At 50.4% G+C, this 60948-nt stretch overlaps 2 protein-coding genes across 9 annotated transcripts; one reads left to right on the forward strand and one right to left on the reverse strand.

Moving 5' to 3' along the window:
- Positions 1 to 16667: 16667 nt before the first annotated feature.
- On the reverse strand, positions 16668 to 46069 carry GATA3 (GATA binding protein 3). Of its 8 annotated transcripts, none has more exons than XM_044762036.2 (6): positions 45643 to 46069; positions 35377 to 36007; positions 32463 to 33002; positions 27044 to 27189; positions 22704 to 22829; positions 16668 to 18757 (listed from the first exon to the last, which is right to left on the reverse strand). In XM_044762036.2, the coding sequence occupies exons 2-6, from the start codon at positions 35615 to 35617 to the stop codon at positions 18473 to 18475; spliced, it is 1338 nt and encodes a 445-aa protein (XP_044617971.1). In that variant the 5' UTR covers positions 35618 to 36007; positions 45643 to 46069; the 3' UTR covers positions 16668 to 18472. The 8 variants fall into 8 exon arrangements, with proteins under 8 accessions (XP_044617971.1, XP_070357047.1, XP_070357045.1 ...); XM_070500946.1 differs by having other exon boundaries at positions 27044 to 27186; positions 32463 to 32999; positions 45643 to 45870; XM_070500944.1 differs by having other exon boundaries at positions 32463 to 32999; positions 45643 to 45870.
- On the forward strand, positions 39619 to 40876 carry LOC106831229 (serine/arginine repetitive matrix protein 2-like). The gene is made up of 2 exons (XM_044762037.2): positions 39619 to 39774; positions 40079 to 40876. The coding sequence occupies exon 2, from the start codon at positions 40123 to 40125 to the stop codon at positions 40741 to 40743; it is 621 nt and encodes a 206-aa protein (XP_044617972.1). The 5' UTR covers positions 39619 to 39774; positions 40079 to 40122; the 3' UTR covers positions 40744 to 40876.
- Positions 46070 to 60948: the final 14879 nt, after the last annotated feature.

The following is a 60948-nucleotide window of genomic DNA, read 5'->3' on the forward strand; positions in this document are numbered from 1 at the left end:
ACAGTTGTATATCTTAGTTGCAGGTCCTTCTAGTTGTGGCATGTGAGACGCCGCCTCAACGTGACCTGATGAGCTGAGCCATGTCCGCGCCCAGGATCCGAACCCTGGGCCGCCGCAGCAGAGCGCACGAACTTAACCACTCCGCCACGGAGCCGGCCCTGGTCTCCTCAATCTTTAACCCTTGATTTTTACAATATTTGACTTTTCTTCTTGAAATGTCTCCTCTCTTAGCTTCCAAGAGGCGGTTCTGCCCTGATTCTAGTCTTGCCTCTCAGACAGCCTTCTCTGTCTGCCCACTCAGGCCCTGTTCTTTCTGCCTTCCACCTCTTAAAGGGGATGGTCTTCAAAGTGATGTCCCCATTCATGGATCCATATTCTCTACCCTCAAGCTGTCTCTGTGATCTCATAGCCTTACCACGGATCGCCCCCAAAGGTTCATCTCTTCCTAATTCCAGTTTCACGTATCTAACTCCCTGTTGGACAATTTGATCAAGATACCCCACCAACAACGTGACATGTTGAGGTTAGGTGTATCATCTTTTCTGGATTCACTGCCTCCTCCAGACTTGTCATGCACTTCTAAGAGGCATGGGGAGTATTTGAGAAAGCAGAGCAAAAGAGAATGGTAGAGTCATTTTCACTGTCACCCAGTGTAGACTCTCATTCTACCTCAGCCGATCTCATCTAATCCTTTTCCTGGTTCTACTATTCTTCCTTCAGAAGATCTCCCTCGTCCATCCCCACCTCTCCAAAGTGTTATCTTGAATTAGATGCCATCTATTACCTTCTACATGGGCTCCCACCATGGCCTCCCAGCTGGTTTCTCTTCTTCCTATCTTTCCGCCCCAACTCATCCTACTCATTGTCAAGCATACAGCTACAATTGGATCACTCTTCTGCTAAAATACCTTCAATACCTCCATATTGAGTACTGAAGAAAGCCCCAGCTCTTTAGCCTGCCACTCATAATCTGGCCTCAACTTCTCTCTCCAGCTTTTACATGTCCTCTGTACTCTAAAGACCTGGGCAACTCCAGGTCAAGTAAGGGTCTTCTCCTTCCCTGCCTCCATGCTTAGTCCATGCCCTTTCCTCGGGATGCAATGTCTCTGCTCTTCACACCACTCTGCCTAGGAAATTCCTACTATCCTTCAAACCCAGTTCAAATGATACTCACTCTCCCAAATCTTCCTCGGTCTCACTCCTTCTCCTCTGCCTTTTAGTCTGCACCTCCCTTATCGTGCATATAGTACTGCTATTACAGGATGCATCAGCCTTCATAGATTCTAAGCTCCTCAAGGGTAAGGGCCATGCCCTCCACCTCTTGACACCCCTCCTGGAGCCCAGCATTGTGTCTTGACTGTGCCAACTCTCAGTCTCAAGCATTTGTTGATTCTACAGCTGGAAAGCGTTTTGATCATTAACTGAATCTACAGAGTCCTTCACTCAAACATCTTGGTCACAGGCATCTTTGATCTTTGCTCTGAAAGACGTCTACAAAGCAGCATCAGTAGCATCTTCTTTTCTTTTTTTTTTTTAAACTATCTTCTCTGTTGTCACTGATTTTTAAAGGTTTATTTTATTATGATAAGAACACTTAACCTGAGATCTTCCCTCTTACCAGAATTTTAAGTGTATGATACAGTACTGTTGGTTGTAGGCGCCATGCTGTACAGCAGTTCTCTAGAGCTCATTCATGGCACTTAACTGAAACTTTATGCCCATTGATCAGTAATTCTCCGTTTTTCCCTATCCCAGCCCCTTGCAAGCACTGTTCTACCCTTTGATTCTGTGACTCTGACTACTCTAGATACCTCGTAGAAGTGGAATCATGCAGTATTTGTTCTTCTGTGACTGGCTTGTTTCACCTCCCGTGATGTCCTCCACGTTCTTCCATGTTGCCATGTATTGCATAATTTCCTTCTTTTTTAAGGCTGAATAATATTCCACTGTGTGTATAGGCCACATTTCGTTTATCCATTCAACTGTCGATGGACATTTAGGTTATTTGCACATCTTGGCTATTGTGAGTAATGCTGCTATGAACATAGGAGAGCTAGCATTGCTTCAAGATCCTGATTTCGGTTCTTTTGGGTAAATACCCAGAAGTGGGACTGCTGGATTGGATGATAGTTCCATTATTAATTTTTTGATGTTCAAAGTTCCAATTTCTCCACATCCTCACCAGCAACTATCTTTAGCATCATTTTCAAAAGTATTAAACATATTGATGGCTGGACCCTTCTGACAATACTAATAATAGTGACCACCTGTTGAATAGCTACTCTATCCCATGCAGTAGGGCTATATCTCCTACCTATATTCTCATCTAACTTCAGAGGATCCCCCATTTTACAGATGAGGAAATATATTTTCTGCAATCTAAAACAACGTGATTCTGTGATTCTGCCCCCGTGAGCTCTACTTAAGCTCTGGGAATCTTGGGAATTAACTGGGACACAGCCTTGTTGCCTCATTTAAGGATATCTGAGTTGACACAGCCACTAATTCTCTTTATGAAGAGCCACTCGTATGGAATTCGCCACTGCTATTAATCAGCTCTAGCCACCAGTCAATACGACACCAGAGGCAGGAGAAGCAGTAAAACCTGTTTGTCTTAATGTGTCTGAATCATTTCTTTTTCAGTTTTGAAGTTTTATGCATCATTCATTCCACTGGATTGCCACTGAAGGCACAGCCCTACATCTGGGACACAGCGGGCACTTAATACCTGCATTGACATATTTTTTTCCTCTTTAGGATGGAATTGAATTATTGTGCATGCACAGCTGTAATACATAACCAGACAAGTTTGCCTTGCTCACAGGGAAACACGTCTTCCAAAGGGGCAGAAGAGAAAGAACGTGCCTCCTCGTGCCCTGTAGGGGTCTAAGAGTCTTCCACATTTGGGAGAGTCCGAGACCTGAGTCCTATATGATGGTTGACTGCAGTCCTTGCCTGAATGCTCTAGGAAACTGGTTTAGATGGAGTTCAGACCCTTGATTAACCCTCAAACAAAGTCCCGAGGACATTTCCCAGCTTCTCTGCGCTCCAGGGAAGCACGAGGCCAGCAACAACACACAGCAGAAGCCTGTCTACAGAGGGGACAGTGAACCCCTCGTGCCTGCCTCTCTGAGGAAGAGCATCCTTTGACTGCTTCTCGAAGTTGGTCCCCAATCCAAACATCAGAGAATCAGAGTGGACTTCACTGACCTTTTTCCTCCAGTAAATTTAGCCCTCCATAAAAGAAGGTAACTCTGAAAAGCATTCTCTTCCTTACCCAAATATTCAGCTTCTGATATCTGCTCTGCTGGAAGAGGAAAAAAAGCACGGGCATTTCAAGGTAATGAATAAACCTAAACTAATTTATATTTGGCTTGGGAATATCAAAACAAACACACAAGCATGTAAACACTTGCACATCCGTGGAGAAACATGTAGATACATATACTCTCAGACATAAACACCCATTTTTGTGACCATCCTCAATAGGACTTGAATCTGAGCCTATTATTGGAGGCCAACAATGTCTTGGTGGCATTGTTTTGTTAACATTTTTGTTGTTGTTGTTGTTGTTGTTATCATCATTGAGGAAGATTTGCTCTGAGCTAACATCTGTTGCGAATCTTGCTCTTTTTGCTTGAGGAAGGTTCACCCTGAGCTAACATCCATGCTTATCTTCCTCTTTTTTTTTTCTTTCTTTCTTTTTTTTTTTTTTGCTGAGGGAGATTTGCCCTGAGCCAACATCTGTGCCAATCTTCCTCAATTTTGTCTGTGGGTCACCACCACAGCAGGGCCACTGATGAGTAGTGTAGGTCCATGCTGGGGAACTGAATCTGGGCCGCTGAACCAGAGCACACCAAAATTAACCACTAGGCCACAGGACCAGCCCCTTAACTTTTTCTTTTTTCTGAGGATCCTCCTGAATATATGTGGGGCTGATGTCCAGCTGATATCCACATTGCCAGTATTTTACTCTGGATGCCAACAGTATTTTACACATTGAGTTAAAGAGCACATTGCATTATAACATTTTTCACAACTACTTGACCTAAGCCTTGACTTACTGACCACTCTTGGGGGATAACAAAATAGGCCCTGGGGGAGGTGACAACCCTTTCTTATTGACACACCCTTCACCAGAGCACCTGTAAGCTGTAATTACCATGATATTCCAGGCTCTGGATGAGAAAACAGTGGCACAGGGAAAGAAGGCCTATTGTCCAGTATCGCGTAACAAGTGAGTTAGGACAAAGTCAGAGAGAATTAGCACTCTGGATATTTTTCATCTCTTTCTGTCCTAAGCCTAGTGATTCCAAGAAGTACAAAAGACAGGCCAAAGGATCAAATCCAGCCCTTGGCAGATATCCATTTCTCCTCATACTGATGATTTTGGATCTTGCATTTTTATAACACTGACAGAAAAATGCAAATGAAAACCTGAATTGTACTTACCATTGTATACCAATCCTTAGAATTCTAGGGATCAAAAAGAGAAAGGAAAGGCTGGCCCAGTGGGGTAGTGGTTAAGTTCGTGCACTCCACTTCAGTGGCCTGGGGTTTGCAGGTTCGGATCCTGGCACGGACCTGCACACCACTCATCAGGCTGTGCTGTGGCGGCATCCCACATAAAAAATAGAGGACGATTGGCATGGATGTTAGCTCAGGGACAATCTTCTTCACCAAAAAAAAAAGAAAGAAAAGGATTTTCAAAGGCCAGCCCTGTGGCACAGCAGTTAAGTTCAGTGTGCTCTGCTTCAGCGGCCTGGGGTTCACAGGTTCAGATCCTGGGCATGGACCTACACCACTCATCAGCCATGCTGTGGCAGTGACCCACATACAACACAGAGGAAGACTGGCACAGATGTTAGCTCAGGGACAATCTTCCTCAGCAAAAGATGAAAAAGAGATTTTCAGACAGACGTTTAGAACTGTGACTTCGTTGGCCAATTTCTGGTGAGTAGCAGCCTCCATATTCCTGTTTATTGCCTCTGTAAAACAGATTCTTTCCTTGTCCAATAACTACTTTTTAAAGTCCAGGAGCCACCTCTTGAAAGGCAAGTTATTCTGATTTTCCTCTAGTTTTGGTCTGTTATGAATGCTTCAATTTGTTCTGCCATCCCTTGATGGATGTCGTTTATGGTATGCCAACATGGAGCCACCTATTCAACACAACATGGACTTGTTTGGTTTCAGGGGATGCTCTGGGTTCAAGAGTGATGCACGAGAATGAATTGTAAGACCCAGCTTTATCTTGGACGCCACAGATGGCAACTAGCTGCCTTCACAACCCCTAAAAAGTATTGTGGTTGGCCTCCCTGAGATACAAGACCAGTCTTCAGTTAAGACTTCCTTTATCTTGTGGTCTTCAACATGCCTAGAAACAGAAACGCACTAAACCACTCTTCTCCTGTAGCTCCATCCAATTCTGCTGCCTCCTCAAGTTTTCCTTCCAGCATCATACGCACCCATCCTCCATGATTCCATCTTCCGTGTTGACTCCAGAAGATTCTCCTAATCTAGGACATTTATCCTGAATAAATTACTTGGAATCATTTTCCAAAGCATCAGGTTTGGGGTCACTTGTCATCTCACTCACCCCACAGCCACCTTTGTCCACGAATGTGCTAGAGCAACTATTTCAAGTCTACTGCTCAAGGACCATTGGAGGGCCTCAAACAGGATTCCGAATGGCAGAGCTAGAACAAGGTAATTTATCTTTGTAGCCCCACCCCCTGCTCTCCCTACCCCATCCTTGACCATCTAGGATACCTCTCTTGTGACTTGCCATTAACTAATCCTTGCCAGGTAACCTGTTTATAACTAATTCTGGAAAGACTTTAGTAGTTAAAGAAATAATAGTAACTCTTCAACATTATGGGCTGAATTCGTGCCCAACATAGTTCTAAGGACATTATATATATCATTGCACTTAATCCCCACACTGACTAAATGCACAGACTATCCCCTTATTACGGATGAAGCAACTGACACCGTGGAGGTTAAGTAACACGTGCGACATAGCACCTTTGGAAAGTTTGGGGCGCATGCTGGGTCCTCCCCCTCACCTTCATGCCTTCTTCCAAAGCTATAGTATCAGTGACCTGGGTCCTCAGGAACCCATTTCAATCGCTAACCAAATCTGCTTCTTGGCCGAGCCCAGCGAGCCTGGGGATAGAAATCAAACACACCCAGAAGTGAAGTACACAGCACCGGAAGTTCAAAACAGACTTCCAAAATTCTGTGCTCATAGTAATTCTGTTCAAACCCCAAAGGGGGAAAGAATCACGTTAGGCCCACCACCTCCTTCCCTCATACCCCACAAGAGAACGCAAGACTAGACCCAAATGTCACAGGAAGTCAGTGACAGGGAGACCTGACAATCTGGGGGAGTCTGGAATACCAGTGCCAGATGGTTGCCACTTCCCTTCAGTACACAACTTGGGAATGGCCTTCAGGTCCCTGGACGAAGGCTCCAGCGTTGCATCTCCACCTGCATTTTGACCAGGCCAAGGGGCACCATTTACAAAAACAAACAAACAAAAACCCCTGATTCCTTTTCTAGATGCATACATAGTTCTAACAGCGCAAGTCACATTACTTAGCATTAGCCAGTCGCTCTCAGATCTGGCATGAAAGGCAGGAAGCCACGTACGGTGTACCACTATTAATATTATTATAATTATATTTTATGACAGTTTCCCTAACCTCTACTGCTCGACACTAGTTAATTTCTCCATCATAAAAAGTGGGTTCTTTTATTGGACTGAGTGTTTTGTGATTAGTTTGGTTGAGTTTTACCAGCCGAGGCATAATTAAGGAAGGCAAATCTCCAAGTGGTGCCTGAAAACCCGTTATCTGCTCCACTGCGTGGGCAAACAAGCAAGAAAATGACCACCATTTACAGATCGTCCAATGGGAAACCGCCTCCTCCTTCAGTCTTGGAAGAGGATTTTAAAACCAGAGCTCCCAGTGGTGAACATGATGCAGTCTTTACAGAAACTGAAATATGGTGACGCACACCTGAAATTTACACAATGTTGTAACCCAATATGACCCCAATAAAATAATTTACCAGTAAAACTTTTTTAAAAATTAAAAAGTTAGAGCTTCAACAGTGGCTATTATGCGGGGCTCTGGAAGACTGCCGATGACCCCCAAGTAATCGAATCTAAACATAACCTTGGGTGCCAAGGACACTCCCCAAGGGCACTGGCCCCGAGCACTCTGCCTGTGAGCTTTCACCCCAGTTTTGACCTTTGCCTGCTGGGAGATGTTGGGCAAGTAACAACCTCTTGGGAGAGTGGGTTCAGTGGTCAGGCCGCCTTACAACAAAGAAACTGCACGTCTAGTCGCTCAACCTGAAGAACCAATGGAAAGCGCTCTGAGAAAAAAAAATCCAAAAGCCTGAAGACATAGGAGCAGAGCATCCTTCTTCAGCCCCCGATTTTGGCTAAGGAAGGGTGGCGTCTCAGAGTAGAGAGCAGAAGGAAGCAACACTGAGTTCTGACAAGCTGTGAGGCCATTGCTCGGTTTAGCTTCTTCAAGCTTTTTTCTCCTCCTATGTAAAACAAGAATGATAAATAATAACACCTACATCCTCGGGCCCTTGGGATGATTAAGCGAGAAACCATATATAAAGCACACAGTAAGTGCTCAGTATTCAGAGTGGCCACCAAATCTAGAAACATAGGGGAATGTTTCTAGACATCTAGATGTAAACCACACATCAATGGTTCATTGATATTAACGTCCTTATACAATAAAATAATTGCTACGTTTCCAGTTTTGCTGGCCACCCTTTGCATTAGCTGATACTATTGCTCAACAAACAGCACTGTGCTAGGTGTTGAAAGACATCAAAAGGCCTCTTTGCCCAAAAATATTATTCTGTCGTTGGTGCCTAGAATTCCCGTGGACTCTTATGCTTGGTTTAAGTTTCAAGGTGTGAAAGTCTTCTTTTACACGCCAAGCTCAACAAAGAAGGATAACTTTAAGCCATTAAGAGTCATTGTCACCTTAGCTCAAAAGAGTGTATCAACTCTGACAAGCTACTGGCCTGGAACCGGGAGGGAAGATTTGATGAAGTGGCCCAGAGTGCAGGGCCCTACGTGCATCAGCGTTCTGCAGCTGAATGAGGGACAGTACCAGGGACTCGGCATCACAGTGACGATACCAAAAGCGAGTAGGTGGGGGTCAGCAAGGGGGTTTGGAATCCAAAGCAAACTTTGCCTTCTTGAGTTAGTCATCTATTTATAATCCATCTCAGCATAACTCGTGGTTCTTAAAGTCAACATCCCACAAAATAAACGCCTACTCTTCCCTATCGACCTCCAGGAAAATAAACCATCTTTTTTAAGTGGAAGACCACAGTTCATCCCTCTCTTAGCATGGCAGTCCACTCTGACAGTGATGTTCTCACGTCAGCCATGCTGGGATTTCTGCACAGTAGCAAAGAAGCTCGTTATCACTGGGAACTGATCTCAGATGTGGAGAAAGATAACTCTCCCCCTCCTTCACATGGCCTAAAATAAACCATGGGCTGTTGAGTATTCCACTTTGTTTTATTCCCTAAGCCCTCTTTAAACATCCTCTAGAGATGCCAGCCCATGAGTTCAATGAGATCGTGCCTGTGCTAGAGCGATTGGCAGGGTGGTATCCAGCAGGAAGCTGAAGCCATTATAGGGCCAAAAGGTTGGGTTGAAGGGGTGTACGGGCTTCTGTATTAGACATTCCATATTTCATGCGGACGAGTTTGATCCTTTAAGCTCTGAAAACACCCAGAGGGCAAACTGTCAGCACCATGCACAAGAATTTTGCCCTGAACAAAATGACCTTTGAGTTCTTAACTGGTTTCATATTCTTCAGGTCTCTGCGTACATATTCCTCTTCAGTCACTCTCTAACATCTTAAATGCATTTATTTGCTGGTAGGGTTGGCCCTCGCTGGCCAACAGCCACTGATTAACATCTAGTCTGCAAACCATGTAGAAATGTAATCCTTAACAAAATGGGGAAGTTCCGAGGGAGCCAACACCTTGTATTGATTTGCAAACTTCAGCCCAATGTGAGCGTCTTTTCTCACTAAATTACAGCTGTCTGTCTTCAGGGAAAATCCACTGAAACTCTAGGATCAAGGTGGGACTCTCTCTTGTCACATCATCACAGATATTGAGTTCAGTGATGGATGGGTGTAAATCACTGTTCTAAGACATCAAATGGGACATCCATTGACAGGAATGGGACTTTTATTTTAAGATGTGAAATGAAGGTGACATCTTCCATTAGGGATATCTTTATCTAGGTATCAAACATCTTTTTCTCAATGGTAAGCCAAACCAGCATTTCCCTTAAGTTTAAAACTCATATTATAGGCTTTTCTATTTCTTACTGTTAACGCTGAGAACAGACACACCAGCACTCCCACAGCCCAGGACAGGCCCTTGGGGACAGGTCTTTCTGTGTCTTTGGGTAACTCAGATATGCGCCTAGAGCTTCAGTTTCCCAGGTCATGATAGAGAGGAAACACAGTCCAGCAGTGTACCTTAGAGGACCGGGTAATGGAAAAAGTGGATTGATACATGCCTTCTTTCCTCCTCTCCTTTCACCTTTGCCCAGCCAGCTGGCTAGGAGGGTGGATGTTCCGCCAGCTCTTCTATCTGTGGTAATGGAAATCAGACACCGAATCCCCAAACTTCACCTTAGACACTGCTGTAGCTGAAAAACTCTCCCTCCATCAGAGCTGCTGGTGATTAGTAAAGCAGGCGGGCAGTGATGCTGTTGTCTGTCCTTCCGTCTTCGAATGGATGTGCTGAGGAGAAGAGGAGTGGGCTGCATCTGGACTCTCTTAGGAAAAGTTGCAGAAAGGGCCTTCTAATCCACAAACTGGATAGTCAGCCTCTGTGGAATGAGGGTGTGGTACAACAGCCAGCACAGCAGTGCAGTGAATGAGGCTCCCAGCTCCATCCCTTCACGCAGCACCAATCCCATTGAGGGAGCCCAAAGGGCAGCTCCAGGCCCCCTGATCCAATTAAAGAGGCCTGGCCCTCCTGTCTTCTCTAGTATAAGCACAGGATTGAGCATCAGAACCTGCTCAACCCGTGAGCCAGACCCGCATTCACAATGCAGTTGTTCTCAGGCACATCTTGTCACCCCCAAGAGATTGCAAACCTCTTAAGGGAAGGGCTGACTTCACAGAGTTGGACTAGATGCTCACTTACTTGGTGTGATTTATCAGGGGCTGAAAGAAGGCTGTTTCCCATCCAGATATATCCTGCTACTCACCCACTAAATGCCATTTTAAAAAAACCTCCACGTGGGTGAAGTGCTGTCATGGAAATGCCCTCACGTATACAATTAAGAAGGGCAGAGGAACAGGGGTCTCTAGTGTTTTATTACACTCTACCATTACAGAAGGGTCCCAAGTAGCAAGAAGACATCGAAACAGGGCTTGCTCCCTGCCCTACTTGCACACAGCCATCTCATCAACAGGTCCTGGTGCATTCCACATAAGATGAAAAAGATCACACTTCTACCTCACCATGGGGTCCAAAGAACCTGAGACCCGCTATGAGATTAGAAACCTTGGGAGAGGAATTTCTTCATTTCTTTATGTCTTTTTTTTTTTTTTTTTTGAGATTATGATAGTTGACAATCTTGTGAAATTTCAGTTGTACCTTACTGTTTGTCAGTCGTGTTGTAGGTGCACCACTTCACCCTTTGTGCCCACACCCAGCCCCCCTTTCCCCTGGTATCCACTAATCTGTTCTCTTTGTCTACGTGTTTAACTTCCACAAATGAGTGGAGTCATACGGAGATTGTCTTTCTCTGTCTGGCTTATTTCACTAACATAATACCCTCAAGGTCCATCCATGTTGTTGTGAATGGGATGATTTTATCCTTTTTTATGGCTGAGTAGTATTCCATTGTGTATATAGACCATATCTTCTTTATCCAATCATCACTTGATGGGCACTTAGGTTGCTTCCACGTCTTGGCTATTGTAAATAATGCTGCAATGAACATAGGGGTGCATGGGACTTTTGGAATTGCTGATTTCAAGTTCTTTGGATAGATACCCAGCAGTGAGATGGCTGGATCGTACGGTATTTCTATTTTTAATTTTTTGAGAAATCTCCAAACTGTTTCCCATAATGGCTGCACCAGTTTGCATTCCCACCAACAGTGTATGAGGGTTCCTTTTTCTCCACAACCTCTCCAATATTTTTTACTTTATGTTTTAGTTATTTTTGCCATTCTAATGGGAGTAAGGTGATATCTTAGTGTAGTTTTGATTTGCATTTCTCCTTATTTCTTTAACCAATTCCTCCATATCAGAGTAGACCGAAAGCAGTCAGTGAGGCCAACTTCAGTTGATTAATGCCTGATGCAGCTGAAGACAGGATGGTGGCCCCATCTCCACTTGTGGCTTGCTAACTTGGCAGAGTAGAAAAACTCCCCAGCTTCGGGGCCAGCCTGGTGGCGCAGCAGTTAAGTGCGCATGTTCCGCTTCGGCAGCCCAGGGTTCGCCGGTTCGGATCCTGGGTGCAGACATGGCGCCGCTTGGTAAGCGATGCTGTGGTAGGCACCCCACGTATAAAGTAGAGGAAGATGGGCATGATGTTAGCTCAGGGCCAGCCTTCCTCAGCAAAAAGAGGAGGATTGGTGGCAGGTGTTAGCTCAGGGCTAATCTTCCAAAAAAAAAAAAAAACTCCCCAGCGTCCTGTTGCACACTTAGCTCCAGAGAGGGAGGGAATAAGATTCTTTCTCCTATTGTAACCTCTAAACCATATTTTTCTCCAGGGTGAGGGATAGCTCCTAGTTTTTGACAAGAGGAGTAGGACATGTGATGATGGAAACCAAAGACTGGAGTGATACAGGAAATGACCATGAGCCAAGGAAAGCAGGAGGCCTCCCAAAGCTAGAAAAGTCAAGAAAACAGATCCCACTCGGGAGCCTCCAGTAGGAACCAACCCTGAGACACCTTGACTTTAGCCGGTGAAACTGGTCTCAGACCTCTGACCTGCAGAATTGTAGGAGAATAAATCTCTGCTGTTGGAAGCCGCTGAAGTGGTGCTAATCTGCTACAGCAGCAGTCGGAAACTAAGACAGATTTTGGCTTCACAGGGGCGTTGGACTTGACACTCATGAAGAGTTTGCCTGGAAGCCAAAGATTTCAGGGTTCCTGTGGATCTGTTAGCAGGTCTCGGAGGAAATGTGAACACATCCTGTCCTCCTCACACACCGCCAACTTCTACTACCCAACCAGAACTTGGTCAGATTGGAAGCCACTGTGTCTACGGAGGGATTTCAATTTCTCCTCTGAGAAAGGGACCCATATAGGTTCAAAGCAGCAGAGCATGGTCATTTGTGTATCCAACAAAATGTATTGAGTGTGTCTTCTGTGCCGGGCACCATGCTGCTCACAGGGCTGCCGTGATGAGTGCAACAGAGCAGGCTGCTCATGACGAGGCCAACCATCCATCAAGGGCCCGGCTCTGTATCCAGCTGGGGTGAAGTCTCAGCAGATCCACTCACGTATTTGTGACTTTGGGCAAGTTACTTGCCCTCTCTCCCCTACGATTTCTTACCCATAATTAAGGATCATAATCTTCCCACTTGACAGGGCTTCTCTGGGAATCTAGTGAGAAAATCCCTTTGAAAAGCCTAGCAGCTTCACTGCCACACAGGATGTGTTCAGTGGAAATGTTGGCTACCATTTCTTTATGGTGTGATGGGTCGTGGCTTTGTTTGGTAGCCTCTGTGTATCGTACAATAGCCTCCTGGCCCATTTCCTCAGACCGAGTCCTGTCACTGTCCTGTCCATGTGAGCCCAGAGGGTCAGACTGAACCAATGACTGTCCCCCACCCTTCTGGGAGGCCCCCAAGGGTTCCAGGCACTTGTCAGGAGTCCTGGGGTCTTCAGTGAACCCAACCAGTTGACCTCCGGGAAATTTGGAATTCTCTGAAGGAGGCCCAGCTTTTACAACAAGGGAGCCCTGAAAATGCTCAGAGTGAAGAACAGGATGCCTTCATGCACTGGGGTCTCAAGTTTACAATAGAGAGGTCTGCTTGCATGCCTAGCCCGGGTATGGTTTGCCTGCAGTGGAGGACTCCAAGGAGAATTTCTGATCAGTGTAATGGGTTGTCAATGGAGGGGAATCCAGGTTGCTTTGGCTCAGGGTTGGCAGTGACCGTGGGTGGGGCTGTGGCTGAAGGGGCTGATGTGTTCAGAGCTGCTTGTGTTGTCAGTGCTCAAGGAGGACACAGCTGTCCTTGCAAGGCTGTGAAAGGCAGTCCCAAAAAAAGGGAATGGAACCTTCCCTAATAATAAGAAGAGAGAGGGCAGCCACAAGGTGGGTTTTACTTAACGACCCCTTCCAGTTCATGAAATGCAGTTTTAATGACCCTCCAAAAGGAAACGCTGTACTCAACCACCCCCCGGCCCCACCCCAGGGCCATTGGGTTCATTAAGGGATCCCAGATAGACTATTCAAACGACAGGTCTGCACATGGCCAATTCAACACCAACCGAAAATTCCCAGTTCTTCTGCTTCTTTTAAAAAAATTTGGGGGGGGGGCGTACTTTACAAGTTTGGTCAGTAAGTATTAACTAATTTTATGATCAGAAAAAAACAAAGAAAGAAAACAAAACTTTCATTTTCTGGAAGTTTCTTACACCCACTGGCCAAAAAAGAAACCCGATTGGCTGATTTCTTAGTCGACCACCTGGTAGTTCAGGCATCCTGCAGGGACCACCCAAATCTTTCTGCAGCGGAGTCTGGTTCGGTGCTGGGAGCCAGTTACCTCGCGGGTCTCCACACTACATCCTTAAGTTGCACAATCCTGGGCCCAGAGCTGCTTTCTTAGGAACACAAATTCCCCGCCAGGTGTTTGCACATCTTTGGGGCTGTTGCTGGGGCCCACGCAGCACAGATGAGCCCTCTATAAGGCACCCCTTTTGTCTAGCCTGAGACCGGTGGGGGTAGGGTGGGGAGTGCAGGGGGAGGGGGCGGGGGAATGGGCCCGCTCTCCAAATCCCCACGCCAATGCACAGACTGCCAAGCTGCACACAGACATGACAGAGGATTGTAAAAACGCACCACAAACAATGTGGCTAATGTACCGGGATCCCCTGCAGAGGAGCTCAAGGGCGACGGAGGAAGGGACTGGAAATGTCAGAGTCCAAATAGAGCACCCTAAAAGGAACGGCTTTGGGGCAACACTGATCCACTTCGTCTGTTGATCCCCTTCTCCAAAGAGAAAGAGAGAGGGTGGGCACAAGGCAAAAGAAAGACCAGACTCTGGCTCTCTCCTTCGAACACAGCCTGTGAGCAATTCGGGCAGGATTTCTTCACACAATGGACGAGTGAAATGCGAACCATGCTGCCAACATCAGCAGGACAGGCAAGTCCTGCGTCTTCCACTCAAGAGGGGCCTGGACACATTTCCGAAAGAGCAAGGACTCTGCAGGCTGGGACACTAACTCTTATCCTGGGTTGACAGTCACAAATACAAGTTAATTTGTGTTTCGAAAGATAGTGCTAAAGACAGACGGGAGGGGAAGTGCCCGTGACCCGTCTGGGGTCTGATGAACTATCACCCCGGCCCTTTAAAACACCCTGGTCAAAATGCTGACGGGGGTGTGAGGGCGTCTTCCTGAAAAAGGATGTTCTCAAAAAAAAAAAAATCCGATGGGATCACAGCATTCATCTTCTCAAATGGGTCTTAGAGATCATCGCATCTAATTACACAGATCAAGAACCCACTGGCAGAGAAATTAAACGATGGCCTCAGATCGTCTGCCCATGAGTGGCAGGGCCAGGGATGAAACCCAGGTTCTCAGACTCTTACCAGGACAGTTGTCACCACACATTCAAATGATCAATGAATTTCTCTGAATTCTGGATTTTTCCCTTTACTGGGTTTTTGCAAAGGATGTGGACAAGTCCAATCTGGGGTGTAATCACACCGTTTGAGCAAGATGGAATAAACAAAATGAAAATGTTTTTCAGAAGTTCTTTTCATCTGAAAGCACAGTAAAGGGTTGGTGTTTTACTCAGCTGTTTGGGATGATGGTTAAAATTTTTGTTCTGCGGATAAAACTATAGGATGCTATGGTTGAAATGATTTCTTTTGATCTTTTAAACAATTTTTAATTTTTAAAAAAATCTCTCCTTAGCTTGGAAATTGAAGGGAATTTACCTACAGAGGAGTCAATAATCACTGATCCCAAAAATGATTCCAGATTCAGGGGCGGGTTTGGGGTTGAGGGCAGGAGGAGGGAACAAGAGAACATGGAGAAATAACGCTTCTAAATCTTTGAAATGTAAACAGGACAATTCACCATTGTGAGGAAAATATCAGATGTGGGAACGGATGGCGTTTGAGTTCGAGCTTCTGAATTCTGCCAACAGGTGTTTTCCTAAATTCAGGTCAGACAGGAGGCACCTGGGAAGAATTGCCTCCCTTCACACTCCTAGACTTAGGAATTACCCAAATGAAGGTCTGGGATGAGGAGTAAGCTTTAAAAATCATTTTAAGACCTTAAAAAGGTTTCGAAAATAGACAATCATCTCAGAAGGCAGGCTCTGTGGGTCCCCACTTCTGTCGCCTTCTGTCTGCCTGGCAAATAACCCAGAGACCCAACTGGGAACCACGCCACAGTTCACGCAGTTCTTTTTAAAGAATAACATGTAAATGTCACAAAGTAAAAATGAGACACTGGCGTTTTGGTTTCTCTATTTCCTGATCTGCTTTTTTTTCAAGTGGTTTTAAATGGACTTCAACCTAGACATTCAATAGGTATTTGTCGAATAAATGAAAGAAGCCCTCAGATTCAAAATTTTTGCTTCATGCGCTTCCACTGTTAGATAAGAGGAGTTCATGAATAGCAAAACTGTTCAATAACTACGTAGTTTATTTTTTTCTATTATGTTGGCTTTTAAAATGTTTCAAAGAAATAAGCCAAATTCGTGCATGTATTTCTCAAGTAATCTCTTATGGATGAGCTAATGCAACTATTTCAAAAGTGAGGCAGAAGAGACTGAAAATTAATTAGGGGTGCAGTTTACTCAAAAATATTTGAGCCATATTTTAGATCTACAATCTTGTTCTGTTTTTCTAGATGAAACCTTCTCTACATTGCTCTTCTAGTGTCTTACAGATTTTTAAATGAAGAAAAAAGAAAAGAACAAAACCATGAAAACATATGATAACGTTCTAGAGAAGAAAGTGAATCATTGTTATATATATTTTAAATCTTTTGCATCATCTTCTGGAAATATCTTTTTAGAACGTCAAATCAATGCACAGAAGGATAAAATGACATTTCTCTGAAGAAGAAATAGGACCACATACGCCATTATCATGATGGCACCTAAAACAAAACATAGCTAGATTACCGAGTTTGGGATTTTTCTACGTGTGCCCACCCCAACCCTCCCAACCCAAGAATGTCAAGAATTTGAACTCCCTGTTCTTAAGGTGAAAGGGCATTAACTCAAATGTTCATGAAGAAAAGAGGTGGCGAATCCTGAGACACTGGAACTACACAGCAAAACCTCCCAAGTTTAAGATGGCAAGAGATGATGATTTCCTTTGGTGCTTTAAAAGTGATCGAAAACAACACTCAAATTGTGGACCACGAATCAGGAGCCAGGAAGATCTCCATTTGCATCTCAATAATTCTCTACTCCTTTATTTCAACATTTAGCTTTAGGTTTAAAATATTTGCTAAGAAAGCAGAGAGGCGATTAACAGAGATTTTAAAATGTGTGCCATAGTTACACATTCTGTCAACAGAGTAAAAGGAAACTATACAGCATAAGTTACAAAACAGTTATTTCATGTCTCGCAAACATTCCAATAAATCCCTCCACTGTGGTGTTAGTCAGCAGCAGAAAAGAAAAGCAGAAATGAACTCGAGAGCCAGCCCAGTTCCTTTACGTCTTGCAGAGAACCACGAGGAACCCATCCGCGCGGTCCGCCTGTGAATCTCACCAGGGAATTCTTCCTGTTTCTCCTGCAGGAAGACGGTCTCCTCGAGGTACACAAGGAGGAGGGAACCGCAGCTCACTAGGGACCACAGAAGGGACTCCAGCCCCAGGCTGCCTTCCTCTGGGCTCCAAACAGAGCTCCAAGATGCTCCGTTTCCCACAGGAATAAATGATGACACTCTGGGGTCTGCATTATCTCCTAGTGAATTAACACGTTTGGGATTTGCTTTTTTTTTTAAGCTCCTTTTTCTTAGATTAGCTAGACCTACCAGATTCTATAAGAGCTTGGCCACCACTTTGATACGATGGTATTTGGTTGTTTTAAAATATTCTCACTTGGTGATGAATTTTATATTATTATTCCAACAGACTGTATTAAAGGCAGTGCTCACTAACACAGAACACGACAGGAGCTAACAGCCAGGCGGCTCCCAGGCCCCGATCTGTCCGGCCTAATCGCTGACATGCAAGTCGGTAGCTCATACGCTGCTACCCTCATAGCACAGGCTGCGGGAGGAGTGAGAGAAAGGATAGATGCGGCTGTACCCTTAGAAGCTACTTAATAAATATCATCAAAAAACGAAATGGAAAAGAAGCCCTCCGGAGCACAAGCACCTTAGGTCAACTGAACATCATCTAGTTTATTCAACCAAAAATTGAGAGAGAAGGAAAATATTAAAACCAAAAAGCAATTCTTAACACTAGCCGTAAATAAATTTGTACAACAATTCAGTCTGTATAATAGAATGAAATAAATCTACATCTTTTCTTATTTTGGTGCTTTGAATTATACATACAAACAACAATTACAGGGACTTGTTTATACAGGGTGGAGGCCCAGGAAGGCTCTCTGACACCCTCCGCGGCAACTTACGAGTGTTAACATGGATTGCCCGGAACTGACAGACTTTCCTACACAGAGGCCCACAGCTTTGAACAAATGATTTGCCTATGACATTTTTTTTCCTTTTTTTTGTTTTTTCTTTTAATGCATCAACCAACTGCAGCCAGGGAAAGGAAATAAAACTGGCAGTTTGTCCATTTGGAATATCAGACTAGTTTCTTCTGAATTTCCACACTTAATTTCCCCCATATTCCTTAAAATTCTTGGCGTCCTTCATGCCTTTCTTACAGCTACCCAGATGCAACAAAGTCTTCTTCGAATGTACAGTATTTCTTACAATATAAGTTATATGCAATGTTCAGCATTTTTTTTTCACAGCACTAGAGAGACCCTGTTGAATAGGGAATATGAGTCTGAATGGCTTATTCACAAATGGGATCCAGATTCAGTGATGGAGAACACAGACACCCACAGTGAGCTCCTCTGCGAAAGTGGCAAACATCATTTTGTTTTCTGCCTTCAAAAACATATATCCATCGGTTGTCGGCTTCATGATTCTGCTCCTGCAAAAAAATGCACGTAGAAGGGGCCGGAGGGACTCTCGCCTGGACACCGTGAAGCATCAAGCAGGGCCTCTAACCCATGGCGGTGACCATACTGGAAGGATGGTGAGGTCCGAAGGAGAGGCTGGACGGCGGGTGCATCGGTGTCGGGGTGGTCAGCATGTGGCTGGAGTGGCTGAAGGGCGAGATGTGGCTGAGAGAAGACATGTGTCTGGAGAGAGCGGCTGGGTTGAAAGAGCTGCCCTTGGGGAAGTCCTCCAGCGTGTCATGCACCTTTTTGCACTTTTTGGATTTGCTAGACATTTTTCGGTTTCTGGTCTGGATGCCTTCCTTCTTCATAGTCAGGGGTCTGTTAATCTAAACAGAGATCAAGTTTTTTTTTTTTTACTTTTTTGCTGGCTCTGAAATGGTGCAGGCTTTCATACCCCAATATGGGTTCCTCTGACTGCCCCAGATCAGGGATCTGCTTGCAGGGGGCCCCTTCCTCCCACCTCTTCCTGCCTCCTTCCCAAGGATCCAGAGTCCTCAGGCTAGGTCTGTGGCGGGGTTCCGACTGTCAGCCCCTATCAGTTTCAGAAACCAAGAGACCAGAGGTAAGGTGTTCCAAGCAGAGATTATTAATTACCTTCCTCCTCACCACTCATTTGGGAAGAACTTTGCATTCCCAAGGACCATATTCTAGAGAACCACTCCATAGGATTGTACTTCCATGATAACTAAATTATAAAAACTTGTCTTGTTTCATTAGAATTTCCTTAAACTATTTTAGGAGAATGGAGGCAATCGAGGAATCTTCAAGAGAGAAATAACACCATGTCTTCTCGTCTGAAACCTGTGTTGGGACTTTAAAAGCACTACCAAGGTAATCGATCTTAAGCGTGTAAGTCTACCTGCCTTCAGAAACGAGGCCTGCACCCCTCTTCAAATAACTTATGGTTGCCTCTCTCCTACTTGGCCTTTTCACAGCGAGAGGTGCTGTAAAATCTTCCCCTGGAATTTGTATGTTCTGGGGTCATTTTCTAACACACATGTCTTTCCAAAAGATCATCTCTTGCCCATGTCTCAGAAGGGCAATGACTCAAAGTTGCAAATTTCTACCTAGTTCTGTCTATCCCCTTCTAACTAGACAAATAGCTAAACCACCGCGCAGCAAGCATTTAATAACCATTTATGGGGTACAAAGGACTGTGCTAGTCTGAAAGCATTCTCCTCCTAAATCCAAAGACCGGGAATGAACTAAAGAGACACAGGCCAGCGCCGACTCTCAGCATCACCAGTCTTCAGTCTCCGAGACAGTGCAGCATCTCCCTCCTCTTGAGAAGCCTCATTTGTTTTGTTTTTAAAATACATTTGCTTTGGGAGGGGCAAAATCAAGAGAGGGGACTTGACAAAACAAACAGACATCCCTCCCCACAAGGAGTCAGAATCAGATTAACCTCAACAGCAGACATCCGCCGTGGATAGGAACCAACACATCCGGCCACGTTCCCAGGGGAATGTGGCAAAGGGACTAAGAAGGGCATGTCGGGGTCTGGGTCATTTCTGGCTCCTTGGGGAAGAAGCATCTTCTCTCTCTAGGGTCCTCTAGGATGAAGAAAGAGAAGAGCCTCTCACAGCTCCAGGATCTACCCGCCTGCTCCAAAAGCTAGAAGATGACCGTTAAGGAAGAGAGAATCCAAAAGGCCAAGAGAGAGAGGCTGTTGACAATGCTTCTAGGAGCAGCAAACACAGCTGCCTGGAGCTGAGCTGGGAGAGGTCACCCTGGAGAGGGGGACAGAGCCCCACAGTGGAGCTGAGACCTGGTTTCCCCTGGTGCAGGAAAGCAACGTGAGCGACAGCAGAGGATCTAAAAGGTCGCTGCCAAAAGAACATTTCAGGGTTCCTTCTTCAAAGTTATAATCAAGATAAAGACGCAGCCTACAGAGGTGATAGGAATCTACTGTCACATCAAATCTTCCCCAAGATAATGTCTAGACACACAGTTCTTTAGGCTGATACCTAGATATACACAGCCGGGTATCTAAATATAATATCTAGTTACACAGATAGCCACCCAAACCCAGATAACTAGTCCCAACACCACCTGGACACACTGATACTGAGATAGCTAGTTATCGAAACACCTAGATAAGAAGAAAGGAACTAACTATGGCATACACGCGTAGGTACCTAGATAGGCCGCACAAAACACAACACCACGACGATGTTAACAGACTATTATCTCTTATTGTTAAATACACGTAAATCGCCTCCTTTTGTGAATTCTTAATCAACCAGAGAAGATAGAAAAACCACTCTTGGTGGTGAGCAAGGTTCTCTCTCCCGGCCCCTGGAGCCCAGTTGTGAAGTTGGCAGCTAATTAAGAATAAGGTGGAAGCGAGGAATGGAAAAGGTTCCTTGGGTTTTCTTTGATTTGATGAGAAACTCCTAGTCTCCAGAAATATTATTTTTAGATTGGACACAATTGAGATCATATCTCACCACGACTTGATGAGCTTATCTCATCAAATAGAGAAATTTATAGCTGGTTAATGTCCCATAATTCCTATACTTCTGGGGAAATAGGAAAGAAATACACACACACACAATCCATTACTTGGAATTGAACTTTGGCATATCCTAAAATGAGAAAGTGTTTCCTCCCCACTGGTCCCTGTTAGTCCTAACGCTACAGACCTCCCAGGATGGCCTTCTGCTAGTCTGAAACCGCTCGTGACTCCTCTCCAGCAGCCTCCTGTTCCCCTGCGCTACTTACTTGCTTCTTCTGAGTCACAGTTTCATCAAGTAAAACGGAAATAAGAATAATTTCTGCCCTGGCTACATCATGGGACTATTTGAGCCTCAAATGTAATCAAGTAACATGCAAGTTCTTTGAAAACTACAAAGTACAACCTCAAAATAATTTTATAGGCTGCGCGGATGACTAGGGTAGCTCATACACTCGACTGCCCCAAATCTTCCAAACTTTAATCACAAATCTGTTCATCTCCCCGGCAGTGAGCAAGTAAATTCCCCAAAGTGAAAATAGGACTTGGGTTTTGTCACTGATAAATGGATTTGTCCCACAGTCTGAAGATCTGAGGGACAATGACTGAAGGCAGGGAGACCCTAGTTCCATTAGTGCTGGGCCCTGCATGGGGACCACGTGAAGAGGGCATGACACCGAAGGGAGGGAGACAAGTTTCACAGGGTCCCTGAGAATCGCTGCAACTTATTCCCAAAAGAAAAAAAAGAATTGGGGTGCTGAGGTCACCATGAGACGTTCTCCTGTGACTCAAAAAAATCTAACGAGAGATGCTTCCTCCCCAGTTCCCAGGTATTCCTGAGTAAGACGAGTTGACTGCCAGAATGGCAGGAGCCCAAAGCTGTGCCTCTTCCCCGTTCAGCCCCAGACTTTGCCAAAGTCGGATTGGCAAAGACTTTAGGAGAATCAGACAGAGCTAAAGAGGAGAGAGAGACAGAGAGAGCGAGAAATGACGATTCTTCCTTTGGGATTAACACAAACTTCAGGCCAGAGCTGTTGCAGGAAAAAAAAAATTCCTGAAATTTTTTTTTAAGGTATTACAAAATGGGAGGACCCCAAATTAAAAGATTAGAAATGACACAGCTAAACCCAGGGGTCTGACTGGCAGTTGTCATCCTGCTAATGTGATGCAGAAGGAGAAAACACTACGTTTCTTTTCCCTAGTCTGGATAACCTCCGCCGCTTTCCCCAGTTCTCTGCTGGTTAGGACGAGGCCATCGGATGAAATCTCTCAGACATTTCATTTCAGGTCTTTCACACAAAGAATCCATTTCAAATTCACAGCACAAGTTAAGCCAAGACTTTTTACCCCTCAGTAACTGAATCGGCCCCTCCGTTTCAGGAATTCGTGTGCCATGCATTACAATTCTATTTACCTTTCTCTCGATCACTCTCTTTCTCTATTTTGCAAAAAGTATAAGCCGCAAGGAAACATCAAAATAGAAATGGTGACTTTTTTTGTTTTCCAAGAGGAAGATTTTTCTCCCTTAAAAACTCAAACGAGGCCCACCATGCATATTGGATCTCTGCATTGCACATGGTGGTTCCCATACATACTAAGGGGGTTGAATCGTCCCGTCTTTAAACCTGACAGTCTCATCAAGGCCACCCTGTACAAACTAGTTTCCCACACTGGTCCTATGGCTTTGGTTATCTGAGGCCTGTTATTTGCCCCAAAAGAGGGCAACTGCAATCGAGAAGGGGACCTGGAAAGGGGGATGCTCTTTGTGGGCATCATCAGAAAGCAAGATGGTTCTAGCCGGTCCCCGAGACACTTACATTGTGCAGCTTGTAGTACAGCCCGCAGGCGTTGCAGACAGGATCCCCATTGGCATTTCTTCTCCAGAGAGTGGTAGTGGTGGTTTGACAGTTTGCACAGGACGTACCTGCCCTTCTCGCTGCCGACTGGGAGCAGGGAGAGAGAGAGCGCAAAACCAAAACAAACTTTAAACGTGTTTTCAGAACGACAGAGACAGACTTTTTTAAAAAAATGAAAAGAAATTATCATTGAAATCAAAACTAGCAAGTGGCCCACATGAAAGTAATAAAGATCCCCAAAAGCTGCCTCAAGAAGAAAAAGATAGCCGATTGCCTGGCACAGGAGGGCATCAGACTGTAGTCAAGTGGTCAGGATGCAGCCTGCTCTTCCCTCGGGGAGAAGCCAGGAGGATCAGAAAGCTGATGCCAGCTCTCTGAAATAATGTTCCTCCTGTTCCCTTTCGACAAAGTTCACTGGATGTTAAATTGTTATAGGTCGCAATTTTGAATTGCCAAGAATATCAAGTCTCAGCAAGGCTATTGGCCATCACAATATGCTAACAGCAAAGGAAGAGCAAAAGCCAGCATCGTCACTGATAGATCCAAATAAAGAAACACCGGATTGCAAAGAGAACAGAGAGCGTCTGTGCACATGTGCGGCTTCCACTCAGGGGATGTATGACTTAGGAGGCACAGAGCAGGACATCCTAAGGGAACAGGACCCCAGCCAATTGGTAGTGGTCCTAAATTTACACAGCTTGCACTTTGGTCACTTCCAAATTTTGTCACTCCTGGTGACAGCCACCTCATTCTCTTTAGGTAGCTTCCAGTTAATGAGACAAAGTGGAAACAACAAGGAATTTTGCTTTTCAACAGCAACACTGGCCCCTCCTCCTGCTCGATCTCATTTCACCTTCTTGAAATTAGGTATTTTCTTTTTGCTGTTTGCAGAGCAGAATAGTCGCAAGTCAGATAGATGTCAGCCTCCACTTGAATTTTAATTATTTGATTGTGTCACTGCCTTCATTTCCTTTAAAAGGGAGATTTTTCTTTCACTTTTTGATGCACTTACATTGATAAGGGAGGGGACTGTTCTCTCTGTTCATACTTTTAAAAAAATTAAACTCAAAAACTTTTGAAAGAAAATGGGGTTGAGTCACTTCTGACATACTCCTCTCTCACCTCCTCACCCCTCAAATCTAAAAAGAAAATTTTAACTGCAGAATCATTCCTGCTCCTGGACTCCAAAATATTGTCAAAGGCTAGAGAGGGAGAAAGAATTCAGCTGGTCTTTATCTGTGATCAGGAAAATTCTGGCACACTTATAAAAGCGTGGAACAGAAACTACAGCGATCACAGCGCACTTCTCCATCAATATTTTGTCAAGCAAGAAGTTGGGCCAAATATGCCAGATATGGAAAACCCAGTGGCAATTCTGAATTAACCAGACTGATTCCTTTCCTTTCAAGCCACGAAACAGTTCCACAGATATGCCCCTCCTTCCTACTGGCTTAAATAGCAGAGCTGTGGCCTTTTGTTTGTTTTTTTTTTTTTTAGTAATTCTTTATTTTCTGTGTTCTAAGGAAGATTCCACTTTTCGGCTGTCCATTTTGAAAATAATTCACCACAGTCCAAGAATGCAGCCTCTAACCCCACCAACCTATGCCCACCTGCTTTATGAAACGTGATGATGTAAGACTTATAACTGTTTCCCTTGTACGCTCTTGGGAAGAAAATGATACATAACATCACTGCTTAATGATTTTGACAATTCTGTTATCATGTGATTATTATTATCTTCCTGTACTTTTTTTTTCTTTAAAAGAAATGCTCGGATATAGTAGACTAATATCTATTCAGGGCCCGGATCTCCCAGCCCAACAGCTTGGAATGTGTACTACAAGCACAAAACGCCAGCCAGTAAAATGGGAGCTCCAGTGCCGAGACTCACAGGCAGCCCTTTGCAACATATTAACAGTAACAGAAATACAACCAGCTCAGACTTGATGCGAATTTACACAGAACCTCTAAAAGCCACACTGTTTGACTTCACTAGCAGGACACAAAGTAGGTTAATAAAGCAAGCTACTCAGCTAGTTGTCAGATGTGAAAATCCTGATGACACCAGGAAAAAAAATTCCATGGATCTTCCCTTTGGTCCTTTCTCCTATTTCCTGCATGAGTTTATTCAGTGTTAGATATGCATCTTACGGAAGAGCTAGCCACACGATGGCTGGGCGGTCCTCAGCGAATCTGCAAATGTGCAAAGCGAAAATAGCAAACCAGAGAGCCGGAGCCGGAGCGAAGGCACAGGAAATATAGGAAAGAAGAAAAAGAAAGTTCTAGGTATTCATAAGTCGAATACATCTGAGGCCTTTAAAAAAAAAAAAAAAAAGTCCTGAATGTGCCCTACGTGTCTCTCTGGAGCATATGAATTCTATGGAACTAAAAATATAAAACCACCCAGAACGGATGAGTAAGAAAGAAAAGATAGCTTAAAAAGTGACAGCCAATGAACTCCAGAATTAAAAGCAATTATTACTCAGAGTTCTAGAGATTTCTTAGGAAAGGTAAATGAAGACAGAATTATATAAAATGCAAGTGGAGCCCTCCTATGCAATGTGCCCAGACAGAAGAAACTCCAAGAAAATGTCAAACGTCTTCTTGCTCATGAACCAGGCTGCAGACGGTCACTGTGCTCCCTCTTTCTCCTTCTTTCCTCGTACAGTAAAAAGAAAGCCCAATTATAATGGTACCCTGCCTTATTTTAACAAGAAAGTTTTTGTTATTAGTTTTCTTTCTTTTTTTTCCTTTTCTTTTTCTTTTCTTTTTTTTTTTTTTCTAAGGCCAGGTTTTGAGTGATTCAGAACATTCTTTTGTGGTGTGATCATATTCATTCTGTGCTAACACCTCCAGCCATTTTTTTTTAAAACTCGTCTTGTTCTGATACGTTCAAACATCTTGATGTTTAGGTTGGGGAAGCTGAGTCGTTGTTTATGAGTTATCTCCAGTGCTCAGATATCCGGCAGCTTTTTCCTAGGAAGTTAGCTTTGCACATGAGAGAAAGGAAAAAAAAAAAAATACCACAGTGCATGGGGACGAGTGGGGGGCAGGTTGAGAAAGTTGGAGAAGGGGGTAAAGAATAAAGCCTAGAGACTGAAGATTGTCAAAAATTAGTCCGTGGACACATCCAACCCCAGAAAGTTTTTCCTTCTTCTAAAGAGGATGTGAAAGGTATTGAGTTGAATTAAAATATGATGGGGAAGACAATTCTTTAAAAAGAACACAGAGGATTTTCCCCCCTTTAAAATGTGATGGATGCTGCTTCATCCATTAATCTGCATGGGGAAATTCCCCTCCTCCCTTCTCTACTTGGTGAATGTCATCACCACAGAGAGCATTTTGATCTCTTGACTGTGGTTAGAGTCATCACTTGCCAAGGCCGCTTTTAGTTGTCTGTTACAGACACTTGCTATTCAGTCTGGTCTGAGGTCCAAAGACAAGCTTACGTATGAGCCTCTCTTGCTAGTTTTCCTTATAAATGCTTGACAGTGCCAGTTTTCTCAAGTATTCCTAAGGGTCAAGAAATTTAAGAAAGAAAAATGGTGGCGGGGCGGGGAACTATCACCCTACCAATAATGGTTCAAAGAGAAAACAAGACTAAAAGCTAGGTGGGACCAAGAGGCAAGGCAGGAATCACACAATTTTTTCCCAGAGGAATTATCTGTGGAAAGTTCTCAATTCTGGTTTTTTTTTTTCCTTTTTAAGATTGGCACCTGAACTAACATCTGTTGCCAATCTTCTTCTTTTTCTTCTGCTTCTTCCCAAAGCCCCCCAGGACTCTACTAGGCTCAGTGGTTGCCGCTTGTGAGAGCCAGTTAATTGGCCCCATCAATCTTAAAGCATTGGCACACAAGACTCATCCATGGCACTAGGACAGCACTGAGCCTGTCACCGAATGCTAGCATTCCCACCTATACATCAGGAACATGTTCTGGATCGTGCCTGGGACATTCCATCCTCATACTAAATTTCTCTGTCATCATCAATGCATCTTAAATCAGTTGTCCCATTAAAGCAATCATTCCACCAGCAAACACACTTCAGATTTGATAACCAAGAAGTCAACATCCTTAAAAAGGCAATAAGTGACTTAAGAAATATGAAGAGAAAAAAAGAGAGAGCGAGCTTTGCTGTATATATAGTTTGGAAAAAGAAAAGAAAAAAAAAACTATCCCAAGCAAGCTGACATGATTTTGAGCTGTCCTGCCAATTTCCTGCAGAAAATGCTCCTTCCTGAAGAGAGGAAATTGAAGACGAAATGGTCCGTGTTGGAGCTGGGCTTCCCAAGGACAACTCACCAGCCTTCTCTTGGGTTTGATGAGGGGTCGGTTCTGTCCGTTCATTTTGTGGTAGAGCCCACAGGCATTGCAGAGGTAGTGCCCGGTGCCATCTCGTCGCCAGAGTGGGGTCGAGGTCGCCCCGCAGTTCACACACTCCCTGCCTTCTAGAAACAAGATTGCACATAAGTCACTTATGGGAGGAAAACACCCAGGGAAGCTGCCAGTGCTGGGAACTAGGGAGTGAAAGTAACGTGGAGAACTTTTTTTTCTCTCTTCCTTCTTTTGGGGAGCTTTCCCACTCCCACCTCCCTCGAAGGTGGCTCCCAAGTTGAAACGAGTTACTGTAGGGCTGTCTCATGGCCTCAGTCTCATTCCCGTCCACAGCCAGCTCCATCCCAAGAAGCGGGGCGTGAATAAACAGCAGCAGAACTTCTGCTGGTTCCGGGCCTGCCCGACTTGATGGGGAAGACCAAACCAAGCCAAGGAGGAAGGCAGATTTCAGCTCGAAATAGTTCCCTGAGAAAACTCTGAGCCCTGGACCATGGCGAAAGCAAAACATTCCATTCATTTCCCTCAAAGGAAAAACAAAGGTGACCCATTATCGTGGCTAGGTCTGTCTATACAAATCGATTAAATAATGAAAAGGAGGATGGGGAAAAAGGAAAGCGTCATCAATGGCCAGATAGATAAACAGATAATAAAGAGACGAATAGATTGATCACTTGGCTGATTGATTTTAGTAGCCAGGGCATTCGATTTTACTTCCAATAATACTGTAAATGTCCCTGGCTGGCAAGTAATAGACGACGATCCCACAGGGTACGCTCACACCCCCATCATCTTTTTTCTGCCTAGAAAAGGCTCAGGTTTTCTACAGTTTCCCAGCCACTGGGACAGGGACTGAAGTGGACTCATGACCCCAGCCGGCCCAGGCCAGGGGTGTTACAGGGATGCACAGCACAGTCGTTAGCAAGGAACCTGGGGAGGGAGGAGGGGAGAGGAAGAGCAGCGTTGGGAGGGGCAGAGCCAGCGAGGAGCAGATCGGAGACCAGGGGCCTCTAGGTCGGCTCCTCAACCAGGCCTGCCTGCGTTGCTCTTTTTCCAACAAACAAACAAACAAAATAAACAGAAACCGGCCAGGCCAGGTTCGAGCAGCGTTCACTGCAGGGGCGGGCGGGTGACCTGACCCACCTCCGGAGGGGAGCTCCTGGCGACACCTCCAAATACCATCTGAGGACACGGGGGAGTTCGCTGGTGGTTTCTTTGCAACTTCGGTGCGGGGAGGAGGAGGGGGGCGGTTTGTGGCAGAATCTGCCCAGTTCGTGGGGGGCCTCCTTCTCCCGGAGGCGCCGCCGCACCAGCTCGATGCTGACCGAGCCTGGATCCCAGGAGGAGCCCCCGCCCCGCCCGACCCAACTCTGCAGGAGCCAGTGGCTCCGCTGGAGCTGGTCCTCCCAGGAGGAGGGGCCAGAAAGGGTCTGGCTCTCTTTGGGGGTGCAGGAGGGAGGTTTTGGAGGATGCTGGGGAGAAAGAGAACCCCTAAATGTTGTTTGGTCTTGAGAGATTAATCAGCTAACCCCAAACTACCAGGAAGGCTAGGGTGGGGGAAGAGAACCTGGCAGGCCCTTGGGAATCTTAACCCCCTACAAGGAGGGAGAGGCTAGCATGGGGACCCCAAAACTGCTCAGCCTTTGGAAACCCCCAGTATGAAGGAATTGGGGGGTTGACCCCTGGGACCTACGCTGTTCTCCTGGGCTGGGTTCTGGGGGAGGAAAAGAACCTTTGGAAATGGAAGAGAGTTTTGCCTCCTCCGACACTAGAGTCCACGACGGTGCTGAGTAATTTTTGTGCACTTTACTTTTGCCAAAAAATTTTAAGGAGTTAAGAGAGATTTTGGTTTTTTGCTCCAAATTCAAAACAGGTTCTTAAGCCCGGGGTTTAGAGAGCTTTCCAAGAACCCCTGTGATTATCTACAAAAGCTGGCCCTGTGTGCCAGGAGCACTTTCTAGGGACCCAACAGCGTTGCTCAGCCCTCAAAAAAGACTTTGGACTGAACTGCATCCAGACACCTTTGGCTGGGGTCAAAAGCCTGTGGGAGGTGGCTGGCTGGATGCGGGGGAGGCAAGAAGGAAGGAGGAAAGGGCGAGTGGGCGAGGAGGTGCCAGCAGCAGCCAAGCCTGGAGGCGGACAAGCCCGCAGATTCCAAGCTCCAAGTGGGCACTGGGTCACCCCCTTGTGGGGGCAGCGACACTGGCCTCTGCTGGCTGGGGCTCCAGGCCCACCCCATCCTGCCAAGACAGGGGCCTCGCAGGTTCCCAGTCATTTTGTCCCTTTCCCACTTGGGCGTTGGCAGACGGCTGGCTGCGAGGGTGCGCTGGCTTCTTGCTCCCCTCAGCAGCAGCAGCAGCAGCTTAGGTGGGAGTTGTGGCCGTGCCTATGACAGGCGCGGGGCTGGCTGGCCGCCCTGCTCCTGGGCACCCTGGGCTGGGGGATCTCCCAGCCTGACGCGATTAGTCTGATTTCCTTCCCTTTGTCAGGCGGTGGGGAGGATGACTGGCTTCCTTTTCAGAGGGCCCTTAAAAGCTGCAACGGCTGCCTCTGCAGCCAGGCCCTGCACACTGGAGCAATGTTTGGTCTAGATTCACTCCACAAGTCTGTGATTGCCTGGTGTGGCTTTTCTTATGTTTTCTCTTTCCTCCTTGTTGCCTCCAGTCTGTGACTTCAGCCAACAACCAATTTCCTACGGGAGGCCCTGACTGTCTCCCACTTTCTTTCCCTCTCCTCGCTTACTGCCTGGTGTGAGCTGCTCAGACAGACACCTCTCTCTTAGGTGACAAGAACCACAGAGCCGCTAGGCCTCTTGACGTTCAACAGCCGTTTTTCGAACACCCCTTCGTCTCCAACTGAAATCCTGAAATGGGCTGGAAGGCAGGGGTAGGGAGCAGGGCGGGAGGTCATGTCCAGAGGGAAGTGGAGGGGGATGCCCAGGGTGAGAGGAGGTGGCAGAGCTAAGAAATGGCCCTTTGCAAAAAAGCCTCTGTCTTTTGTTTGCAAAGTTCTATCCCAGCACCGACAGCCCCGGGGCGTTAAAAAAGCTGTAGGTGCCCTTAACCACAGCTTCAACCGTTTCTCCTAAATGCGACAACCCTGTCTTCTCTGTCTCCTCCTTCAAGTGCGTTTGCAAAGAAGAGGTTAAAAAAAAAAAAAATGCGACCGCTAAAACCAAGAGAATCCCCTCCTCAAGAATTCCCACCACTTCCACCCTCTTTACACAGAAGGTGGCTTGAAACTTCCCCTCCACCCTCCCACACTCCCAAAGTCCCGGCTCCCTGGTGCCCAGGTGTGCTATTCTTGGTTTTTTTGACTGTGAGAAAGGAATAAGGAGGAGGAAGTAAAAAGCCAAATTTAAATAGTCGCCTCTCCTCTCTCCCTCGCCCAAAAAATAAAATAGGTATGGAGGTGCTCCTGGTTCTGGCTTAGGGAAATGCAGCTCTTTCCCGAACCCGCCCCAAAAGTTCAGAGTCTTAAGAAAAGAGATGAGAGAAAAGACAAGACTAAACCAGAGGCAGAAGGTGTGCACAACAGAGGGGAAGAACTCAAACACGGAAATGAGGGCAGAGAAACCAGAGGCTTTTGGAAAAGTCACTGGGTCCCCTCCCCCCACACAAACCACCACACCGGCCTCAGATACCACGATCTGCCCCAAACTTTTAGCCCTACCAGAAAAGAGAACTTAAACAAAAATCCCATAACTACCTCAAAATGCACACCATCGCCCTCTCTGCAATCAGCCCTCAAGCCTGAATCTAATCCTGGTGTTTATGCAAAGCTGTACCCCCTTTCTCTGGAACCCTCCCCTCCAGGTCCAAACCCAGCCCCTGGCGAGGCAGCGTGGCCACTGTCCTCTGCCCGTTCTTTCTTCCTCTTGCTTTCTCTTTGCCTCCACCAGTTCGCCTGCCTCCCTTTCCCTCTGCCGACTTTCATGTACTGAACATGCAGGTCTGAGTTCTTCAGTCAGCCTAACCGCATCCGGACTCTATTAAAGTTCCTGGCGCGGGATAAACAATGCAACTGTCGCGGGCAGCAGCCTGAAAATAATTGGATTAGCTAAAACATATCAACTAAATAGAGACAGTCCTGCCCAGGCCGTCGGAGTGAATGTCACCCTGGAAAAAACCCTGAAAACTGATCTCATGGTCACTGGGCTCCCAGAGCCCTCCCTCGGAAGTTTTCTAAACCCGGGTTTTGCCAGCTCTGTTTCAAGGTTTGCACCACTTCTCTGTCTATAGAATCTCTGTAGAGGGAGAGAAGAGGGAAGGCAGTGAAATGGTCCCGGCAGAGACATCTACCCTGAACTGGACACCTCCAAGCAGACACCACAATCCTCACAAAAACATCTCTAAAAATATAGTTAAATCCCATCTCAGAGAATCCCAAAGTCTCTGATTTGGCTGTTTCAGTCACAGACAACATCGGGGATGGATTATTTTATTTTTAAAGCAAAAATACTCGCTGTGCGTTTTCTGCTTTTTTTAATGCAAGTGTCTACCCCGAGAGAATGAACAGGCAGCGTGCGTGGAGGCAGGGTGCACGTTTTTTGAGAGAGGATGAGCAGAGGAAGCAGAGGCACACACCTGGAGAAGCTTTCTCAGTTCTTCCTACCTCCTCTGGCTTCAGAACAATTGAAGCGAATGTCCTAAGACGGCTTCCTGTCCCGCCCTGGGCTGTCCCGCTGGAGTCCCCCAGAAGTCACTGCAGGGAACTGGGCCCTGCGACTTCTGATTTTCCTTCAACTGTTTCCTCAGGCAAGAGCCCATCTCTCTCTCCCAGAAGATGGGATGAGAGCCCCCTTTTTCACGCAAAGAGTATGTGTGCTGCCTTTGCCAGGGTCCCGCCCCCCCACAAAAAACATATACACACTCTATTTATACAGGTCTGTACAGGGGGCTGTCCTCTGTCGACTGCATGACCCCCTCTGAGCCCAGCCAGAGGAAGAGTCAGACGGTCCCAGAGGCCAGGGGGGTCATAGGAGGGACCTGTGTTTGTTTAGGCTTCAAGAGGTTTCGTTTTAGCTTTAAACACTCAAGATTTATTCCCTCGGCCTTCCATTTGGTCTTGGAAGCTTGACTAGAGTTCCTGGCAGAATCCAGAAGTTTTGGGGCAGGCCAGCAGGCAGAGTATTTTGTTCTTGTTTTATTTCCTTACCCAGCTCATTGGAGGGTTTTAAATGAGATCCCACTTCCCCTCTGCTCTGAAGACTAGAAGGAGATACGATACAACTCATTCTTCCCCCACTGGAAGAATGGAAAGAAAGCAAATCTCCGAAGGCGCTGAAACACCCCCGCCCAGCTCCCCTGGGGGGCCTGGCTGCACGCCCCCTTTTCCTTGCCCTGGGTTTAGGGGAGGGAGAGGCGGGTGGGGGAGAAGGGGCTCCTACCTGTGCTGGATCTCGCCTTGGGCCTCGACTTACATCCGAAGCCGGTGGGGGAGCCCCCCAGTAGGCTGCTGGGCGGGAAGAGTCCAGAGCTGTATTCGGGGACGTAGGGCGGGTACGTGGTGATGGGGTGGTGGGCCGTCGAGGCGGCCCCGCCCAGGGTCGGCATGCTGGCGCGGGAGTGCGAGGCCTCGAGCTTCATGCTGTCGGGCAGCGGCACCTGGTACTTGATGCACTCCTTCTCGTCCTGCCGGGCCGAGCCGGCCGAGCCTGGGGTGGATAGCGACGGGTCCGGCGAGACATCCTTCGGCGGGGTGGGCGGGAAGGTGAAGAGGTGCGGGCTGGAGTGGCCTGCCGACAGCGACGAGGACGAGGCGGGGGGATAGACGGAGAGGGGCCCCGGGGAGCCGTGGTGGATGGACGTCTTGGAGAAGGGGCTGAGGTTCCAGGGTGAGGCGGTGTGGTGGCTGCCCAGGGCCTTGCCGCCGTCCAGCCAGGGCAGGGATCCGTGCAGCAGAGGCGGGCGACACACCTGGCTCCCTGCTGGGGGAAGAGAAGGGACAGGAGAGAGAAATGCACGTGAGAGCAGCCCCAGGAGGCTCTCCCCTCCATCCCCCCTCCCCATCTGGAAGATCCCAAACACAGCCTCCACTTGCACCAGGCCTGCTGTTTCTAATCCAGGCAGACCCCCCAGTACCTTGGCCAGCACACACTCTTCACCCCTCTCTCCCACACTAATGTCCCATCAAGTCCAGCCGAGTTAGGGGCCTGGGTCTGACACCCAAGAGGGGCTACAGCGGAGTGGAGAAGGGCCCCTTGGCTTATTCAGCCCCTCCAGATCCACTTTCTAAATCGCACCCCCTGGGGTCCCTCTTCTAGGACCTGACTTAATTTATCGGTTTCCTTCAATGGCCTGGAGTCCCCCGTCCCAGACCTAATCCCAGCCAGCCTGATAAGACAGCAGGCTGTGAATGATGAGGCCTGGTTGGGGGAGCCTGGCCGCAACACTGCTCAGCACCAGGACGACACAACACACCGGACCCTGGAGAGGGGCCCAGCAGGAGTGCCAGCTCCTGATGCCCAGTGCAAGAAGGAGAGGGCTTGGAAGAGAGGAGAGGGGCATTTTAGGGTGACTTCCAAGTAACCCAGCTTCACTGCTTGCTGGTAAGTGGCAAGGCCTGAAGTGGGACTGACAAGGAAATTTTAATTTGCTCAGACTGTTGGAGAAAGTTTCCAAGCCTGGACCCTTTTTTTCTGTCTTTCTCAAGCTCCCCAAACCTACAGAAGGAAATAAAATAAGCCCCATATGCTCTCAAAGATGATTCCACCCGCGCAATATGTGAATTTTCACCTGAGCCCCTGAGACACAAAATTCCAGTGTTTGTGTTTATTTCACTCACACACAGAGGGTCTTTAGCCTTTATATGCAATACACAGTTTTAAGGCAACCACAGCTCAGAGTAGTCCATACGCTCTGAGAGAGGGACACTGAAGCTGCAAGTGAAAATCCACGCACTTATTGATCTTTTAATCCAGTACCTGCCTCAGCATTTGACATTCTATTTAACCATCAAGAACAATACTGAAACTAAAATCTTGAGAGAAAGGAAGGGGAGGGGAGAGGAGGGGGAGGCGAGTTCTCTGAACACCAAGGGTCAAGATTCATATTATGCAGGAAGTCGTATAGTAAATAATATTAAGTCTGCATCTACCGCATTTCCACTTTACTGCTGATCTGCACAGAACGAGGGCAAAGAGCGCCCCATCCACAGAAACAATTGTTTAAAACCTGGTGACAGCAGGGCTGCGCACGCCGGCTGCCGGAGGGGCTCTGTCATCGGCGCCAACCCGGGCGCTAAGCAGGGGGACCAGGGCAGACCTGGTCGGGCGGACTGAGAGAGCCTCACGTTTTCTCCGCCTGAAATTTTGCTCCTATTTCTTCTTTAGAAACACCCTTACAGCTGGAAAACGTTAGAGATTTTTTTCCCCCTAACTATATAGGACTGGCTTTCTTTTTAACATTTCAGAACTTTCCTAAACTTCTCAAGGGGAAAGAGAAAGGAAAAAAAAGAAAGGCAACTGAGATCTCTTCTCCATAATAAGAAACCCCAATGGATCCTGAATCTCCTTCGGGAGCCTAGTGGCACGGTGGTAGGCCAGAGGAGAGAGTATGGCGAGAGCTGGCCGGAGCAGGCAAGGAGGCAATCCCAAAGCAAAGACGCAGGAGAATTCTGTGCAACCGGGAATCTAGGAAACCTCAGATGTCCCCCGCTTAAGACAGTAGTCTTTCCACCAAAACCCCTCCAATCACCAGAACGCCATTCCTCAGAGCCAAGAGGTAAGGGATCTGCCTAGAAACCAAATGCACTAGCTTTAGGGAAAGGGCAAAAGGGAGCAGCGGGAATAAATTCGCCTCTTGGGCCTTTCTGGAAATGCGCCGGAGAAACAAACTGAGGCACGCCGGCAGAAGCCCCCGGGAAAGAGCTACCGAGTAACTGGCGGAGCGAAGCGCTTTGAAAGCGCCGAGTCCGAGGCGCTAGGGCCGGCGCCGGCTGCCGGGCCGGGAGGGCGGCCGGCGGAGGCAAAGCCTCGGCTCGGAGCGCCTGGGACCCCCCGAGGCCCCCACCCTGCGGCGGCGGGGAGAGAGGGCTGCGGCTCGGCGCCCGCCAGGTGAGCGCCAGGCCCGGGGACACCAGGCGCGGAGAGACGCCCGCTGCGCCTGTTTTTTAAAAACACTCTCATGACGATCGAGACGCCTTCCTCGCCCATTTCCGGGCCCCAATTGTTTTAAATGAAGCAGTAACGACACTTGGGGGCCTTCGCTGGGGCTCCCCACCCCCGGATCCCTCCTTGCCTCCCCGACCCGGGAGAGCGGGGGCGGCCGGGCGGGGGGGTCCCGCACGCGGGGCGCACTCACCGTGGTGGGTCGGAGGGTATCTCTGCACCGTGGCCCTCACCGAGTTTCCGTAGTAGGACGAGACGTGGCTGCCTTGACTGTCGATGTTAAAAAGTACATCCACCTCCTCGGGCAGCGGGTACTGCGCCGGGTCCATGTAGGAGTGGCCGAGGCCCGGGTGGTGCGTGTCCGGGTGCTGCCCGTTGAGGACCGCGGGGTGGTGGTGGCTCACCCAGCGCGGCTGGTCCGCCGTCACCTCCATGGCCCCGGCTGCGCTCGCGCCCTCTCGCCGGGCCCGGAACCCGCGCGCGGAGAGGGAGGGCGGTCGGGCTGGGAGGTTGGGGGGGCCCCCGAGGCTCCGCAGGTGCTCCTGCCGTCGGAGGGGCGGGGGCCGTTTAATGATTTGTTTTCAGTGGGGAGAATGGGAAAGCTGGGAAGGAAAGGTGATCAAATGAGATTTTTAAAAAAACCTTTGGGGGTAGTTTAGCAAAGAGAAGAAGAGGAAGAAAAAAGAAATTCCAAAAAATAGGCACGGAGGGATAAAAGGGGACCAAATTGTAAGAGGGGACAAGGACAGCTGGAATTCTGCAAATGAGGCTGCTCTGCACCGGGGCCTCTTCGGTGCGTCCGAGACTGTGTCTCCTCGAGTCACCTGCAAAGGAGAGAAGGGGGAGACCTGGATGAGCTCCCTAGTACTTTACACCTGAGTTTATGAAGTGGCACCACCTCCCCTGGAGCCGCCCGGCCCCCGCGCCCGCGCACCCGGGCCACGCACACACGCGCGCGCACGCCTCCTCTGGAGCTCGGAAAACCCGGACGCAGCCTCCCCAGCGCATCCCTCAGCAGCCTGGCTCTCCCCGGAGCCCCGGACTGACTGAGCGGTTCCAACTTGGACGACAATTCCCTCCCTCCGGGGACACCGGTCTCGGGACCTTACTTCCAGCGTTTAAAAACTCTCCCAAAGAGGAGGGTTGCGCGTTTAAAATGTTTTAAAGTCCTCCCAAATAGAAAGGAAAAAAAAATCAAATTAAAAAAAAAAAGTCGCCAGTACCAACCTGGGTAGCGAGGAGCAGAGAGGAGGAGCAGGAGGAGGCGTGTGACCTGAGAGAGCAGAAACTGCTCGGTCAGATTGCGTGGCTCGCTCTGTCTCGCGCTCTCTCCGTCTCTCTCTCTTTCCTCTCTCTCTCTCCCTCTCTCAGTATTTTTTTTTTTTTTACAGGGAATGCATTCTTTCTGAAAGTATCAAGACGGCGCCAGGCAGCTCAGTGTTCGCAGACAGCTGTGGCGCGACGCAACTTAAGGAGGTTCTAGTGTCATCCGCGCCGAGGGGGAGGAGCCTGGCGCTGGCGAGGAGGGGACAGGATCGCCAGCACAAGGAAACTGCAACCCAAACCCGCTCCAGGACTTCGCCGCCCCCCCCCGCCCCCCCTCCTCCCGCCCCTCCAGTGACCGGAAAGGGGCGCCGCGGAGGGCGGCCCGGGAGCAGGGGCCGCGGGGCGGGTGGGCGAGGCGCATGGGAGGGAATTCGCGCTCTGGCCCTTTAACTGTGGCTCCCGCTCCTGCCAATTCATCCGGCTCCGCAGATGATTCCGTGCCGGGGACACCGGCCTGCCCCATTCATAAAGTGAATTTCTACAGGCAGCCTTTCTTTTCCAGACTTTTTTAAATGAGCAAACTTTTTTTCTTAGTCAATCCAGGGTATTTGGGAGTTTATTGATTTGGGGGCTCTGTACATGTAAAACTGCTCAGAAAAAAAAATATTTTTAATGTCAAAGTACGTTGAGATTTGCCTCTGGAGAGAACGGCCTAAAAGATCGAGGAATCGGGCAAAAGAATTTGATTGGAACGTCCGTGTTACTTTGGGGTCGTTGTCAACATTTTCTCCAGTCTTATGGCGCTAATGAGCCTCTCAAATGAATGTTCCAGCTGGTCCAGCTGTCCTTTCCAGACCTAATATTTGTAAGCGATGTGTGCTTTTGACTTAAGTGACAATCGTGATGGATGAAAAGGAGTGGTGGGAGGAGAGAGACGCTGACTAGTTCCCCAAGTACAGGGAGAGGTAAAGAAATCGGTCTGCAATCCAGTCCCCCAACTTTTCCCTTCTCCCCGCCCGGAGCCCTGCTAACTCCAGCTCCTGGCGTTTTTCCCCAGCAGAGGACACCAGCGCCCTGCCCCGACGCCCACCCCGGCCGCCGGGCAGGACCGCGGCGACACTCCGCGGGCCCCGCAGCTTCCCGGCTCGCTCTGCCGGGCCCCGCAGCCCCGGGCGGAGGGAGCGCGGTTCCGAGGCGGCCCGGCGAGGGGCGGGGCGGGGGCGGGGCCGCGAAGGGGCCAATCAGCGGGCGAGGCTGCGGCCGGGCCGCGATTGGCCGGCCCCGCGGGCTCCAAGCTCCTCGGCCTCCCTTAGTCCTTTGAGCCACTGCATCCCCTAGCGGCGCTTAGGCTCCTGCAGCCGCCGCCCGAAAAGGCGGCCGGGGCGAGCAGGGGTCAGGCGGGGAAGGAGACTTCCACCTCTGCTCACCCCAGGACGACGCGTGCGAGGACAGATTGTGGGTTCTCTCGCAGGCTTTCCCACCGATGGTACGAAGAGCTTGATAGGGGGTTTTATTTGAAGACTTTATTCCCTCTTCGCTTCTCTACTCCATAAAATTCCCTACAAATACAAAAATTCGAGATAGAAAAGACTGTCCCTAAAAGTACGTTCTGGAGGAGTCCTTTCACGAGGTGAAGCAAAACCCTCAAGATTCAGCCTTGACTTGGCGTGGAGGGGATGTGTTGTTTTAATACGCAATCCTTGTAGAAAGATCAGTAAAATTTATTTGGAAGAAGTAGAGGAGACGTGGGTCCTCTCGATCCTGGATTTGGAGCTTCTCTTGAGTCTCGGTCTTCTTAAACCTGACGTTTGCTAGGAATCAGGGTTGTGTTTAGAAGATCCCTAAATTAAATACACGCCCCCATGTTTCTCCTGAGCCCATTTACTCCCGGTTTATTAGGGCGGCCCAGTAAAGGAGCATCGATTTTTCCTTCCACTCTGACCACTTCTCTCTAGGGCCATTCAAGCTGCCAGCCTCTCCTGCTCCGGGCGTTCTCCAAACCTTTTAATTATTTAGTTTCTGTCCAGCATTCACCGAAACAGCTCCATAAACAAGGACGAACGAACGCACACACGTCTTTGCTAAAGTCCCGAGATTAAGACTAAGGATGGAAGCAGAGAGAAAAAGTGAAAAGCGCTTCTTGGAGCGTCAGTCCAGGACCAGGAGACGCTAGCTCGACCCCAGTTCAAAGCCACCCAGAAAATCCCAAACGGAGTTCCCTGGTCCTCTGCTCGGAGACCTGGAAGCCACGGAAAGGACAAAAGGGAGCCATCCTCGAAAAGCTGCTGTAGCCAGGACTTGAAAATGTTAACTTCTGAGGCTAGGAACGATTTTTCAAAGACAAAGAGAAAGTATTTGAGAAGGAGGCCTTCCGGTGTAGCGGCGCCTCTCTGATAACGCACACAATTTTGGGGGCGGGCGAAGGAGAATTACTCGTTTAAATTAAATCGTAAGCCACGAGCCTGGCTGCAGTGGGATGGAGAGACCCCCACCACCACCTTGGAAAAATAAAAGATGTGGAAGGCCCCTCTGGGTGGTTTGGACCTGGCAGAGAGGCGTGGGGGGCTGCGGCTGGATGCCCGGTGTAATGGAGCCAGCCTGTAGGGGGTATTTAACATTTAATTCCCAGCCGGTCCGCCCCTGTTCCCGGACTGACAGTGGGTAATTGGGAAAGAGGACGTTGCTCTTTTGATGGCCCGCGCCGGCCAGTCTCGCCGACGCCACACTGGGTTTGACGTCACGGGCCCAGCCCCAGAGCCAGGAGCGCAGAGCAGGGGGGAAGGGAAGAGGAGGGGAGGAGGATACCCGCGAGGGAGGGCCGAGGTCGGCCCCGGGACCCACGGGGAAGGAAGGGGGAAGGGAGCGAGGCCGGAGAGAGGCTGCGGCGCTTGGCCTGAGGCGGAGAGCCGGGCTGCGGGGGTCTGGGCCAGGCCAGGCGCCGGCCTGACCCGCCTCGCCGGCAAATGCAGGCCGGGCTTCCTCCTCCGAGGGCGGGCGGGCGGGGGATGGGAGGGGGCTCGAGGCCGGGGAAGGGGGGAAAGGTGGTCCTAGTTCCCCCATGCAGTGGCACACCAAGCTGACGCTGGCCTCCTGCGGAGACGCCTCAGCGCCCTCCTGCAGACCTCACGCCCCCCCACCCCCAGGAACCCCGGCCCTGGCCTGGTCTAGCGAGTCCCCCCTCCTCCCCGGGAGCAGCCGGTGAAGCTCCGGTGGAGGAAGCGAGGAGGAGACCCAGGAGGAGGATGCCGCTGCCGCCGCCGCCGCCGCCGCCGCCGCCGCTGCAGGGCCCAGGGCTCCTGTAGGGCACGAGGCCTCCCACATCAGGGTAAGGGGCCGGCGAATGGCCTGGATGCGTGGGACCCTGAGGGCAAGCATCCTGGAGCCGAGCAGGCGACGGCACAGCCACCGCCCTCCCCCTCCCCGCCGCGGGTCCCGGGGCCGTGAGCGGGACGGCGGCAGCCAGTTGGGCCTGTCTGAAACGCCAGGCCTCGAGGCGGCTACTTTAGGCGTCAAGTTGAGCGGGGTGTGTGTGCCCTCTTGGGGAAAGGGTAAGAAATGGAGCCTTCCTTTTTCTCCTTGGTTGGGGTGAGCTGGGACCCACACCCCCCCAAACACATGCCCATGTTCAGGTCCCTCCCACCCGCCCTCCTGGGAGCGCAGAGACTCCGTCCGGATGGAGGTGGGGAAGCCAGTCCAGCCAAGGAACCGGAGTTCGCGGCGCAGAGGGGAGGAGCGTGGCCCCCAGGCTCACCCCTGGGGTCGCAGGACCCGGCGAGCGGAGATCCACGCGGCCAGCGTCACCCACCCGAGCCTGGCGACGGGCGCGTCCAGGCGAGCTCCGCGGGGCCGAGGTGCCGGGAGAAGGAGCCCCGGGCGCCCGCGCACTGCCCGCCGAGGGGAACCAGAAATGCCGCGCCTCGGGGTCGAAGTCATAAAGTTACTAATCCCGCGCAGGGGGAGCAAGCGTGCCTCGGGCCGCCTGGGGCGGTCATTTGAGCGTGTTTACTTAAGGACTTTGCAAGCGGAGCGCGCGCGAAATAGTCGGATTTCCAGCGAGGCAGCAAATATTTGCAGGCGGGAGAAAGAAGCGGAGCCGGGCCGCGCCGTTAAAGACAGAAATGAAGCCGGAACCTGCGGGGCTGGGGGCGGGGAGGGCACAGAGCGACAGCAAAGGCCAGAAATTGGAGCGCGGCCCCGAGGCCCTTGCGAGCCGGGGCTGGAGGAGGAGAAATCCCTCCCCATTCCAGCTCGATCAATCTTCCTTGGCTGTGATCGCTCAATAAAAATGGTGTGAACCGGCCGCGGTCGCTGTGCGTCTGGGGAGGAAGTAGAGGCCAGAGGTGCCGAGGCCGGCGCCGGCACCCCGCACCAGCCCGGTTCGCGGCAGGGCGGTCTGCAAGGCTTAGGCGGCCGGGAGCCGAGGGCGGCCCGGGGGGCCTTTAATTGGTTGTCTCCATTTTAATAGTGGCCATTGTTGGAGCAATTAGCGAGAGACAATAACCGCCAAGAGGCGTTTAATTCGATTCGGTGCCCCGGCTGCGGCCGGGACAAGGGCGCTCTGGAAGCATAGGCTGGCTGGGGAGGGAAGATCGAGTTAAGCGCCGGCTCTCTTGCTCGCCAGTTTTGTCTTAGGTGTGGGAGTTATACTGGGGCAAGTTGAAAGCGGAGCGAGAGCTACCAGGTCCTGCTCCTGGACAGAGGAAACCCGTCCTGGGCCTCGCTAGCCCCGCAAGGCGCCCCCGGGGCCGCCGCGCCTGCTGGCAGCACGCGCCTAAACTGCGGCCATTGCGCGCGTCCCCAACGCCTGTTGGAGGGAAAAAAGCAGAGGGGACAGGGACGTGGAAATCGATCTCCTTCCTCCCGAGCCCCGGGACTGCACCTCGATCACCCGAACCGCGTCCCAATTTCTTTCCCCATCGGAGGAGGTGGGGCAAAGGAGAGAACGCTCTTCTGGCGCGTGCACACCTCCCTCTCCACCGAGCCAGGCAGTACCCCCACCTCTGCCTGGGCCCTCGGATTAGGTTACCGTGGCCGGGCGAGGATTTTTACTGGATACGAGAATAGCGCAGGTAAAGCTGTATAAACAGCTCGCCGGCTGCCGGGCGGGAGGGTTACGCAGGGGACACGGCCCACGGCGCCACCGCCGGGCCAGGGCTGCGCGGGCGAAGCGGCGGGAGAGCACAATTATGTTATGCTCAGGGTAAACAGATTATATTATGTCTCTGCAGTCCCCACCCGAGCCCCCGTCTCTTTCCCGCATGAGCTGAAATGAAGAGAAGGGAGCGAAATCAAAAGGTGATGAGAAAGAAGCCGGCGTTCGGCAGTGCTCGCTGCTCTCTTAAGATGAAACAGTGGACGTGGGGGAACGCAGAGAAAAGAGGGCCCCCCGAAACTCACTGGCAAAGGGAAGATTCTGGAGGTGGAAACGTCAAAGGGGAAGCCCGCGGGAACTCAGGCGAAAAGAGCTCGGCACGCGCGCCTCTCTTCCCGGCTCCCACGCCTACCAGCCCCTGGCCTGGGGTCTCCCTGCCCTGGGAAATGAGCCATCGCTTTGGGGGTGGTATGTGGTTTGATTTACCTTCCCCCCTCCCTTATTCATCTATCACTGTTTAAAACTCGGAAGGAAACCCTCTCGGGCCTGGAGGGGCAGCGAGAGATGGGGAGTCAGAGACAAGAGATGCGCTCCGAGATTACCCCCTCCCGCCCCGCCCCCACCGCCAGCCTGGGACCTCCAGCTTCGAGCGATCCTGGCCCTCCCTCTGCCGCTACCCCCATTCTCCCCGGTTGAGAAAAACCCTGATGGTATCGAGATAAAAATTGGGTAGGTAGGGGTGTAGCGGGAAGGAGGAGAGAGAGGGAGAAGACAGGGGATTTCTGCTTTCGGGTTTAATAGGGCCCCTGTCAAGGGGCCTTGGCAAAGGGGGGAGCCCCGCGGTTGGGTAGGAAAGAACGATTCCCCCTTGAGGGTGAGTCGAAAGGAATGCCAGGCGCCCTGGAGGAAGATGCACCTCCCAGCTCTCTCTCCCTCGTGGTCTGGGGGACAGGTGAGAGGCACAAGAGGAGAGGAAGCGATGGAGGCGGCGCTCCAGCGGGTCCGCGCGGTGCCTCCCGGCCCCAGGCCGCTTATCTGGCCCCCAGCGGCACCGCCGACTCTCAGGAAGGCGCTCTCCTCCCCGGGGGTCCTCTGGCGGCACCGCTGAAGCGTCTGGGACTCCCAGGGATGGGAGCGGCCACCGCAGCCAGGAAAGTGGTCAGAAGTACGAGGTCACCCGTGTGAACTCCAGGCCCTAGCATTTTTTGGGGCGAAGAGGGGTGCACGTGGGGCGCCTGCTCCACTCCCCGTAGCCTCGCGGGGCTCCTGGCTTGTCGCCCGCCGCCTCGCCGCCTCCCAGCTCAGAGCCCCCAGCTCCGAGCCCCGAGCGCTTGCTTCAGCCCTTCAGGCGACTCGCCTCGGGTCACTTCAGTGTGGCATTTCAGGAGCCGGAGGGCTTTAACTAGGGGCTATTGTGTTTTTACTTCTCTTGATAAGCCGGAAAACTGGGGTGTGATGGTTGCTGGACAATGGACCGCGGGCTTCAAGGGAACAGGGAGTTCACAACAGGGAGAGGGGCAATGAGAGAGGGTCGTTTCGTTCAGATCAGGAGACAGTAGCGGCGAGGTTCTAAAAGCACGAATTGTCATTTGTTCCTTTGGACACGCTGGAGACCCGATGGAGAAATCTGTGCGTCTGCCCGCCTCAGAGGTGTCAAGAAGCCACCTTCCCGCGGGCCCCCTCCGCCTCTCCATCCCTCCAGGACTGCACCCTACCGGCCGTCTCTCCCCGCCAGGCCCCGGCTCGCGCTCGGCTCGCCGCCGCCTGCCACCTCGTGGAGCCCAAGCAATTTGTTACATAAAACAAAACAGCAGCCACACACATGTGCCTGCAGACCCGCAGCGACGGACACCCAGGGAGACCTCCGGTCAAGCGCCTCGGGCCCCGTGTTTCTTTCTGTCCGTCTAAGGGCCGCATCCACCGCCACCACCTCTGGTCGCATCTGCCCGGCGACCAGAAGCGAAGGCAGTTCGGACTCGCGCTCCCGGGCTTGCTGGCCCACTCGCGGCGTTGCCAACCCTCTCTCCGCTGACTCCGACCGTTGAGAAAAAGAGGGGATCAGAAATATTTGGTGCGCGCACAAAGACGTACCACGAAAGGCATGCACATTTCTACGTGAAATGGCTCAGATGCGAGAATGAGACACCGCCTCAGTGCAGCCAGCCCAGAAATGGTTAGAATAACCTGGTGCTGGAGAACACTGGGCTTCCGAACTCTGCCCCCATACATCTTATCAGGACCCCGAATTCCCTGCCGCTTCCCACGTTCCCCGACACAAGCTGCCTTAACCTCCAGGAGAGGGATTCTCAGCCACCCGGCTCCCACGTACCTGCCCCCTCCCCAGGCTCTCTGTGTCACTCTGGGCTGGGGGGCTCCCAAAAGAGGCTCCACCACTGAGTGTCCAGGGGCAGCCACTCCCATCTCTTCACTGCACCCCGACTTACCCCCACCTCGTGTAACACCTGCGAAAAGGCAGGGTGGAAATATCAAATAAAGGAAAATGCAGTGTCCCCTGTCTCCAGACTTTTCGCAGGACAGACTAACCCCAACCCTGAGTCCCCCAGGGTTGACAGAGATAACTTGTGTAGAATGGAGGGTGGGCCTGTGGGATGCAGGGGCTTGCATGCTGAGTGCCACACAGCCACATCATCGAACTCAGCTGGCTCCTCAAGCCAGGAACCTTAGGCCTCTCAAGGCGACTGGCTGGAAGCTGGAAGCTGGACCCCCTGCCTGATCCCACTCCGGAATCGATAATGGGAGCCCATGGGACCCAACGCCCACCTGGGTCTTGGTCTGTCTGACCTGGACCCCATACCCCAGCCCAGGTTCAAATGGACAGACCACAATTCCTGTCCTCAGAACCACACAGCTGTTTACCGGCTTTGAAGGTAAGCCCCCTCCCACGCCCAGCCATCCGGGCTCAGCAAGCATCTCCCATCCAGACACCTGGATTGACTCTGCCAGCCTGGCTGGGACTCCCCACCCCACAGCCTGTCACAGGCCCAACAGCCCCCACACACACCTTCTGCCACACACACTTTTTCTGCCACAACCACTAAGGGATGGAAGGGCTGTAAAGGCTACTTCATTATTTGTCCCTTTAAAGGTCTCGTGTCCACAACCCCAGCATCCTGGTGAATGTGGGCGACAGGGGAGGAGAGAAGGACCAGGAAACATGGGAACCAGAGGGGAGATCCTGCGGGTCAGACTCACTTCCAGCCCCTGCCCTGGACAGAATCGCCCACATCAGTTTCCTCAGGCACCCTGCAGGATCCAGAGGAAGAAAAGATGCCTAAAAGCAATTCTCCTGCCCAGATTCTCTCCACTTCCTCTGCATTTGAACATTCTCTCTCTTCATTGGGACCTGCCTCTGACTGAACGACTTCTTGGAGGTCTGTTGGTCAGACACCCCTGGAGAAAGTCAAATTCTTGTCCTCTCTACCCCTCCCGCTCCCCGCAACCCTGGGCACCCTCTCTTGGAAGCTGCGGTTTTCTTGCCTAACTCAGGGTGCTCCTGGAAGCCAGGGCACCTCCTAGCCACCAGCTCCCCCTGGGGGAGGGGGATGCCAGATGCCTGCACATCTGGGCTCCAACTTTATCTCACAGGGCACAGCTGTTTCTTTGATTATACGCAGAGACAATGAGCCTAAACACACACTTGTAAGCAGAGGGAAATACACACGAAATTGACACTCCGGGGCTGCACCCACCTTCCGAGAAAGCTGAGCTGCTCCTTGGCAAAGGGGTTCTTTTCCCTAAGCCTTTGCCCTCACTGGCAAGAAGGAAACGTATGTCCAGCCCTTCCCAAGCATTCCCACCATCTCTTATTTTTCTGCTTAGTTTTTCTTCACATGCCTAGTCCTACTAGCTTGTTCCTCCAAACAAGGACGTACACCCCTGCACACACCATGCTGGCCCAAGGTCATTGCAGAAAGCCGAAGATTTCCAGGGGCCAGAAAGAACAATAAGGACAGGGATCTAGCTCACTTTCTTCCAGGGGTAGCTGTCCTTTTGGAGTCAAGACCTCCTCTTAATTCTCTCCACCTGGGCCGGGGACAGCGCGTGCAGAGTTAAAGAGGGAAGACAGCGACATTCACTGACCTGGTAGCTCGCTCCCGCCGGCCAGCTGTTTTTTATTTTTTCCTGACTCGCCCGAGGTCTGAAGGCAGAAATGACAGGCAGACTTGGCCGCTGTTGCCGCCGCTGCGGTCCTCGCCGCCCCGGCTGGCTGCCTACGGCATCTCACGCGGGCTTCCAGCGAGAAGTAAAACCTGAGTGATGCGCATCTTTCCTAGGAACCCCCTCCCTCCGCCTTCTCCTGCTCACTGTAGAGAGCGGAGCTCTTCCGGGTTGCGAAGGGGGAAAGGGAGGGAGGGAAGAAGACTGAGGGAGGAATGAATTTCACCCCCTTTTTGCAAACAGGCAAACCGCACATCAGGGGGATGTGAAACTGGCAGGGTTGGGGGGGATGGGGAAAGACTGCCTGAAATATGACCAGCCCCTGGCGCCTACAAAGCCCACTGTCTCCGGCAGGGTTGGCATTAACACTGTAAATGTCATCAGTAGTGTTGACTGGGTCATTACCTACGTAGATATAAAAGCTTTGGCGGAGTTTTCTTCACGTTTTTGGAGGAAGTAGGGCCCCACTGGGACCATCTAGGGGTACAGCTGCTGGCCACCATTATTAGCAGGGTCTCTGCCCCACAGGGTTTTCCCTCTCCCTTCTGACCGGTTCTCCTGTTTCTGTTTATGCTGACGCCTCAAAAATGCCTGCACGCTAGCTTCCTCTATCTTCAGCCACAGCCGGCCAGTAAAAGTTAGGAAAAGCGGATGGCCAGTGACCCAGCTCTGGGCTCGCTGCCGCTTTGGGGCCCTCCTCAGGGTAGGCATTTGGAGGCTGGGGTACTCGTACACATACAAAGTAGAGATTTGAGGAGGGGGCTCCCTATGGGTCCCAACTCTTTCCAAGAAGACTTCTAGAGCAAATTTACCTTCTCGGAGAGTGAGATAAGGAAGTGAGAATCAGAGGTCACTCTGAAGATAAAATGTCTGAAGGAAAATGTTGCTATTAATCTTCACACCGGACCCAGTTAACTCCAGCCCTCCCCTGGCAACCTCCCCGTCTCCTGGAGCATCCCAACTTCTGCTGGTGGGAGATCAAAATTATCCACGGAGAGAATCTGTCATGAATAAATTTCTGCAGGAGTAAAATGAAACTCCATAAACATTGGGGTAGAAAGGTCAGAGCCATTTGTTTTGACAGGTAGAGTTTTCCCTTCACAATATTTATACAATAAGAATATGGAGACTGACTTTAAAAATAAATAAATCTTTGGGGAGAAATAAAACAAAATTTGTCCATTGCTGGGCCAGGATGTCAGGAAGTTTCTTGTGCTGAAACCAGTTCGGTAGGAAGGAGCTGCCCGGTTTAATGGTGCGAAGGGTTTAGGGGTGGCTGCTCCGTCCGGGGAGGACGAGGCCATTGGTCAGCAGGTCAGAATGAGCGGTGCAGAGGTGGGGCCGCGATCCGAGAAGGGAAAGCCGGTGAGAGGCAAGCGGGGCGCGTGAGAGTCAAGCTGTCCTGGAGCGTGGTGTCTAGAGAGGAGGTACGGAGGATGCCCAGGCCAGAGAGCGCCACGGTTGAGGATGCGCTGGAGGTCCCGCGATGGGGCCGCGACCTCCAGCCACTAGAACCCCCTCGACTCAGACACACCACCAAGCGGTCTGCGCCCTCCGCTCCGCACCGTCGGGACTCCCTGTTTAAGCCAAGAATGGAGGGAGAGCATTATTCATTTGCCACCTTGGCCAGGAGAGCAGAAGGGGGTCTCTCTGCCCTGGAGGGAGCCCGAAGTCCACCTCGCGTCACGAACTCAGCCCCTCCTCCGCCCTCCTGCCCTCTCCCTCCCGCCGTCTGCCACCAAGTGGCAGAACCAAGTTCTTTGGTGCTGGGGAGCGGAGTCCGAAGGGCTGCGCGTTTCCAGGACGTAGGGGACGAGGCCACTCTCTTGACAGCTTTCCCCCAACCTGTTGCTCCGAGGCATCTGGGGGCTGCAGCTTGGCCTGTGCTAGGAAGGCCGCGAAGGGCTGGGCCGCGGCCCAGGCAGACGAGGTGACCGGGAATCCTGAGTCTTTTAGGGTCCCCAAACCACCCCACCCTCTTCGAGCGCCGCTCCGCAAGAGCTAGGACCACGGGCCCCAGCATCTGTCACCCAAGCAGCGACATTGGCTCCTTGGCCCAGGTGTTAGCTGTACCCCAACTCGCTGTGCACCAGGCCCTGGGGCCATTTGCGTTTTTCTCCAAGCTCCCCTCCCCACTTCTTGTCCCTTTCGAGGTTCCCATTCTCCCTTCCCCCACCTCCCCAGATCCGCCTCCAACTGGAAAGCCCTTTTCCTGTAGAATCGGGATCCCAAACTGCACCCCCTGGGACCCAAGGCCCACTGCCGCTCCTCTCTTCTTGGTCCCTCTCCCCCACCCCGTCGCCACTCTGTCCCCGGCACGCGCCGGCGACCCTGCGCCCGGTTCCGGCCGGTCTGACGGCCTCTCTCCCCGTTCCTTTTCTGCTGACGCGGGCACTTGCTTGTCTCCGGGTCTAAAGTGACTCTTCGGTAAGGGACGGAGTAATCTGATCGCATGCACACGGCTCCTCCATCACCTCAATTCTACCTTTAGCCAAGTGAGGCTTAATTCAAGGAAATTCGGCTGCCAAAGACACTCGGGCTGGGAAAAAAAAAATTCGAAGGACTTAAAATCTAACTGGTGTTCAATGTAATGGTCAGACAGGCGCAAGATTCAGAGAAGAGATGCCAGCTCTCTTGATGGACTTAGGGGTGGAAACTGCTGCTAATTAGGGACAGGAGAGTGAATTATTCCCAGAGGGTTGGGGGGAGATCTCATGGTGAGGAGGAAGTGAGGTGAAGACAGGAGAGAATTTATTCTGAGAAGTAAACCAAGTCAGGGAAGGAGTTGGTCGCTTAGTCAGATGGGCTAAAGATTTATTCGGGATACGTGGGCATCGGCGGCCGCACACTGTAAAGATGTTGCCTTAATGAAGCTACAAGTCGCTTTCTGAATTTTAAAAGCTACCAGTCTGGCTCGCTGATTCGTGGTTCAGGTCTCTGCGTGTGTATTTACTTGTGTGTGAGAGAGAGCAAAAATGACCCTCTGTTATTCAGGGGCGACTGTCTGTTCAACATTCAGGGGCAGCGGGGCTCAGAGCCTGCCCTTCCTAACAAGTCTAGGGGACAAGGTGGCTTCACTCCCAAGATTTCAGGAGTTTTAAGTGGACCTTTCACTGAGGAGTCACTGTATTGGGTGCGGGGCCTGGAGCACCGAGGCAAGAAGGCAGGGCCCCAGCTCTCCGCCACCTGGGTGGACACATTCAGGTGCTCCTCTCCTCTTCGAGGCATCCATCCCCACATACCTGCAGACCTCCCTGACTCCTTTCCCCTTCATGGGGCATCTACCACTAACCTTTTAACCCCTTAACCCTAGGCAGGCAATCATCCTTCCTCTGGCTTGGATTCAGAGGCAGAACCAGGTACAGAAGTGGTCTGAGGCTCCTAGGCCTTGGGACAGAGCCCAGTCTGGGATCCTTTCTGGAGGCGGTCCGGGCCATCCTAACTGGCACCAGCATCCACTGCTTTAAATCCTGTGGTGTGTTGGGCCACATTCCTACAAGCTAAGGCATTCGATTGCATTTTAAATAGACAGAGAAGTGGCTGGGAATGTGGAGGTAGAAGATGACTAATAGATAATAGAAACACTGCATCCTGGATCTCTGTGATGGCCGCGTAGATATGAAGTTCACCTGTTGGGTAAAGAAAAAGGAGACCCTGCAGGAAGAAATAATCGCTGGCAGAGTCTCCATTCTTTCTAAGAATGTGTGGCCACTTAGAGTTCTCTGCAGGGCTGGGGGAACCATGTATATATTCTTCCAGATTTCCAACATCCCTTTTCTTTTCTTAAAGCACAGGTAATATTTTTCTTTCTGCCTATCGGTCTTTAGCATCGTCCTCCTTGCCAATTTTTCTACCTGCCTGTATACCCCCTCAGATTGGTTTAGTTTCTGCCAGAGGAAAACACACACTGGATGTTAGCCTTGGCTTAAAAGTTCTAATCTTTCGATCTCACTCATTGAGATTTATTTTATTGTAAATGTGTACAGTTGGGGGTTGGGAGGGTGTAAACGGGGCCTGGGGTGGGGACAACCAGTTCTTTAATTTTTCTTCTTCTTTTTCTAAGAGAACATTTTTTAAACTCAACTTTCAGGTCAATGTTTGCCAGTGTTTCCCTGATCACCAACCGCAGCCCGGTTGGGGGTGAGTGGGTGGTGCAGGGCTGGGTGGTGGGGGGCCCGATGGTGGGGAACCATGGGTGTCTCAGATGAAAGTTTCACAAAGCAATGACTGGAAATTAAAAAAAAAAAAAATCAGACCTATTCCAACCAGGCGCCCTAAATAAATAGCCCCGTTTGCAAATTCCTATCAATTATTACGTGATGGGGAAAAATCCTATCTAAAAATAAAGCACGTGGACGTGGAGAATTTTAATTAAATCTTACTGTGGATATAATAACATGGAAGTGATTTTTCATTCGGGCGCTTGCCTGCTCACCAGTGTTTTATGGCGTTTTCTTGCCTCTGACTTTATTTTAAAATATTAGACGAGGTGGAGAATTATAAACGACTCTTTCCTTATCTGTACTGCTCACATATCCAGGATCAGAGGAGCTGATTAAGAAAGAAGTCAGAGGCAACGCTGGATTCATAATGATTTGGAATAATGAATCCTTATCTCTGCTTTCCAGATTATCTGCCTTTCAGCTCCCAATGTTTTGTTACATGGGATAATTTATTGCATCTAATACATCACAATGAATCTGATGGTAGAAAGTGATGGCCAACGTTGTGAAAAGGGGGCCCTTATTTTTTATCCCGGGGCAATGAAACTGCTTTTTGCAGTTTTTAATTGGGAAAATATAAGGTAGATCTGATAAAAAAAAAAAAAAAAAAAAGCTGGGTATAATCTTGCCTGGTCGTGCTTTACCACGCTGCTCTTTAATTAGTGTGTCAATTTCAGGCTGAAATTAACAAGATCGACCTGAAACCGGCGCTTCGTTTCTCCCCAGCACCGAGATCCTAATTTTTAACATGATTTATTTTTATGAAAAAGGAGATAATTAATCATAAACACTGAGTAAACCACAGAACCAAGTTAAGATAAAATGCCATTTGTGTCTTTATAGGGACAGATACCAACAATTCTAATTTTTCTGAGATTTCCTCTCTCCTCACCATCCCCTGCGCCCACACAGCTCCCACCCGGACCGCTGCCCTCTCCAGCCCCATTCCAAGTAAACAAGAAAAAAAAATCAATTCCTCCCGGTATTCACGGCTCTCTTTCTAAAAGTGTGTATATTCAGCTCTTCTGGCTTTGTCTCTTAACACATGCAGAATGTGCAAAGACCTCCTTCCCCCAGAGCAGAGTGGTAGGTGGGGTACCTGTTCTCGCAGACCGCATCCCCGCCTCCATCTACCACCTACCCTCGTCATCTTCCCTCCATTTTAGAGTTGGAGAGAAGAGGACACACATCTCATTTAATGGTTAATTAGTTACAATAATTGGCATTTTTGTTCCTTTTGTCTTTTGCCCTAATGCCAAAAGAACACAAGCCATCTAAACGCAACAGGCTTTACTCCTTGCCTCTTTGAGGACGGATTTCAGAATCCAAGGCTATACCCGGAGTCCCCTCCCGACGACTGACAACACTAGCAACCTCCCGGCTTCAGGAAGTAGACGGGGCAGGAGTCGCTGGTAATTTGCTCTTTAAGCTTTTTATGCCTGTTGATTACTTTCTGGTTGCTTGGATTAAACAATCGTTGCAAATATGCAAACCAGTGAGAGGAGATTCATACATATTCGCTCTCCAATTGTTCCTCCTGACGTCAGATCATAATTTCTTGGTAATTGGATGGCTTGCACCCGAATAATGCTCATCTGAAATTCTCCACGTTTCTCTAGGTTGCAGTAGATTTTGTACTGGAAGGTGGGAGGAGGACTTGATTTTTTTTTTTCCTTAAAGAATCACTGTCTGTTCCCCGTAGTTCCTATTGTCTCCCTTCCTCTCCCTACACTTCAGAACACTTACTTCTAAAGTGTGAGGATTTGGGGTTCGTTTCCCCAGAATATAATTTCCCAGACGCTTCTTGAGTAGGTGGCAGAGTGTGGAATACGGGTTGGGAAAGATGGAGGAAGTGGAGGTGAGGTTGGGGCAGAAAAGGGGTGAGGTTCTATAGAGTCAAATCTATAGAACCTCTATCTATCAAATCGAGAGTCAAACCTGCCCGCCTGCTGAGATCTTCAAGAGTCGCCTGGATCACCCTCCCTACCATTCAGTTTTCCTCTCCTGAGATGACCCTAGGTTCCCGGCTGTCTAGAGTTCAAGTCTGGGTTCCTAACCCCGTCCCACACTCTCAGGCAAACTAGGCAGCCAAGTAATTATGGATTTAAAAAGGCTGAGTCTGGATTATAAAGATATTTCCGATTTCAGGTGGTGGGAGAGACTTGATTTCCTGCAATATTTCTCCTTTATCTTTCAGTTCACTTTGGCCCCAGTACAGTGGACTCCAGATGTCTAGGTCCAATCTTACATTCAATATTGCACGACTTCCCTCTCCTTCTTCTCCTCTCTTCCTCTCCTTCTTCTCTTCGCCCCTTCCTCCTCCTCCTTTCCCCCTCTTCCCTCTCTTTAGGATACATCACTCCAAGAATTTCAAGTATCAATTATAAGTAATATTAATTTCTCAGCCCCAACCAGTGAAGTGCAGATGATCTGATAGGAGGATGAAAACGGTGCTCCCCCAGATGAAACGGACCAGCGGGGCCTCCTGGGCCGGTTCCCATGCTCAGATGAGCATTCAATTTTCCGGCATTATCTCCGCACTTAAACTCGCTTTCTCCATTTCTGTGCCAAGATAAATTTGCATAATATTTGCAGCTGTAATTAGCTGATGAGCATCTCCCAGCCTCCCCCTTTTGTTTCTCTCTGCATTTGGTCTTCCATTGATGCCTCGTTTGATCTTTAATATTACAGGATTCCCGATAGAGGATTGCCTATCTTATCTCCTCGGCTCCAAAATCTTTTAAGAAGGAGGGAGAAAGGGAGAGAGGGGGTTGGGGAAAAGCGTGAGTGAGGAGAATGAAGCCTCACTAATCAGAGTTTGAAAAGGTTACATGGGGAGAAGGTATGGCAGGGACAGAACAAATAAGATAAATGGTGGGTGGGTGGGGGAGGTAGGACTCCCTCTGGGAACGGGGAGAGTCTGGAATAAACGGGTTATTATTCAGAGAATTCAGGAGTGAGATAGCGGAGACAGGGCTGAGGTCCGGAACCTGGACGGTTGGGGGTGGAGTGTGGTTAACAGCCAGCCTCAAAAGTGTGGCCCTTCCTTCCTTTCTGGGGAAACGTAACTGAGGGGCTCCAAGAGGGATGTTCTGCGGGGTGCTCCCCTCAAGCCGAAACTGGAACTTCTGAAACCGGGCGATTCCCTTATCTGCTCATCTGTTTGTCTCTCGTTAATAGCACAGCGCTCCTGAATTTCTACTACGCTGCTGCCACTTCCCGTTCTCCCCATTGCTGTTTGAAAGAAATGAAAGCCCTCCTCCCCCCCGCCAAAAAAGAAAGAAAAGTAAGAAAAAAGCTACAAGAGACTAGGAAAAAGTGGAGACGCGGAGTCCGTGGCAATGAATAGCGTCGCCTCCAGAAGTGGAGCAGAACCAGAAAAGTGCCCCCCTCCCCCGCCCCCCGCCTCGTCCTGGTTGTTAATGTTAGTTTTCTCCAACTCGGGAGTTTTCTGACTTGGGTGGCGGCACGGTGGGAGGGAAGGCAGGCGGATTAGAGGAGCCCCTGGTTGAATGAGTATTTGTGGGAATCCGGAGGTGGGGAGAGAGAGAGAGGAAAGGAAGGAGGGAGAAGGAGGAAAAAAAGAAGACGAGAAAGAGTCGATTTTCATGCCAATCATTGGAACAAATAGCTAACATTTAACGTTTACACCCGCACTGGCGGCGCCCTGGCGCTCCGAGGACCTGGAGCCGGGCTAAAATGTCCCGAAAGCCCTTGGAGAAAACGAGTTTCCAGCTATCAGGTTCTCCCCATGGCCCCCCTTGCGTCGGGCTTCGGTTTCAGGCTGGACTTGTCCAGTGTCTGCGTTACTGCTGCGGGCTCCTGCAGGCGTGTCAAGGCGGCGAATATCAAATAGCGCCGGGGTCAAGGCGCTGTCGTTAACCGTGCGGGGCGCTGGGGGCTGCGGACTCGGGTGGGACTCGCGGGGGGAGGAAGGCGGGTGGAGGGAGGGCGAAGGAATGAAGGACTGAATGAATGAATGGGTGGAGAGGGCCCCCAGACGCAGTTGGGCTGAAGGCGCCTGTGCGCACCTCCTCGCCCTCGCAGGGCAAGTAAGGCTCTCAGTTTGAGAAAAGTTCCTTGAAACTTTTTTTTTTTTTAATGAGGCCAATTTTCTAAAGCGATGCTGGGAGATTGGGCTCCAGTCCCGGCCCTGTCACTGTGTGCCTTTAGTAATCTTGCTAGTTCAAGGCCTCAGTTTCCCCATCTGCTAATTGAGGGGGTTGGGCAAGGTGATGGCCAAGGGTCCCTCTGGCTGGCAAAAAGAGCAGGCTGTGGGTCCGGGGCAGTTAATAGGGAGTAGAGTGTGCCGGAGGTGACCACTTCTGCAGCCCCAGTGTCCCCCCGGCCCGGGTACCGCCCCCAGTTTGGCCCGCAGGCACTGGCCTAACAGACAGACGGCCAGAGAAAGAGCCGGGAAACTCCTAACTCGCGCCCTTAGGGCTCCCCCGAGCTCGAGCTCTGCAGCCGGGAGCAAGAGCGAGCGCACTGGGGTCACCGTCTGGGGAAGTCCAGCGTCCCCTGGCCCAGCCCACCCAGATGACTTAGGCGCTCTCTCCTCGGCGTCTTGTGCCTCTTAAGCGTTTCCAAAAGAGAACATCTTTTTGCGGGTGGGGTTTGAGGTTTCTTTCAAAATCCCAGACTCCAGGGCCAGAGCGGAAGTCCCCGCAGACCCGGTTGGGGCGGACAGCGCTGGGTCAGCGACACCGCGCGCCCTGTTAGAAATCCCTGAACCGCGCCCGCTCCTTAGGATGTTAGGGTGTCTCTTTTTTTTCCCCCTTACCTTTGAGAATTGGGTTTCTGTTTTGAGGTGGGGGGAGGTTGGTACGTTCGCACGTGCGCCGGGTCTGCGTGAATGGGCGTTTCAGCCCTGTTTCTACTGCGGGTGGAGGTGGTGTCTCACAGGCGGTGTGGAGGGGAGGGAGGGCCACTCGACTTAGACATTTATTTCCCTAACCCTGAGCGGAAAATCGAGCGGAGGTTCGAAGGCTGCGGCTCAGGCTCCGGGGCGGGGACCCAGGTCCGTACTGACCTTCCCCCCACCCCCAAGGCCCCACCTCCCCACCCTCCTGCGCAGCTCCGGGTGGTCCGAGGCTGCGCGCCAGGCCCCTGGCCTCTCAGTCCGCTGCGCGCGAGCCTGCGGAGTGGGGGTCTGTGCAGGAGCCAGGAGGGGCAGCAGTGGGGGGACACAAGAGCGAGGCGCCCCGACGTGCCGGGGTGGACTGGGGGCCCTCCTTTTGGTGAGTTGTTCCCTCCCCTCGGTGTAATTCTCAATGATAGTTATGAAGACTAATCACGATGCTACTTTTCCCCTTCTTTCTCAAATTAAAAAGAGAGAGAGGGGAAAAAAAAAAAACGCGCCCAACTTCACTACCGTTCGGGTTCCGGGGAAATTCTCAAATAGAGCAGTGTAATTTCTCAGTTGATTTTGATTGACATACTGTCCCTGGGATCATGTGTTAATCCCTTCTTCACTCAAGCCTTTTCATAACTCATTTCTCTCTTGCTAGATGGGGACTGTGATGGTTACCGAGGCAACGATGATAGCGCTAAGCTATTTCCCTCTCTGCAAGGAGACCATTATTCCGCATGCATAGGCCATTTGCAGCAGAGGTCGTCACAAAGTCATTCACAACACAGCGCTCGTTTATTAAACTTTTATTCTCTTTTTTCCCCCAACAGAGAAACTAGTTTGCACTTGTACCAGGGGGTGTCATTGTCCCGCTCCGTGCTGGCAGTAACCGCACTGCCATGCGCGGGCCCCACACCGACACTCATTTACACACCGACACCGCACTCCCCCGCGTTAGGGCCAGAGGCCTCGCCACCTCCCCGTCCGCCCCTCAGGGTCTTCTCTGACGCCGCCTCCAGCACCTCGAGGATGAGACCAGGCGGTGGCAGCCAATAAGTGTAGACGGGAACCGGCTTCCCAGGCCGTGCCACCTCAGCCAGGGGACTTGGTTAACGGAGGCGCCTTCTCTGAGTGCCTTCCTGCAGGCAGCCACTTCTGGTCCTTTCTGGGAGCCCTCCCCCCGCCACATCCCTTTTCTCCTCCCCGCCTTGGGATCTGCGCCCTGGTCCAGGCCCCTCCCTTGGGTGGCCGGAGACGCAGCCTGGCCGCGCTGGTTCTGCAGAAGCCACCTGCTGGGCGCGCCCGGGCCTTAGGTTTCGTTTCCCAGTTTGTCCAGGAAAAGGGCCTGCTGGTGGTTCGGGCTCCTGGCCCAGCCTCCGGCACGTTAGGGACGCGGAGAAAGGGCAGATTTGGTCCTCAGTCTTCTCTCGGTGGTGGCCTGGGGCTGGGGCTGGTGGGTGGGGTAAGTAGAAGAACCGAACGTTAGGGGCAGTCAGTCAAGGACGTTGGCCAGAGACGGGTCTACACTGATGCAAACGCGGCACACGTTTCTATTCCGGATCTGCAAGGCCACCAAAACGGAGGGACAGTTAGGGAGGCCACCGATGGCCACGGCCTCTCTTTCCCTCCATCTTCTCCCGAGTCCTCCCTCCCTCCCTCCCTCGCTTTCTCCCTCCTTTTCTTTTCCTTCCCTTCCACCCCTCCCAGTCTTTGTGTTTTATGGGACATGGGGACCCACTGGGGCCCCAGGGACTTAGTCTCCGTCTCCAGCGCGGCCTCAGTGAGCTGGACCCGGGAACCCCAGGCCAGTGACGGCCTCCGCGGCCCCTGCAGCCCCGGCGCACCTGCTGTCGCCCTATCCGGTGCCGCGCCTGCCTCACCCCACAGCCGCAGCGCACCCCAGCGGAGCGCTCCCTGGACCACCCGGTCACCCTGTCGCGGGCACTCGCCAGCCAGGACCAGGCCGCAGAGCTGGCTCGCTGCTCCGCAGGCATCGGAGGGGACCCGGAGCTGGGCAGGGACAGACCTGCGCGGGGTAAAGGTTGGGGACCGGGCTCCTAGATCGACAGGTGGGAGGTGCTCCAAGGGGCCCCAAAGATCAATCTCCCTTCTCAAGGCGGGGATTGCCCGACGGCCTGTGGCGACCCGGCAGGCGACACTGGAGGCCGGAGGGGATGCCCTTTGCACGGGTGACCCCCACTCTCGTCCTGTTCCTAGAGCGCGGAGACACCCTGCTCAACCACGGGAGGGACATCGCCTGCCCCGTTGGGAACGCGCCCGGCTGGAGTCGGGAGTGGGTGGGGGAGGAAGGCGGCCAGAAGAGCCGGTGGTCCCTATGGCCCCCAGGCGGCGCCCCACCAGGGGCAGTGGGACCCCCAGTGCAAGGGAGGGCCTGGGGAGAAAGGGAGTGGGAACTCTTGCCCTGGAAGTTGGGGCTGTCCGTGGCGGCTCTCCTTCCCACATCGCCAACCTCCCTGAGAAAAACCATCCAGAGACGCGAACCTCAGGCGCTCCCTTCTGAAGGCCTTCAAGCTGCAGGGGCGTCGGGATGTTGGCATCCGAGGGCCGGGGCCGGGGCAGGGCAGGAGCTGAGAGGGGACATGGCCCGCGGGAGATGGACTGCAGTGGCCCAGAGCAGAGACCCCAAGAAGTGAGGCGTGTGGGTGGCTGACCCGGCTCTTTAAAAGGCGCCTCCAACTGCAGAGAGGGTAGGCTGAAGGCTGAAGTGGGGCCAGGAGGAAGCGCAGAGAGTGCCTGTCTGGGCCTCTCCTCCCTGTGCTCAGAGGGTCCCAGCAAGGTCACTTCCGCTGTGCCAGTGTTGGACAGGAGGGTGGTGGAGACCTGGTCTGGGTGGGTGTTGGAGGCGCATTTGAGGGGTGGTAGGAGAAAGGCTGCAGACCCACTTGGGGTGGCAGGGGGGTGCAGGCTGGAGGCCAACTGATAGGTGAGTGGAGGTGAGGACAGTAATGGTAGCACTCTCGTGGCCACGGGAGTCTCTCCCGAGGGTCAGTTTAGGTCTGACAAGTCTGTTAGCCGTGTAAGGCACTGCATGCCACACAACTCATCGTCCGCCTCAGTTATCTTAGGGGAAACCAAATTGATGGAAGTTGAGTCCTAGGAAAAAGGTCAGCCAGATCCCCGGAAGCTTAGGCACTTTCACCAAAGGCCACAACAATATTATTGTGTAGTAGCAGGAACTGCATCCATCATAAAATATGTAGGGCATGAGATAATGCTCATTAAATACTCAGAACATCCTATAAGGTAGGTTTACCCCCTTTTTACAGGTGACCTGGTCTGACTGTGACCCCAGCTGTCGTCACTGCTCCTATGGACTTCTTTCCGTCCAGATCCCAGGACACACTGAGGATATCAATAGAGTTACTAGTATTTACATTTGTTCTTTCCTCGTTCCTTCCTTCCTTTGCCACGTGTCCCACAATGGGCACCCTGCTGGTCTCTGAGACTGCGAAGTAGGAATCTTTCTCTGTCCACAGGTAGAGTGGGGAGAAAGATGAGCAAATAGATCATCACGGATGCAATGAGTACTCCATTAAAAGGAGGACATAGTGGTACGTGGCCCCGAGGAGAGACTGCTGTGTCTCCACACCCCCTGGGAGGCTTAGGAGCTTATGGGGCAGAGCAGGGGGCAAAAGGCAGGTTCAGTGGCACGGGGCTGGGGAAAGGGCACGGAGAGCCCATAAATCATGAGAAATGTGGAGGGCCTGGAACAGGGGGACGTGAGAGAGGCAGGGCAGGACAGGACAGGACAGGACAATGTAGCCCCTTGGACGTCAAGCTAAATGGCTTTCTGCTGTGGGCACTGGGGACCCAGGCACAGGCTGTAAGCAGGGATCAGAATGAGCTAAGTTGTAGATTCCAGATGCCATTCTGGTGACAGTTTCCCCCTGTCCCTCAGCCACACCCCTAGAACTGAAGCGTTTGCCTCAGTATTTCTAATTGTATCAAATAAGTGGGTAATTTTATATATATATATATATATTTGCAAAATGCTTACGCAAAAGCAACATTGACACCACGGCTCATGTTTCTCTATGTGTTTTTGCAATATCGCTACATGGGACCTCCGTGCTCTGGGGTTGTGGAAGCGTGTGGAGAAAAGCAGCCCTGTTCATTGCCTTTGTTTCAAAGTCACAGCTTTGCCTGGGCCAAAGGCGCTCTGACAGTGTAACTACCGCCATGGAGGGGGAAGCCCAGCGAGAGAGCGGTGACACCACCTAGAAAACCACCCTTCACTGTGTCTATGCCAGGAGAGAAGAGAGCACGGCAGGCTCTCTTGAATATATGGCAGGTATCTACTAATGCTCACCCTAATTGATGGGCTCTCTATATATCATCCCAGATAAAGGGCCCCCGTGCAGTAAACGCTGATGCTTAGAACATCCTGATAGGGCTTTGTTAACAAGAAGATAACAGAAGAGCAAGATATGTTTGTTTAGCTGCCTATAGATAAACCCAATAGGTCTTTGTTAACTTTCCATGACTGATGGCAACCACTAACCATGATAAATAATCCTGGAACTGGAACTTTATTTAAAGTGCCAGAAATGGGGCGCAAATTTTTAGCTCTTTCAAACGAGGAGGCAGTATTTTCCTGTGTGAGTACACGTGTCATGGGACATCAGCGCCCGATTTTCTCCAGATAATTTTAAACCATCAGCCAAGCCTCCGAATCAAGTGACCCTTGATATTTATTCAGGGCATGTTATGTTCCCATCCCGGGAAACCTGAGCCGGTCTGAGGACCTGGATTTTGCAGACCAGTCTTCAAAAGAGTGGCAGAACCTTGAGAAATCAACGCAAACGGTTTTCTGGTAACTGCAAACAGGTGAAAAGATGCTTTTCAACACTTGTGAGCAAAATGGTGGCCAGAGATGCCGGTTCGTGCAACATGTTGGAAGTTGCAAAGTGTTACCCAAAACTGACCGCTCAGTAAGGGTTTATTTTTAAAAGCCAAGGAGGTAAGTTTTTTCCTGTTTTTAAATGACGTCTTGCCTACAGAGGTAACATCATTCCTTTAACTAGATGGAGCCACAAGAAATGGTATGCCCAGAACCCACCCAAATTGAAAACCTCAAAGGCCACTGAAAGCAGCTGTTTCATAAATGCAGTTACAAGGAGAGCAAACTGTGGCACTGGTGAAAAGAGTTATCTTTACACCGTTATCTTTAATGCAATCTCTTGAAAGAAGGCAACCATTTTTTACTAAAAACATCATTTGAATTTTATCTTTTCTAAGACGCTCGGGAAGAGGGGAGGAGTCTGACCTGAGTGTGCCATCTTTCCTAACCTGCAGACTAATCAATTTTGATGGAAGAAGCGATAATGGGTCTCTGAAGTTAACCAGATTTGCCACCAGTCATTGGAGGTCCCAGGTGAAAGGATGTTTCCATTCATAAAAAGAATATTAAAGGGAATTCATTCTTAATGTAGAAAAATTACTATTTGCCGAAGCCACAGGTTTAATACGTCCTAAAGTACTAGAGGAAGGTGTTTTTGTGTGTGTGGTTTTTTTAATGTGTCACAAATAAGAAAGAGCTATTGTAACTCAGTTCCCTTTTTGGTTCTAAGAGAAAATTCCGGTTGGCTTCATCCTCTAGGGCAGCTCAGGCCTGAAAGCATCAGATTGGATTCCCCAGACTCCCTGAAACCATAAGTTCACATCCCAAAGGAGCCGGGCTCAACCCTTCCTCCTTCCTAGGCAATAAATAGCATGGAAACCAGGTTATCTCTGTGGCCAACTTTCAGGAAAGACCTTGAAAACAGAGCCGGGGTGGACCCTGGCATCACATGGTGCTTCCATTAAGGTGGGGGTTTACTGCGGGTGGCTGAGCCGATTGGGGCCAGCTAGCAACTGAATGCCACGCTGATCCCAGGGGACACTTCAACTGGGTTTTTTCATAGAAATCCATTTAAAAGCCTGAGATAGAGTGCCGAGGGAGCCTGCCAGCTCCACTTACCCCGGTGGCGGGCCATTGGGTGGCTCCATCAGATTAGGTGTGAGAGGGGCCGGGAATCTGGACTATTTACTTTCATCCTCAGAACTGGCGGCATTTCTAGAGCGCCCTCATATCTTCGCACCATATTTTGTATTCCTGATTAGTGGGTTGGCTGAGGTACAACACGATTAATC

This window comes from Equus asinus, chromosome 29, assembly GCF_041296235.1.
Source record: "Equus asinus isolate D_3611 breed Donkey chromosome 29, EquAss-T2T_v2, whole genome shotgun sequence".
NCBI classification, from domain to species: domain Eukaryota; kingdom Metazoa; phylum Chordata; class Mammalia; order Perissodactyla; family Equidae; genus Equus; species Equus asinus.

What these genes read in the sequence shown, in the direction of transcription:
- GATA3 (XM_044762036.2), bottom strand. Translation starts at nt 35,617, where the DNA reads ATGGAGGTGACGGCGGACCAGCCGCGCTGGGTGAGCCACCACCACCCC. An exon ending in ATACCCTCCGACCCACCACG is followed by an intron (nt 33,003 to 35,376) that starts GTGAGTGCGCCC and finishes CTCTTCCCCCAG; the next exon opens with CAGGGAGCCAGGTGTGTCGC. An exon ending in TGTACTACAAGCTGCACAAT is followed by an intron (nt 18,758 to 22,703) that starts GTAAGTGTCTCG and finishes ATCTCTGTTTAG; the next exon opens with ATTAACAGACCCCTGACTAT.
- LOC106831229 (XM_044762037.2), top strand. Translation starts at nt 40,123, where the DNA reads ATGGAGGTGGGGAAGCCAGTCCAGCCAAGGAACCGGAGTTCGCGGCGC.